General features: G+C 38.3%; 1 long non-coding RNA gene across 1 annotated transcript; it reads left to right on the forward strand.

Annotated features, from left to right (window-relative positions):
* Positions 1-18,379: 18,379 nt before the first annotated feature.
* On the forward strand, positions 18,380-42,636 carry LOC122673827. Its single transcript, XR_006334839.1, has 4 exons — positions 18,380-18,390; positions 22,846-22,847; positions 31,833-31,838; positions 42,467-42,636. It is a non-coding gene; the product is annotated as an uncharacterized LOC122673827 (long non-coding RNA).
* The last annotated feature ends 29,453 nt before the right edge of the window (positions 42,637-72,089 follow it).

The raw sequence follows: 72,089 nt of genomic DNA on the forward strand, positions 1-72,089 counted from the left end.
ATTAGATAGTCATAATTATTTTGATATTTCACTTATATGTAGAATCTAAAAAATAAAATAAATGAATGACTATGACAAAACCTAAGTAGACTCACAGATACCATAAACAAACTAGTGTTTACCAGTGGGGAAAGGGCTGGGGGAGAGGCAAGATAAAGAAAAGAAATTAAGAGGTAAAAACTACTAGGTATGAAATAAACAAGATATAAGGATGTGCACAGGGAATACAGCCAAAATTTTATAATAACCTTAAATGGAGTATAAACTATAAACATATCAAATGACTATGTTGTATACTTAAAACCAATGTAACACTGTAAAACAATTATAACTCAATTATTTTTTTTAAGTTACCTCTTATTTGGACACATAAGTCAGAGAGTCTCCTCCCAAGATTTTCTCCCCATTTGCATCTTGTTCATGTCAGGAATTCCCTGAAATGGCCAGAGTAATTCTAAATCCTTGGTGAAATAGGTTAGTGAGAGAAATTCATATGTACATGAATGAAAGCATGAAGGCAGTTTATGCGTGCCTCAGAGTGTCAAAGACGACCTCATGAAAACCACAACACCTGGTGAGAACCTGGCCAGTCAGCAAGCCTCACAGCCTTCATACTTCCATCTCCAAGCAAAAGAAGTGAAATTAAGTGATGAAACAAAAGCCAGACAGAGAAACAGCTTTATGAGGTTTGGATTGGTGGCGCAAGGCAAAAACGATCCTGTAAGGATGTGGGTCTAATAAGGTTCTGAACTTATCAGCATTCAGGGATGGATTGAGAGACAAACTACTAAACCTATGCTAATCCTTCCCCCCTCTAAGTTTTCTCTGATGGTCTCACAACAGAAAAGTGACAAGAACATAAAAAGAACCTTAATGCTGTGTGATGAATAACAAGCTAGGTTTCCCTCCAAGCGTTGAGTTTTCAAATTGGGTCCGACAGACAAGGGATTCCCAGGAGGAATTCTCTTGTTCTCAGGAAACAAAATAAACTTGACTTAAGAGAGTTTCACATAAACCTACTGGACCTGAGCACCAATGCAGGACCTATTTGACCACTGCAGAGGAAGAGATCCCTGAACAGGATGTTCAAGAAGCCTCAAGGGTCCATGTGGTTTCAGAGCTGAGGATCTTGGGCTGTGTCAGCCAGCCTGTCTTGATCAGATCTTCTTGTGTCTCTGGGGCTCTCAGTGTCAATTCACCAAAAGAACAGCAGAGAAACCTATTGATCAAGCGACGCTAAGGTTATTAGAGTTGCTGTCACAATGGGGAGCACCCCCATGATCTTATATGAGAAGGAAGATATCAAGAAGTAATATTTGCAGGGTTTAAGAAGCTGGACTTTCAAGGTTTAGAGCAAGTCTTTCATGTGAAGTTGCTCAGTCGTGTCCGACTCTTTAGGATCCCATGGACTGTAGCCTACCAGGCTCCTCCATCCATGGGATTTTCCAGGCAAGAGTACTGGAGTGGGTTGCCATTTCCTTCTCCATAATAAAGAAAGTGAAAGTCACATCCAACTCTGTGTCCCCGTGGGTACAGTCCATGGAATTCTCTAGGCCAGAATACTGGAGTGGGCAGCCTTTCCTTTCTCCAGGGGATCTTCCCAACCCAGGGATCGAATTCACATTGCCGGTGAATTCTTTACCAGCTGAGCCACAAAGGTAGCCCATGAATACTGGAGTGGGTAGCCTATCCCTTCTCCAGCGGATCTTCCTGACCCAGGAATTGAACCGGGGTCTCCTGCATTGAAGGCAAATTCTTTACCAACTGAGCTGTCAGGGAAGTCTTTCATAGCAGTTTATTTTTGTGATAGTTTTGAAACAATAATTTGGAATTGGTGGACATAGCAAGGTGTTTTGATGACTAAACTGCTGAAGGATAAGGAAGCTCTTTGCCCAAACCAGTTAGCTAGTACTATCTCAATAGGAGAACTGTTTATCCAAATGAGCAAAGTATATACCTGAACAAAATTGGTTTGCAGAAATTCACAGAACAAATAGTAAAATTTACTGATTTACAGTCTTATCTCCTTGGGGCATGAGCTTCCCAGATGGAACAGTGGTAAAGAACCTGCCTGCCAACGCAGGAGATGTAAGATATGGGTTTGATCCCTGGGTCAGGAAGCTCCCCTGGGGTAGGAAATGGCTACCCACTCTAGTATTCTTGCTTGGGAATTTTCATGGACAGAGAAGCCTGGCAGGCTAGAGTCATAAAGAGTCAGACATGACTTAGTGACTGAACATGTACACACGCCATGGGCCAGAGTTTTCTAGAACAAATGGTTGCGTCATGATGGCATAGGTGGTCTGAGTTCTCAGAACCCTTCTGTTCTATGACCCCTACTATGGCTTGCCTAGTGGCATACGTGGAAAGTATCATTGCTTTCAGATGATTTCCCTTATAAAAATTAGTAAATATCTTTCATAGGAATAATTTTCTTCTCTTTTCTCAAAATATACCCTTTCTTTAGAGTGGTATTATCCTTTCATTGATCTGGTAATGTTTCTTTTTTCCCTTTTCTTGCATGTAAGTTACTAGTTGTTAATAGCATGCATGCGTGCTAAGTTGCTTCGGTCATGTCCAACTCTTTGCAACTGGAGAATATTGGAGTGGGTAGCCATTCCTTTCTCCATGGGATTGTCCCAACCCGGATCTCCTGCGTCTCCTGCACTGACAGGCTGGTTCTTTACCACCAGTGCCACCTGGGAAGCCCAGTTGTTAATAAGTTAGAAGTTTTGACAGTGTTTAGATCTCAGATTCTTTCCAGCTTCCTGGGCACACTGGGCTCTCCTTCCTTAATCTGCTCCCAATTATAGCTAGCAAGCATTCATCAAACTTCTAAGGATAGTAACAATTTTTTCTGACTTTAATATTTTGCAATTATTTCCGTAAAAATCTAGGTTGAAAAAAATTAACAGTTTGACCTTATGGCCCTTTTGTAAAGCAAACAAGTTAGACATTTTCATTCTAACATGACCAGTAAAATAAAAAATAAGTTTACAAATGACAGAATCTGGTCATTGTAATACGACCACTGGCCAGTTTGTAATACAACTGCTTCATAGTTGTGGATAACAGTAAAAATGTTTTCATCCATTGTAATGAGGTGAAGTAGCCTGAGATACATATGTTACTTCTTGGATTTACTAAAACAGAGAATTAAAACCTAAATTCTAATATTGCTAAATATTAGAAACATTTCTAGAAACCATCTAAAAGAGCTTTTTAATTCGAGTCAGATTAAGAGGGAGACAGAAATAGACAATACAGATACAAAAGGAAAATGACCACATTGTGTGTCCAAGTGTCAAGAGGAAGATTTTAAAAGTCAAAAGTGCAAAAGATGGTAATGATAACCCTATATGCAAAACAGAAAAAGAGACACAGAAATACAGAACAGACTTTTGAACTCTGTGGGAGAATATGAGGGTGGGATGTTTCAAAAGAACAGCATGTATACTATCTATGGTGAAACAGATCACCAGCCCAGGTGGGATGCATGAGACAAGTGCTCGGGCCTGGTGCACTGGGAAGACCCAGAGGAGTCGGGTGAAGAGGGAGGTGGGAGGGGGGATCGGGATGGGGAATAAGTGTAAATCTATGGCTGATTCATATCAATGTATGACAAAACCCACTGAAATGTTGTGAAGTAATTAGCCTCCAACTAATAAAAAAATTAAAAAAAAAAAAAAAAAAAAAAAATAAAAGTCAAAAGTGCAAAAACTAAAAAAGCTATGGGGATGCCTGGAGGGTAATTAGACATTTTCTAACATGTATAACAATTTGAGCCCTAGAAGATAGAAAGAATATGAAAAGAATGTAAGATAAGGTCATGTCCAAGGTTTTTTTAAGATAAACAGGAAGCTATTTAAGTATGTCAGGACACAAAGAAGTGAAAAGCCAAATAATATGATCAAGCAACAGGCAACAATCAGTGCGGGCCCCACACTCCTTTTGGAGGACAAGAGTAGGCATCTTCTGATTAATGTCAGTAAACTGTTCCTGACAATCATCACTTACACACAAAATTGTTACCAGAAGCCTATGTCCAATTATTTTAAACAGGAACACGTTTAATATGTTAACCATCAACTCAGTGCCTCCAACCAGTATCTTAAAATACAGAAAACAGTTGCATATGAGTAACAGGCTCTAACATCAGGATGCAAAATTATTATAATTAAATGTGTCGTGTGCAATAATGCTACTACACCTTTTTTTTTTTACACTGTGGGCATCATAAGAGTCACAATAAAAAAGATTTTTTATTTACATTATGTTATGCTTGTCAAGGCTTCTACTCTGATTCTGTCGTTCTGTCAATTGTATTTGGATCACGAGTCAAAACTTTTCCCTCTCATCATTTTGATTTAAAAAATATTGCATTGAAATTTGGGCATAAAAATATACATTCGATCCCATATAAACACCAGCCTAAAATATTGTTTTGAGAAATAAATATGTTTTATGAAGTTAGGGGCATTAAAATCCAAGAGGCATCCTAGTGGGAAAACCTTAGGAAAAATCAGCGATTTATGCCTATACTTAAAAACCGGTGACTTATTTGAGGCTTAAATTCGTAATCTATGTGAAACTTCTCCATCCCCTTTTGAAAGGTACAGTAATTATAACTAAGACTTAGTTTGAGCCCCCACACCATTGTCACTAAGAATCATTCTAGGGACTTCCTTGGTGGCCCAGTGGCTAAGACTCCACTCTCCCAATGCAGGGCGCCTTGGTTCGATCCCTGGTCGGGGAACAAGATCCCACATGCCACACTAAGAGTTTGCATGCCACGACTAGTAATCTCATATGCTGCAACTAAGACCTGGCACAGCCAAACAAATATCTTTTAAAGATCATTCTAGAATTTTGCTTAAATAGGAAGAAAACTCTGATATACTACCGAAAGGATGAATCGGAGAGTATTAGGCTCAGTGAGATAAGCTAAACACAAAGAGACAAACACTGTAAGATGCTCCATATATGAGGTATCTTGAGTGGCCAAATTCATGGAAAGAAAAAGTAGAAGGGTGGTTGCCAGGGTCTGCAGGGAAAGGAGAAATGGGGAATTGTGTTTTTTTTTAATGGATATAGAGTTTCAGTTTTTTCCAAATGAAAAAGTTCTGGAGATTGGTTGCCCAACAAAATGAATATACTCAACATTACTGAAATGTAAACTTATGATACAAATGGTAAAGATGGTAAACTTCATGCTATGCATTTTTTTTTTTTTTTTACAAAAAGAGAAAAAAGGGGGGGTGGGGACAGAGAATCATTCTAGATGCTCACCTTACTCAGAAATCATCTCTAAATATTCTTGGTATGACATATTATATCTTTAGTGGTTAAGCATCTTTTTGCCCAGGAAGAATCAGGAGTATGTATAAAAATCTTAAGATAATAAAATCCATAGTGTCAATATTTTGTACTAAGGAATCTTGCATATTTGCCACTGTGATGGTTTAGTCACTAAGTTGTGTCTGACTCTTACGACTCCGTGTACTTGTGAGCCTTCCAGGCTCCTCCGTCCATGGGATTTCCCGGGCAAGAATACTGGAGTGGGTTGCCATTTCCGTCTCCAGGGGATCTTCCCAACCCAGAGACTGAACCCAGGTCTCCTGCATTGAAGGCAGATTCCTTACCGACTGAGCCACCAAGGAAGTCCTATTTGCCTCTATATTTTCTTTTTTATTTGTATTAATACCCTCGTAATTCCATTTGCTAAAGTGTACTTGTGTAATTGATTTAGGTTTGTGGTATTAAATTCAATTCTTACTAAATTTATGTACATTCTTTAAAAATTTAAGATAACTGAGTGAGATTAAGAAGAGTTAAGTAGACAGGAAGGCTGTATTTAAGCTAGGCAATTGTTCTGCCAAAAAGAAAACTGAACATTCTAATGTAAAATGCTAAACGTAAAAGGCAATGTAATAAACTGAGATGTTTAAGGGAATTTAATAAGGTTCTAAAATCCAGTTTAAAAGCAACTGTAAAAATTTTCTAGACTTTTAGAAAGAATTCAAAAACTATAAAGGTACATTAAAAGCTTAGGAAAGAACCAAGTAAATAAAATATTCATTTAAAAAGTAACCTAAATAAACTTCTAAATGGCCTTTTCTACACATAAAAGCTGTCTTTGAGGGCAATTTAATGAAAAAAAAAAAAAAACCACCTCACTTTGACACAGACAATAACACGGAATGTAAAGAAGGGAATGAGAGCTGGGTTGTAGCAGCTAACAAGTAGTTGTGAACTGCCACTGACGTGTGAGCAAGCCAGGTATCTGGGAGAACAGAAATAGAATTAAACTCAGTGACTGCAGAGAACCACAGCTAAAAATGGACGTGCAGACTGTTTTACTATTTAAATTATATCAAACTCTTCTTGATAATTTTTAACCTCAGAGCCTTTCCTCAGTTCTTTATTCATTAATTGCCTCACCAGCTGGCAATTTGTGAGTTCTAGGGTCGGCCTGAACCTGTAGGGCTATGACTACCAGAAGCCTTGATAATGAGCAAGGCTTAATTCTCTCTTCCTCACAGGGACAAAGTAACTTATAATTCTGCTCAGGTGCAAAAGCAGTTTGAAACTGTCTCTGTCTCTGGTTCCCAAAGATTTTTCTCACAATCAAAGAATAGATTTTCCTTTCTTTTTAAGCAATCTGCAAAGCACCCCACTCAGTAATATGTACATTGAATAATTTGGGGGGAAGGTATTAAGGATGGCCTGGTGTGATACCATTTTAATGAGCCAGTTTCTCTCTAAAAGAGCTCTGGGCTTTGGTGAATCAGAGGCACAGTTTTAAATGAGTCAGAATCATGTATTGATCACCCTCTGTGTGTAGATGATCGTGTTAGTGTTACTGACAATTTAAATGAATAACAAAAGAAAAAGCCTTGGATTTCAAAGAGTTTCTAACAGCCCTTTTGGAACACGGAACACTTACAGACAGGTAAGCTCAGGGTGACATGCTGCAGCCATATGTCACTTCAAGGCCTTGAGTCACACAGCAGGAAAAGAGGAAAGGAAATGGGGACTCCAAGTAGGCTGTAAAAATGAAGCTGCCTTCAAAGGAATCCTCAGACCAACCATCAGATGGAAGATGTCAAGCAGGGACTGGAGGAATCCGTCCAAAATTATACCTCTCACCGAACACAGAACTTGGTCCAACTGTCAGTTTGATGAAGACTTTGCAGATTAGAAAAACGAAAAGTCACTGCCCTCAAGGAGAGCCTGAAAATACTGGGAGATAAGACCAGAACGTGTATCACGTACCGCTTCGCCCCAGGCCTGGACAGCAATCAGCCTGAAGAATCACAGCTGGGCCAGCAACTGCCAGCTTCCTCTCACTGGGGGACCCAGCTTGTTGCGCAGGACCAACCAGAGAAAGCAAAGTATGTGTGTGAGTCACTCAGTTGTGTCTGACTCCTCGCCACCCCGTGGACTGTAGCCCACCAGGCTCCTCTGTCCATGGGATCTCCCAGGCAAGAATACTGGAGTGGGTTGCCATTCCCTTCTCCAGGGGATCTTCTTAACCCAGGGATTGAACCAGAGTCTCCTGCATTGCGGGCGGATTCTTTACTGTCTGAGCCACCAGAGGCCCAATATATATTTGTATATATTTATATTCCCAAATCAGTCATGGAGGAGGACCAACCTCTCCTCAGCCCACTTCTGGCTCCCCCCAGAGGCTTATCCTCCCCTCCTCCCCTCATCAAGCCTCCTTTCCTGTCTCTGGGTCACTGCTAAAAGCAAGTGTTTGGGTTTGAGTGCCCCGACTGGTAGCAAGCTCTGACCACAGCACCTTCTAAAATTCTAATTCGGGTGGTACTCACTCTTTTCCACAGTTCTGGTGGAAGCCCCACGCAGACACTCTGTGCTCTGTATGTGGCCGCAGACCCCAGACTTCAACCAGACATAAGAGACCCCCCACAACCCCCGAGGGTGCCCCAGGTGTCTTGCTGCTCGTGGCCTATGGAGGGCACGCCAGAATAGTGGGTCAAAACTGGGTGAGGAGTCAGCACTGGGTCTGAACACCGCACTCTGCAGACTTCCTCTGCTATTTATCCTCAGATTACTAGGCAGGCTTTGTTACCGGCTCTCATTTGCTTGGAGTCCTTGACAGGATCAGGTCATTCCTCTTCACCTTTTTTTGTAGTGTTGCGCACTTCTGTTTTGTGTTGTACTGTCTGAAAGTGTTGTTTGTTATAAGAAAGAGAGTCCCAGTTGAAAATACAGGCTAGGTGTCCGTCAGGGTCCCACTCAAACATACCCTCTTTTGGGCTTCTCTGTAGCTCAGATGGAAAAGAATCCGCCTGCAATGCAGGAGACCTGGGTTCAATCCCTCAGTTGGGGAGATCCCATGGAGAAGGGAATGGCAACCCACTCCAGTATTCTTGCCTGCAGAATTCCATGGACAGAGGAGCCTGGCGGGCTACAGTCCATGGGGTCACAAAGAGTCAGGCACTATGGAGTAACTAACACTCCTACTACCAGGCTCCATAAGTCTGTTCGGTTACTTCACAGACCCATGTATTTGTTCTTCTTACCCAACAGGCATCCATATGAACAAATTCTGCTAAGAGTCACCAGAAACCTGATGAGTGTTTTCTCCCATCCTGACTTTTTATCTTGAGAGCTTGGCTTTGATCTAGTCTGACTGTTCACTGTGGAATTCTGCCTGTGGGGTGAAGAGTTTGAGGGGAGGTGTGAAGATTATTGGGTCTACATTTGAAGGTAGCCAGGCAGCCTTCTGATTAAGAGCCCAACATACGAGGAGCACAGGCATCATATTAATAGCTTTCATGGCATCATCTAAGCCTAAATCCTATCCTTGGAAAGAATCTTCCTCTGTACACTCCTATTACCATCCTTTTTCCTGGGCCTTTCTTACTAAATGACAACTTCACCAAGGATGATCTGGGCCTTCAGGGGCACTCTGGAGAATATTTGACTTGAATGAAATTGTTGACTCAAGAAGTGCCTTAGAAAAGAAAGAAAATAAGATTCTGGGGGGCCTGATGGGCAACAGTTTTTTGATTGGTATGCAGAAACCTCTAAATGAAATCCTAAATCAAAATTTCCTTCACTAAAAGAGTCTGACCAAAAACAGTGAGCAACTTAACGAACTTAAGCAAAAACAGACTAGTCTTATTTCCCTGGTAGCGTCTTCAGTTGCCTCCTTGTATCCCTTCCCTTAAACTCTGATCTATTTTCTTCTTCCCCTGGTCCAGATCCTCTTTCTCCTAATGATGACTCCCCAAAGACTCTAAAATAGCACTTGTTTCTAAAGATCCATGCCTCCCATGAGCCTGGCAATGCAGACAACTATAGAATTTAAACCTTTGAACCAAGGTGAATTAAAAGCTGTAATTAAGGATTTCCCCAACACAGACAAGACCAACAACTATTCATAGATGAATATAGAATTATTTCAGATGCATATGACCCAGGGTTATCTGGCCTCTATCAACTTGTACATATGGTAGTCAGAACTTCAGACCTAAACCCTAGGTGGGAAAAGTTGATTGAATCAACTCAGAAAGGAACCAACTCAGAAAAGAATAAAATGTCCTTCTGCTTTTCAAAAAAGAATGTATTTGACTGTACCAGGTTTTAGCTGCAGCACGTGGTATCCAGTTCCCTGACCAGGGATTGAACCCTAGGCCCCCTGCATTGGGAGCATGAAGTCCTAGCCACTGGATGATCAGGGGTGTTCCCAAGATCTCTCTTCCGACAGTCAACCTGAGGGTCAGAAAGAAGCTCAAAAAGGAGACCAAAGTATTCTAAAAGCCATACCTGAAACATTTCCAATAAAAATTGTATGGACCCTAATTGACTTATACAAACAGAAAAAAAGATGAAAATATAGGAACAGGTTCTCAGTCAAGATTTATTTATTTATTTTTTTTCAGTCAAGATTTAAAAGATCTAAACTTCCCCTATGATTCAGTTCTGACGCAACATATAGAGGACGCATCCTTTGTTCAGAGAACAAGGAAGTCTGTGAAAAAAAGATGCCATTTACAGTCACAGCAGAAAAAAGACATCAAGTTTCTAAAGACATTACAGTTTTTCCAAAATATTACTCGTTATTTAGGGCATGACCTAATTAAGAAGAGGAAAAAATACTCTCCGAGTAAACTAACAGTATCCAAATTTAGCCTACAGTCTTTTTAAAATGACAGTTGAGAAAATTCCTAAGTTAACTGGATGTTGCAGACACTTGGCTGCCAAATTTTTTTGAGTTTCTAGCACTTCTTTATGAATTGAAGAGTTTGCAGTTCATGACTATGGAGATAGCTGAAAAATCTCCAACTGGTGAAGATCTGGGTCTCTAGCCTTCCCTGAACAGGTCAGCCTCTCATAAGTGATAGAGTGAGCAAAGTGTGAGGGAAGGGGGACTGAGAGACATACAGATGGATGCTGGCCAGATCCTGTGTGCAATCCAATTCTGACCCACAACTTCTGCTGCCGTTGGCCCAGAGCATCAAAACTTGGCCATTGACTACCAGCTTTCCTAATTTTTGCCCTAACTTCCAACTTGGGAGGAACCAGAGAAAGCTAGGTAGTCTATACTGAACTAATTACATAGGATGCCCCATTTCTAGTTAACCCTTCATTTCCTCCATAAAGCTTTTGCATTCCCCTGGCTGCCTCTGAGTCTCTGTCAAGTGATGGAGACGGCCTTACTATAGCAAACTCTGAATAAATAACCTCTGTTATTCTCACTTGGGTTGTCTTATTTATTTCCACATCTTCCATTCAGAATTTTCCCATTTGAGAAATTTTGGCTTCTAGTTATAAAAGTTTCTAAGCACCATCCATCACACCTAGAGCCAAGATAAGAAGGATGCCACTTGATCCCAAGGGCTTCCCAGGTGGCTCAGTGGTTAAGGAATCCACCGGTAAAGCAGGAGCTGCAGGAGGTGCGGGTTTGATCCCTGGGTTGGAAAGATCCCCCGGAGGAGGGCATGGCAACCCACTCCAGTAATCCTGCCTGGAGAATCCCATGGACAGAGGAGCCTGTACAGTCCATGGGGTTGAAAAGACTCAGACATGGCTGAACGCACAACCACTGATCCTGAATTGCAGAGTCAAAACCTCTGGGTGAAAATGCCATTTTGTCTTACTCTACCAAGGTCACACTCTGAAATACCAGCCACCCCTGCAATAAAGATAACGTATTATCTCCATCAACGTGATAGAAAAGTAATCCAAAAACCAGAAGTAGGTAAAAGTGGGTATTGGGTATTCTCTAAGCACAGTGCTGGGTTTGCTGCTTTAACTTCCTCTTGCCTGTACTATTATGTTAAAACTGAAATTAAAAATTCTAGATGGATTCACTACCAGATTTGAGAAGGCAAAAGAAAGCATCAGATAATTAAAAAATAAGTCAAATGAAATTATGCAGTCTGAGTAGAAAGAAAATAAAAGGATGAAGGAAAACAAACAGAGCTTAAGGAATTGTCGCGTACTGTCAAGCATGTGAACAAATGCATAATGGAAAGCCCAGAAGAAGAGGGGAGAAAGAAGTGGAATAGGTGAAGGATACTCAATATTTCAAGCAAAGTGGCCAAAAATTTCTCAATTTAAAAAGACATGAATCTATACATTCAATAAGCTCAACCCTGCCTGTTCATTTTTGCTCATTTTCTCATTTTGAAAATATTTTTATATATATTTCATCCATTCTATGGCTTTGTTTATAGTGTTTTATTGATAGATGATTTAATTTTTATATCAGCAGTTCTTTTTGTTTATTTATATTCTGTGGGTTCCTGTATTGCTTATTAGTTACTTCATCCTCTTCAATATTATACAATTATTCTGTTACATTTGCTTCTAATATTTCTATAGTTTAATTTTTAACATTTAAAACTTGATTCCATCTGTAATTAACACTTCCCATCTGAGAGATCAGGGAAATAAAACCTTTTCTTCTAAATGTTGAACCAGTTGCCCTGACATAATTATTGAATAATATATTCTTTTCCCCACTAACTTTTCTCCCCTTGACTAACTTCTAATGCTACCTATCTCTACCCTTACCCTTTAAGATTTAACATATACATGGGAAAATATATAGACCCTTTGATCTGTCTCTTTCTATACCAGTATCTATTCAGATTCAAGAAAGTTTTTATATTTAACAGCACAACTACTTCAATATTATTTTTTTCCACAAACTTTTTGGCAAGTTTCGTGTATTTATCCCTTTACATGAACTTGAGAATTATTTTGTTGTATCAAGATTAAATATCTTTGGAATTCTAATTGGAATTGTATTCGATTTATATATAATTCTGAGGAGGATGGATATGAAGACTTCTCATCCTGGAAAATGATGTCTTTCTATTTAATAAGATTTGGTTTATAGTACTTAATAATTTTCAAAGTTCTTTTTACAAAATCCCATTCTTTTTGTTAAATTCATTCCTGCATATCATATAATTTATTATGGATGCAGGAAACTTTTCCATTTTGATTTCTACCTGGTGATTTATATCATAAAAACTATTAATTTTTATATGTTTTTTGTTAGCTGTTTATTAAATTCTCAAACTAGCTGTCATAGTTTACAAAGTTGAGCCTCTTTGATTTTCTTGGTATAGATCCATAATAACAGGAAATGTTTTACAGTTTTTTGAGTGAAATAAAATAACAAACACATATAGTGATAAAGTTACAAAATATCATATACATATATATGTATGTTCTGTTCAAATGAAGAGCATTCTTAGTTATTTGATAAATATCAGTGATATTCATATCAATTTTGCTGTATTTTTATCATCATAAATATTCCTCTTTTGTAGAATACTTTTAAATTCTACTACATCTGTTATTAGTAATATCATCCTCTGATTTTTAGTTTGTGTTCGCCTAATGTATCTTTCTCCATCCCTTTGTTTTTATTCTTTGTTTCTTGCAGTTTATGGCTAGATTTTGTTAAACCAGTCTAAAGTTTGTCTTTTTATGAGGGAATTTAACCAAATCAATTGTTCACTTCGATTTTATCTAACCTATTTTATATACTCCTTTATATATTTTGTTATAACCTTGTTTCCCTTCCTAGGGGCTTCTTGCATTGCTGTTTAAAAATTATGTTTCCCTTGGTAATGTATTCTATTATATAGCTCTATAGTTCTATTTTAATCGACCATATTTAAACTTCTAATTCTCTCTAATGGCATGCCAAAATGAAACAATTTTTGTAGTGCTGTGTCCCAACTCTCTCTTCTATCATTCTCTTTTTTTTTTTTTCTGATTCTGGGGATTGCTGGTCTCTGACTGAGAACTCTGGAGGCAAAATATCCACTCAGATATTCTCAGGGTCTCTTAGATATTCTAACTGAATGTAGATAGAGCTAATGAGGAGGGGAGTCTGGGAACAAGAATTTCCTCCCTCAGAATGTATCCACAATGAGAAGGTGATGTCCAGCCAATTTCCGGTTGTTGACCCTCTTCCTGTCAAGGGGCTGCATCCATTCCCCGTTGCATTGTTCCAGGGCAAAAGGTCAAGCATTCATTGGCTATGATTAGACTTGTTTAAACCTTAACATCTGCTTGTAATTAGTATGAATCCTTCCAAGTTTCTGATATATGATGAATTCTAATCCTTAGTTTCCAGAGCCATTGCACATGTTTTTCTAACGTGTGTTTTCATAGCTATTTTATAAAAATCTGGGGGTTTCTTTAATAGATATTTAAAAAGTAACACATGTTGCCTAATGTTTAGAAAATGCAGAAAAGTCCCCAGAAAGAAAATATCCATAACCCATTTATATAAAGATCATTTCTTTTATCAGACTGTTTATATATGTATTATTCTAATTCTGATTTTATATCTGTTTTTGTAATACTAGAGTCTATTTGCAAACTGTTCCATATTTTAAATTTTTATGTACATGAACTTTTTTCATTCCATTTAGTATTCTTCAACAGCATAATTCTTATTGCTACTTAGTAGTCAATCTATAATTTCCAGAGAATTATTTTCAAATTTATTGGTAGTGTTGTGCTAGTATTTTCCTTTTACCCTTTAGTATCCCCTGGACTATGCAGATATCTGCTTTCTCATTCTTAAATTTGTTTATTTGCATTTACTTTCTATTTGTTTATTTGCATTACTTTCTCATTCTTAAATTTGTTCATTTGCATTTACTTTCTATTATTTTTATTAGTTTATGTATAGGTTATTTTAAAATCAACACTTTGGAAAAATTTTATTTTAATATAATTTCAAACTTGTATATAAAAATTGAATGAGTAGGAGGACTTACCTATATGCCCATTACCCAAATTCACCAATTGTTTGCATTTTGCCTGCTTGCTATATTACTTTATATGGGTATATTATATATATAATATGTACTGTTATCACTATTCTACATCACACTATTTTTTTTCTGAGCCATTTGGGAATAAGCTGAAAATATGCCTACTTTTCCCTAAATACTTCCATGTGTATTTACTGAGAACAAGGATATTTTCTTACTTAACCATAGTATGGTTGTCAAAATTAGGAAATTAGACATTTATACACTACTGTTGGCACAGCAACCCACTCCAGTATTCTTGCTTAGAGAATCAATACTATGGATAGCAGAGCCTGGTGGGCTACAGCCCATAGGGTCGCAAAGAGTCAGACACAACTGATGTGACTTAGCACACGCACACACATTATTGTTGAAACCACAGTTCATATTCAAACTTACTTATGCCTCAATAATGTCCTTTACAGCATTACTTTAGTTATCACATCTTTTTAGGATTTTTAGTCTGGAAGAATTCTTTTGTGAACTTAATGTTTTGAAAAGGACTGTTATTTTTGTTGTTGTTATTTACTCTTTTTTAAAAAATTAATTTATTTATTTTAATTGGAGGCTAATTACTTTACAATACTGTAGTGGTTTCTGCCATACATTGACATGAATCAGCCATGGGTGTACATGTGTTCCCCATCCCGATCCCCCCTCCCACCTCCCTCCCCACCCCATCCCTCAGGGTCATCCCAGTGCACCAGCCCTGGGCACCTGTCTCGTGCATCCAACCTGGGCTGGTGATCTGTTTCACATATGGTAATATACATGTTTCAATGCTATTCTCTTAAATCATCCCACCCTCGCCTTCTCCCACAGAGTACAAAAGTCTGTTCTTTATATCTGTGTTTCTTTTGCCGTCTGGTATAGAGGGTCATCGGAGAAGGCACTGGCACTCACTCCAGTGCTCTTGCCTGGAAAATCCCATGGACTAAGGAGTCTGGTGGGCTGCAGTCCATGGGGTCGCTAAGAGCCGGACACGACTGAGCAACTTCACTTTCACTTTCCACTTTCATGCATTGGAGAAGGAAATGGCAACCCACTCCAGTGTTCTTGCCTGGAGAATCCCAGGGACGGGGGAGCCTGGTGGGCTGCCATCTATGGGGTCGCTCAGAGTCGGACACGACTGAAGTGACTTAGCAGCAGCAGCAGCAGCATAGAGGGTCATATATGAGCTTGGCTTCCCTGGTGGCTCAGAGGGTAAAGCGTCTGCCTGCAATGCAGGAGACCTGGGTTTGATCCCTGGGTCGGGAAGATCCCCTGGAGAAGGAAATGGCAACCCATTCCAGTATTCTTGCCTGGAGAATCCCATGGACAGAGAAGCCTGGTGGGCTACAGTGCATGGGGTTGCAAACAGTCGGACACAGTTGAGCGACTTCACTTCACTTCACTTCATTTCTTCATAGAGGGTCATCACTACCATCTTTCTAAATTCCAAATATATGTGTTAATATACTGTACTGCTGTTTTTCTTTCTGACTTACTTCACTCTGTATAATAGGCTTCAGTTTCATCCACCTCATTAGAACTGATTCAAATGCATTCTCTTTAATGACTGAGTAATATTCCATTGTGTATATGTACCACAGCTTTCTTATCCATTTGTCTGCTGATGGACATCTAGGTTGCTTCCATGTCCTGGATATTGTAAACAGTGCTGCAATGAACATTGGGGTACACATGTCTCTTGCAATTCTGGTTTCCTCAGTGTGTATGCCCAGCAGTGTGATTGCTGGGTCATATGGCAGTTCTATTTCCAGTTTTTTAAGGAATCTCCACACTGTTCTCCATAGTGGCTGCACTAGGTGCATTCCCCCAACAGTGTAAGAGGGTTCCCTTTTCTCTGCACCCTCTCCAGCATTTATTGTTTGTAGACTTTTTGATAGCAACCATCCTGATCAGCGTGAGATGGTATCTCATTGTGGTTTTGATTTGCATTTCTCTGATAATGAATGATGTTGAGCACCTTTTCATGTGTTTGTTAGCCATCTGGATGTCTTCTTTGGAGAAATATCTGTTTAGTTCTTTGGTTCAGGTTTTGATTTGCATTTCTCTGATAATGAATGATGTTGAGCACCTTTTCATGTGTTTGTTAGCCATCTGGATGTATTATTTGGAGAAATATCTGTTTAGTTCTTTGGTTCATTTTTTGATTGGGTCATTTATTTTTCTGGAATTGAGCTGCATGAATTGCTTGTATATTTTTGAGATTCTTTGTCAGTTGCTTTGTTTGCTATTATTTCCCCCCATTCTGAAGGCTGTCTCTTCACCTTGCTTAGTTTCCTTCATTGTGCAAAAGCCTTTAAGTTTAATTAGGTCCTATTTGTTTATGTTCACTTTTATTTCCATGAAGAGGGGATTTATTTTAGAGAAAGCCCCTTAATGTAACTTTGTCTGGTCTTTCTCCATGAGAAGATTTAGGCTGTGCATTTTGGTGGAAATATCACAAGTGATGCTGTGTCACTTCCCATGCATGATATAAGGAGAAATGATGCTAGTTTTGGACTCTTGGTTAAGGTGGTGTCTGTAGGTTTCTTCACTTTAGAGTAATTGTTTATTCTTTGTCATTCATAAGTAATCGTAGAGAGAGAGTTTCAGACTATGAAAATGTCCTGATCTTTTTTGCCCATTAATTTTAGCATCTCTGATTGGCTGATTTTTAACTTAACCACTCCTTCTACATTTATTGCCATTTTACTAGAGGAAAGCTATTTATTCTTTCCTTTTTATTTTTACATCTGTGGGTATATTTTATCTCATGAATTCTTATGTTATTAAATTGGTTATAAATTACTCCATATATTTTGGAATACAACCTATCCCAAAGTTACCAAATGTGAATCCCTGAAAGCTGTCTTCCTTATCCTTTCCTTTAAAATAAACCTTCATATTATACTGCTTTTTTCTTGAAGAGATCTCTAGCCTTTCCCACTCTATTTTTTCTCCTCTATTTCTTTGCATCGATACTGAGGAAGGCTTTCTTATCTCTCCTTGCTATTCTTTGGAACTCTGCATTTAAACGGGTATATCTTTCCCTTTCTCCTCTGCCTTTCATTTCTATTCTTTTCATAGCTCTTTGTAAGGCCTTCTCAGACAACCATTTTGCCTTTTTGCATTTCTTTTTCTTGGGGATGGTCTTGACCCATGCCTCCTGTACAATGTCACAAACTTCCATCCATAGTTCTTCAGACACTCTGTCTATCAGATCTAATCCCTTGAGTCTATTTGTCACTTCCACTTATAAGGGATTAGATCATACCTGAATGCTCTAGTGGTTTTCCCCACTTTCTTCTATTTAAGTCTGAATTTGGCAATAAGGAGTTCATGATCTGAGCCACAGTCAGCTCCTGGTCTTCTTTTGCTAACTGTATAGAGCTTCTCCATCTTTGACCACAAAGAATATAACCAATCTGATTTTGGTATTGACCATCTGGTGATGCCCTGTGTAGTCTTCTTTTGTGTTGTTGGAAGAGGGTGTTTGGAATGCACTATGACCAGTGTGTTCTCTTGGCAAAATTCTGTCAGCCTTTGCCCTGCCTCATTCTGTACTCCAAGGCCAAATTTGCCTGTTACTCCAGGTAACTCTTGACTTCCTACTTTTGCATTCCAGTCCCCTATAATGAAAAAGACATCTTTTTTGGGTGTTAGTTCTAGAAGGTCTTGTAGGTCTTCATAGAACCATTCAAATTCAGTTTCTTCAGCATTACTGTTCTGGGCATAGACTTGGATTGCCGTGATATTGAATGGTTTGCCTTGGAAATGAACAGAGATCATTCTGTCATTTTTGAGATTGCATCCAAGTACTGCATTTCAGACTCTTTTGTTGACCGTGATGGCTACTCCATTTCTTCTAAGGGATTCTAGCCCACAGTAGTAGATATAATGGTCTTCTGAGTTAAATTCACCCATTTCAGTCCATTTTAGTTGGCTGATTCCCAAAATGTCGATGTTCACTCTTGCCATCTCCTGTCTGACCACTTCCAATTTTCCTAGATTCATGGATCTAACATTCCAGGTTCCTATGCAGTATTGCTCTTTCCAGCATGGGACTTTACTTCCATCACCAGTCACATCCACAACTGGGTGTTGTTTTTGCTTTGGCTCCATCTCTTCATTGTTTCTGGAGTTATTTCTCCACTGATCTCCAATAGCATATTGGGCACCTACTGACCTGGGGAGTTCATCTTTCATTGTCCTATGTTTTTGCCTTTTCATACTGTTCATGGGATTCTCAAGGCAAGAATACTGAAGTGGTTTGCCATTCCCTTCTCCAGTGGACCACGTTTTAACAAACTCTCCACCATGACCCATTCATCTTGGGTGGCCTACAACCAGGCCACTTTCAGGACAGATCATATCAGCAGCTCTGTAGTCCTCCACTAGGATCACATCTGGATGGTTTGGACATATGACTCTTGGAAAAGCATGCAAATGGCTGGTAGATGCTATCTTCACAGCCACTGAGGCTCCAGATACAATGACAGATGCAACCTCAAATAAAGGACAGAAATGGTATGCACCTAACAGAAGCTAAAGATTTTAAGAAGAGGTGGCAAGAATACACAGAAGAACTATATAAAAAAGATCTTCATGACCCAGATAATCACAATGGTGTGATCATTCACCTAGAGCCAGAAATCCTGAAATATGAAGTCAAGTGGGCCTTAGGAAGCATCACTAGGAACCAAGCTAGTGGAGGTGATGGAACCCCAGTTGAGCTATTTCAAATCCTGAAAGATGATGCTGTGAAAGTGCTGTACTCAATATGCCAGCAAATTTGGAAAGCTCAACAGTGGCCACAGGACTAGAAAGGGTCAGTTTTCACTCCAATCCCAAAGAAAGGCAATGCCAAAGAATGCTCAACTACTGTACATCTGCACTCATCTCACATGCCAGCAAAGTAATGCTCAAAATTCTCCAAGCCAGGCTTCAACAGGCATTGGCAATATGTTCAAGCTGGATTTAGAAAAGGCAGAGGAACCAGAGATCAAATTGCCAACATTAGTTGGATCATCAAAAAAGTGTGAGAGTTCCAGAAAAACACCTACTTCCGCTTTATTGACTCTGCCAAAGCCTTTGACTGTGTAGATCACAACAAACTGTGGAAAATTCTTCAAGAGATGGGAATATCAGACCACCTGATCTGCCTCCTGAGAAATATGTATGCAGGTCAAGAAACAGCAGTTAGAACTGGACAGTTAGAATTGATGTTTTTGAACTGTGGTGATAGAGAAGACTCGAGCGTCCCTTACGCAGCAAGGAGATCCAACCAATTCATCTTAAAGGAAATCAGTTCTGAATATTCATTGGAAGGACTGATGCTGAAGCTGAAACTCCTGTACTTTGGCCACCTGATGCAAAGAACTGACTCATTTGAAAACACCGTGTTACTGGGAATGATTGAAGGTGGGAGGAGAAGGGGATGACAGAGGATGAGATGGTTGGATGGCATCACCAACCACCAACTCAGTGGACGTGAGTTTGACTAAGATCCAGGAGTTGGTGATGGACAGGGAATCCTGGTGTGCTACAGTCCATGTGATTGCAAAGAGTTGGACACAACTGAGTGACTGAACTGAACTGAACTGAACTGATACTGCTTTTTTTTTTTTTAGCTCTATTAACTGGGCATGGACCAACAAACTGGTTCCAAATAGAAAAAGGAGTATGTCAAGGCTACATAATGTCACCCTGCTTATCTAACTTATATGCAGAGTACATCATGAGAAACGCTGGGCTGGAAGAAGCACAAGCTGGAATCAAGATTGCTGGGAGAAATATCAATAACCTCAGATATGCAGATGACACCACCCTTATGGCAGAAAGTGAAGAGGAACTAAAAAGCCTCTTGATGAAAGTGAAAGAGGAGAGTGAAAAAGTTGGCTTAAAGTTCAACATTCAGAAAACTAAGATCATGGCATCTGGTCCCATCACTTCATGGGAAATAGATGGGGAAACAGTGGAAACAGTGCCAGACTTTATTTTTTGGGCTCCAAAATCACTGCAGATGGTGATTGCAGCCATGAAATTAAAAGATGCTTACTCCTTGGAAGAAAAGTTATGACCAACCTAGATAGCATTTTAAAAAGCAGAGACATTACTTTGTCAAAAAAGATCCATCTAGTCAAGGCTATGGTTTTTCCAGTGGTCATGTATGGATGTGAGAGTTAGACTGTGAAGAAAGCTGAGTGCTGAAAATTGATGCTTTTGAACTGTGGTGTTGGAGAAGACTCTTGAGAGTCCCTTGGACTGCAAGGAGATCCAACCAGTCCATCCTAAAGGAGATCAGTCCTGGGTGTTCATTGGAAGGACTGATGCTGAAGCTGAAACTCCAATACTTTGGCCACCTCATGCGAAGAGTTGACTCATTGGAAAAGACCCTGACGCTGGGATGGATTGGGGGCAGGAAGAGAACGGGACGACAGAGGATGAGATGGCTGGATGGCATCACTGACTCGATGGACATGGGTTTGGGTGAACTCCGGGAGTTGGTGATGGACAGGGAGGCCTGGTGTGCTGCGATTCATGGGGTTGCAAAGAGTCAGACAGCCTGAGCGACTGAAGAGAACTGAACTGAACGGAACTGTTTCCTGTTTTTAAATTTATTTCCATGTATATTCATGCTTACATGATTAATTGTGTATATAGGAAATGTCTCATGAAATTTCAACCTTTTACTCAAAGGCCTTCAGTGAGAATAATCTTGACTTGGTAAGAAATAATTTGCAGGTAAGACAGAACATGCTATCAGATGTCAAACACACTAATCTTCTATTGTTTGTTTTCCACCATTTTAGCTTTAATGCAGTAGCTTGCAGCAAAGCATCTGTTGTTTTTATCTTTAAGATAACTATCTTCTTATGGGATTAGGACCTCATTGGATTTTTTAATATTCTAATAACACTACATTAGTGTTTGAAACATGAATCTATACTATCCACCACAAACATTTGATTTTCAGTACCATTTTACTCTCTTTCATTGTATGAACTTGTAGATTGTATGAACTTGTAGATCTTTACTCTTTATATACTCTTTACTATTTCTTTACATTCTTTTGAAAATTTTTATTCATTTCTTTTATAGTGTATCACAAATTAGTGAATATAGTTCCCTGTACTATACAGTAGGACATCACTGTTCACAATGATAATGAAACTAGAAATAAATATATAAAACTAAAATAAAACTAATATAAAACTAAAATAAATCATAAAAAGAAAATTATAAAATTCGCAAATGGAAATTAAACAACAATGGAGATTAAACAAAAATTGATGGGTCAAGTCTAAAATCAAAAGAAAAATAAAACTTATCTTGAGATGAATGAAAATGGAAACACAACTTACCAAAATTTACTGGAGCAGCAAAGCAGTTCTAAAAGTTAGTTTATAATAATACTCCTTTATTAAGAAATAAGAAAGATCAAAAATAGGCTTTTTTTTAATACCTCAGAGAAGTAAAAGAATTAGACCAAACACAAGCCAAAATTGCTAGAGGGAACTAAATAACAGAGATCAGAGTGGAAATAAATGAAATAGAGACTAAAAGACAATAGAAAAAAATCAATGAAATTAAAAACTGGTTTTGGAAAAAAATAAATAAAATACAGAAACCTTCAGCTAGACTTACTCCCAAAAAAGTGAGAAAATTCAGATGAATAAAATTATAGAGAGGATACATAGTGGATGTAAAGCAAATGCGAAAGATCATAAAAGACTTCTGTGAACAATATACAGCAACAAATTGGGCAATCTTGAAGAAATGGATAAACTTCTAGAATTATACAACCTACCAAGGCTGAATCATAAAGAAATAGAAAATCTGAACAGACCAGGTATTTTTAAGGAGATTGAAAATTAACAAAAACTTCCCAGCAACGGAAGTCCAGAACTAGACAGCTTCACTGGTAAATTCTAACAAACATTTAAAGAAGAAGAAATAATATCAATCCAATCTTCTGAAAAATAGAAGAGGCGTGAACACTTCCAAACTCATTTTTATGAAGCTAGCATTACCCTGATACCAAAGCCAAACAAGGATGTGAAAAGAAAAAAAAATTATAGGCCAATATTCCTAATAGATATAGTTGCATAAATGCTCAACAAAATATTAGCAAACTGAATTCAACAGTAAAATGAAAGGCCTCATACACCATGATCAAGTAATAATATTTCAACATATACCGATCAATGTGATACACCAGATTAAGAAAATGATGGATAAAAATCATAGTATCATCTCAATAGATGCAGAAAAAGCATCTGACAAAATTCAACATAGATTCATGAATAAAAACTCTTAACAAAGAGGGTGTACCTCAACATAATAAAGGTCCACATATGAGAAACCCACAGCTAACATCATACTCAGTGATAACAAGCTGAAAGGTTTTCCTTTAAGATTGAGAACAAGACAAGAAAATCCACTCTAGTCATTTTATTCATCATAGTATCTGATATCCTAGCCAAGGCAATTAGGCAAAAAAAGAAATGTGTGCATGCATGCTAAGTCGCTTCAGTTGTGTCCAACTCTTTGTTACCCTGTGGACTTTAGCCCGCCAGGATCCTCTTTCCATGGGATTCTCCAGGCAGGAATACTGGAATGGGTTGCCATGACTTCCTCCAGGGGAATCTTCCCAACTCAAGAACTGAACCTGCATCTCTGATGTCTCCTGCGTGGGCAGGCAGGTTCTTTTCCACTAGGGCTACCTGGAAAGCCCCCCAAATAGAAATGAAAGTCATCAAAATAGGAATGGAAGAAGGAAAGCTCTATATATTTGCAGATGACATGATACTACACATACAACCCCAAAGACATCGCCAAAAATTCTTTAGAGTTAATAAATGAATCCAATAAAGTTGCATGATTGAAAATCACTATACAAAAATTATTTGTGTTTCTGTACACTAACAACAAAATATCAGAAAGGAATCAAGAAAAAACTCCCACTTATTCAGAAAGAATAAAATACTTAGGAATAAGTTTAACAAAGAAGGTGAAAGATCTATACACTGAAAACTGTAATATTAATGAAGTAAAGTGAAGAAGATACAAATGCAAAAATATTCCATTCTAAAGGACTGGAAAATCAATATAGTTTAAATGTCTATACTACCCAAAGATTGAACTCTGATCCACAGATTTCAATGCAATGACCATCAAAATTCCAGTGATTTTTTTTAACAGAAATAGAAAAAAAAATCCTATAATTTGTATGGAACCACAAAAGACTTGAATAGCAAAGCAATCTTGAGAAAAAAGAATAAAGCTGGAGGCATCACACTTCTTGATTTCAGAGAGTCCTTTGGACTGCAAGGAGATCAAACCAATCGATCCTAAAGGAAATCAACTCTGAAAATGCATTGGAAGGACTGATTCTGAAGCTGAAGTTCCAATACTTTGGCCACCTGATGCGAAGAGCCAACTCATTGGAAAAAACCCTGATCCTGGGAAAGATTGAAGGCAAGAGGAGAAAGGGACAACAGAGGATGAGATGGTTGGATGGCACCACTCACTCGATGTAGATGAACTTGGGAAAACTCCGAGAGATGCTGAAGGACAGGGAGGCCTGTAGTACTTGCAGTCCATGAGGTCGCAAAGGGCAGGAACTTGGCAGTTCAACAACAACAACAAAGATATAGATCTTTTTACATAATATATGTTTGGATTAGAATTGCCATATAAAGTACCTACAATCCCAAAATTACTGAATCCCTAAGTTAAGTTCTTACTTAAGTCTAATGTCACTTTCCATCTGATACTTAAATCCCTTGAAACTAATCACTTATTAGTGATTTTCAAAACTAGCAAATATACAGTGAAGGGACTATAGGTACAACCCATTCTAATTTTGCATTTTTCTAATATTTCCCTTAACTCATTTACTATTGGTTTTGTTTGTTTGTTTGTTGTGATTTTTTCTGTATTTATTTTTCACTAAACAAATTTTTTTTAAAAATAAAGACTTATTGAGAGAATGAACTTATTATCAAGTCAAGTCACCTCTTTGGAACTTCTCTTTTCCTTTGATAATCAAACTAAAAGACGTAAGTTGATGATTATATTTAGATGAAAAAAAAAGTGAAAGTGTTAGTTGCTCAGTCGTGTCTGACTCTTTGAGACCCTGTAGATTGTAGCCCACCGGGCTCCTCTGACCATGGAATTCTCCAGGCACAACTGCTAGAGTGGGTAACCATTCCCTTCTCCAAGGGATCTTCCCAACCCAAGGACTGAGCCTTGGTCTCCTGCATTGCAGGCAGATTCTTTACCGTCTGAGCCACCAGGGAAGCCCTTATATCTAGATATTACTAAGTAATAAAATTGTGTACCTAGAAGATGAATAGGTGTTCAACTTTAATCAACCAAATGCTAGGCTGATATTTAAATGAGTCTATTTTAATAACTTTTTATAGAAAGCAAAACAGAGGCTAATGTTGAAATCAAAGTCAAAATTACAACTTAAAGAGGGTTTGAATTGAGTAACCCCATTATATGAAAAAGAAAATTTCTCTTCTTCACAAAAAGTATTTGTTGTGGTAATGGATCAGGATTGAGATTTGGTTATAAACTCATGTTTAGTTTAAAATAAATACAAGATGATTATATATATAGAAATGAATATATTTGTTTATCCAGTAGTTGATAGACACATATGTATCTCTTGCTCTGTCAGCTAAGAGGGCTTGAAGCAGTGATACTCCAGTGACAATGGGGAACAAGGGCTCCTTGGAGAAGTGGCTGATTCTAGGGCAGGGGCAGGAAGTAAGATAATCCTGGAGCATATTATAGTACTAGAAATATGAAAGAGGCAAAAACAAATCAAAACCCCACATGATGGGACACGTCAAAGGGACACACAAGCAAAATGAAAGATTGACCGGTGGTCAAAGCTGCAACAATCTGGGCAACTAAAAAACAAAATAACAACAACAGTCCTGGGCTGTAACACAAAGTATAAAATAAACATCTATAAGGCCATTCTTACAGAACTAAATGATTAAACAAATAAAGAACAGAAGAGATAAATTTCTTGTGCAGAGAGTTTTAAATAATTTTTGCAGATACTCTGATGTCGAGAAATGGAGGCAAAACCCCCATTCTTTTATGTGGACTGTACATAGCAACTTGCCTCCAAAGTATACAATATGGAAAGGAGAGAGGAAAGTATCTTTACAGTGGACGAACCTGGCAAACAATACCTAAGGCTGCTGACTGAGGTTGGCATGAAAGTGTGTGTTCAGTCACTCAGTCGTGTCTGACTCTTTGCAGCCCCATGAACCATAGCCAGCCAGGCTTCCGTCCTTGGACTTTTACAGGCAAGAATGCTGGAGTGGGCAGCTGTGTCTTGCTGCAGGGGATCTTTCTGTCCCAGGGATCAAACCCATGCCTCTTGCGTCTCCTGCTCTAGCGCCACCTGGTATCATACTGATACAATGTCAATAAGGAGACCTGGGTGTGAGGGCAAAGCATTCGGTAAAGCATTAGCATCATTTTTTGGAAATCTAAAACTCTCTTAGAAAATAAAGTTTATATTTTTAAAAGTATATGCTGAAGTATGAAAAGTCCACTTGGTTTGGACTGTACGTATAAATTCTTAGCAGTCTAAAAAGGTCAATTGAGACTTGCTAGTGAGTTTGAGCAAGCTCCAGGAGATGGTGAAGGACAGGGAAGCCTGGTGTGCCACAGTCCACAGAGTTGCAAAGAGTCAGACACAACTGAGCGACTGAACAACAACAACAAGGTCAATTGCACTGAGTTACTATTTATCATTCATTCTTTGGAGAAGGAAATGGCACCCCACTCCAGGACTCTTGCCTGGAAAATCCCATGGATGGAGGAGCCTGGTAGGTTACAGTCCATGGGGTTGCAAAGAGTCGGACATGACTGAGGGACTTCACTTTTCACTCACTTGGTTTGCAACATTTTTTTGATAAAATGATTCAAAGTCATTTAATGTTTTTACTCCCTCAGGCAAAAACTTCTCCATATGCTCTTCAATATGCTATTCTGTAATCTTTTATTGCAATATTTTTTAATAAAAATTCTTTGCAGAAACAATACATTGTGGAGTTGGGTTTTCAACTTTATTAAGTAAAGGACATTAGTTCTTCCCGTTGTAGGTTCCAATAAATCCCGCATTTAAAATATAGGTCTCATATAAATTACTTTTGTTCTGAAAAGGGAAATGTGCCTTGTGAGATAAACAAAATACAGTGCAATATGTGACAGTTGTGGATCTGGAGGGCAGAAAGTTTCTTGAAATGAGGAATTTCAAGTATAAGATTGAACAAGTTATCCCAATGATGATCAAATAATGGTAGCCAGGATGTAAGGAACATAATTCTAAGCAAAGCAAAAATCTAAGAAACTCAAAACACATCATAAATTTAAAATATTTATACATATTAGAAACAATGTCCAAATAATAAAGGTCTTCACCTTTTTCCTGATTTCTCAATAAGGCAGAGGAAGACAGGGCCCTTTTTGCCATATTTATATAAATAGAGCATTGATTCCTTTTTCTCCATTTTGGGGACTTTTACTAAGATCAAAGACTCTTTCTTGATATTAAAATTCTGCATAACCTCAGAAAAATTCCAGAAAGAAAGTTATTTCCCCCTTTGTTCAGGACTGCATATTCTGTGATGCAAAGGGGGAGAATTCAGTTCAAAATAGGAGTTTTCTACTAAAGCATGATGATGTGACAAGTACAGAAAGCAGTCTTTAGATACTGGGTAAAGAAACTGGTACTGCTAAAAAAAATTACACCTATTTGAAATAGGACAAAAGCATGACAGTATGTCATTTCAGTATCCTACTGAACACTGTCTGATGGGACCACCCAAGGATTATCTAATCCTCTAAGGGATAAACCTTTGTTTAACTTACTAGTTACCTTTGATTAAGACCCAGATTCTGTGAATTGTATGTCAATGATACAGATTTTTTTTTTTCCAGTAGAGGTGCAAATGTTAGAAAAGATAATACAAAAGGTTATGGTTTTATTGCCCTGTAGGATACTAATCAGTTTTATCTCTCATTGAGTACTTATTTCAGGAAGTTTTTTCTCCTGACTGACTTGATATAAATCATGTTAATCTCCTTCTCTCTAGCTCTCTTTCTCCATGTATATATTCCAAAGTTTCTTTAGGCCAGATTAACCATTCTACTGCCACCCTTATTAGGTCAAAGACATCTTTGATACATGTTTATTCTACATCTGGGTGATAGTCATGCTATAATTAAATATTTCAAAGTTATTTACTTTTCCAAGTGAGAACTTCCACATACTTTTCTCACCCTCTAAAACAGGTTACTGGAAAAAAAAAGATTTATGCCTAAACACACTGGTTTAGGGCTACGTCAGTGTCACTAGCATTTACCTCTTCCTTACTGTTACATATGTCCTAATTTATTTATGACAGGGGTGCAAGACAGTATTTGTGAGCTAGGATCAGTGGTGACAAGACATAGATGGCTTGATTTTTGTGAAGTTGAATAGTTTGACTTTGTGATAGGTGAATGAGTTGAATATACATAAACTTTCAGAGCTTTAAGCAGTTATCAGTTGCAGAAGATGTTTTTGTTTAACATTTACACTTGAAACAAAAACTATTTCATTAATGAAAATCATATTTAATCACCTCTCATTAAGTATTATCTTCAAGGGAACAAAACAGATTTCAATCTGTGGGTTATATGAGGGGGAAAGAATGTAATCAATTAACATAATAATAATTTATTATCTTTTCTACCAGAGAGGAATAATTTATCAAGTAGTCAACTTTATAAATTGTACCTCTTGTGATACAATCATGACATGATCAAAGTACATTACATATAGACATTTGACATACATGAAACAAGGGCAGAATAACTACTATGGTGAATTTCATTAGGTAAATATGTAGGCAGATTAATAAACAACAAATCATCTGGCTACTCAGGCAGCCTAGGAATAAAATTTCATGACAGTTGTCCTTCCTGGAGATGATCATACTAAGTAAAGTAAGTCAGAAAACAATAACACTTACAAGTGGAATCTAAACAGAAACAGACTCATGGACATAGAGAACAGACTTGTGACTGACAAGGGGAGGTGGATGGGGAAGAAATGGATCGGGAGTTTGGGATTAGCAGAGGCAAGTTATTATATAAAGGGTGGATAAACAGCAAGGTCCGTGTCCATTCAAATTTATGTTTCATGACAAACACCATGTAGTCAAACATCTGATTGTTTCCCACATACTTTATGTTCAAAATATTTCATCATGGCCACCCATATTGCAGTTTTTGAAACACACATATTCAGAAAACTTGAGGGTTTACCATACTTTTACTGAAGTACTGCCTTTATTACCGAGGCAAAGCAACAAACCCCAAAGACCAAAGCTTTGGGGTTTTTCAGCTACTTTAAGAGATGTATTAATGCACAGCACTACCATTTGGGTAGTCTTCAAATATAAAGGTGACATAAATAAGCCAAGTGGAAAGACCAGCCACACTATATCAGGGACTAAGAACCTCAGTTCTGATAACATTCACACTACGGTAAGACATGATACAATAATGAAGAAATCACCTCAGACTGCTTTCCTCCAATCAGAGGGCTGGACTGACTTTGAGAAAATTGTCTAAGTTCTTTCTCTTCCATTTCATAATTTATTGTCTTCTCTAAATTTTTCCATCAAGAAAAATAAATTCAAAGTAAAATTCTTATGTTTGTGAACACATGAAAAAGAATCTGAAATTTAAAGAGATATTTCTACAACAGGGGAACAAAGAAATAGTTGTCATAACTATATAGAATTTTACATTCAATCTGAAAAACTAATATGTTCTTTATATAATACAACTATGAATTTTTGATACCGGAAAAATGTTCAGTTTATTGTAACAATACTTGCATCTGTGCCAAGTAAGACAAAACTATGAATATCACTTAAACTTGGACATTAGGAAGTATTTTAGATAAACTGACTAAAAATTTAATTATATTAAATGCTGAGGATTATAAAAAGCTTTTAAAAATAAATTGATTGCTATTTATTTACCTGAGAACAATATAGATACAAACTAGCATGAATTATTATAGCATTCACTTTTGAGTACAACTGATGAAATCAATAGTAAAACCTACATAACTGAAATGGTCAACTTTGAAAAATTAAAACTTGTTTGCCAATGTGGATTCTATCAGCTTTTCTTTTCCAATTCTCTAATTTTTTTTTCCTATCAAAAAAATTTCCCACATGTATTATCTTTAGAATCATTAATATCCAAGTCAGGTCAATGTAGTCTAATTAAATAATTTGGCACCTCAGGTAAGGAAAAAAAATGCAAATCATTTCCAGAAGAATTAAAACCTGGTTCTTTCTATTATTGTTGTTATTTCAGTTCTTCCCAGAGACCCTCTCAAATTTAGCTGGAGACAGCTTCTATGGTAACTGAAGAATATGCTCTGATGAGTCTTGAAACAGACAACTAAGAATCTTTGCTTCTTAGAAGTGGGCAGAAATTTACCTCTCTGATGCTCAATGGGAGACCTTGGAATCTGTTTTGGTTTCAGGCAAAAACTGGGGGAAAAAAGCCAGTTTGGTCAAATATACAAAGTCTGAAATGTAGGTATCAGTAAAGTTGAGGTTGGCATAGGATGCTGAGAAACATCCCAGCTTTTAGCCTTTCCATATTTTTTCCAAAAAAATTAATAAATAAATAAATATCTTGTACTACCATGAAGAACTTTAAAAATTAATTTTCTTGATCTAAGCAAATATATCACTTTCTATTCTCACTGCTGGTTCTTAATTACTTCCTATGGAATCTAAAATGCAAAGTTATGACACTGAAAAAAATCAAAATGGTCTTTAATTTTTTATGTTTTGGTAGAGAAAAATTGGGGATGGATTAGTGGGAATGTACAAGTTGGTAATGAAGGAATGAAACACTTTACTGAGTTGAAAAACACAAACTTTCAAAATCTAACAAAATCCCCATGAATGTAAAAAAAAAAGAATTGGTATTACTCAAGAACAAATCATGACCCTACTTGAAAATATCTCTGCATAAACTTCTATGGAAAATGATAATACAAGCAGATAAATCTACCGCAATCTCAAACCAAAATCAACAGAAAGACACTCAACTCCCCCAAGGGGAATCTGTTTCTCTTCGTTATGACATTGGTTACTAAGGTAGTGATTATGTTTGAGAGGCTCCCGGCTACAAAACCATTCTTTTGAAGACCTTCAGTGGAATCTAATCAGACTCGTATGAAGGACTCACTTGTGCTCTAAGTGCGCAAAAAAACTGAACCTTAGCAAATGGAAATTTCTCTGGTTGCAAAGCAAAGGCAAAAGCCAAGGTAATTATTGAAAATTTCGGCTTAAAGCTGCTGTTACCTCGGCTCTTCAGAACAAAAGGTTAGAAGATGTCTATCTGGTATCATTTAGAACCCTGTGACCTAGGCATTGCCACTGGCAGGATAACCAGTAGGTCGCATGAATATTTATGTGATGTGGAAGATAGGACTGCTGGTGTTGGGACTCACAGCACGCAAAGCACAAGCTGGATTTAAGCTCTCCCTCACTCTTCATCCAGGGGCATTTGTGCAGTATGTAAGCTGCTCAACCGCACTCATCAGCCCTTGCACTGGATCTTCAGTATGCAGCGATGGGCAGAACAGGCCACCAATACCGACAGAAAACAAGAACTGGAATCTGGCTATTAAAGGACTATCATCATTAAAGGACAAATATCATAGCATATCGCTTATATGTGGAAGCTAAAAAATGAATGATACAAATAAACTAATTTACAAAAGAGAAACAGACTCACAGACTTAGAGAATAAACACAGTTCCTAGAGTGGCAGGAGGGATAGACAGGGAGTTTGGGATTCACTACTATCTACTATCTTTAGAATTGACAACCAATAAGGACCTACTATATATAGCCCAGAAAACTCTATACTCAATATTCTATAATAACCTAACTGGGAAAAGAACTTGAAAAAGAATAGATAGATGTTTATGTTTAACTGGACCACTTTGCTGTATACCTGAAACTAATGACATTATTAATCAACTATAATATAAAAAATTTTTTAAATACCATAAAAATAAAAAACAAAACTGCAATGACTTTGAAAAACTATCTTTTAGGGAAATAGGACTAATTTTTCAACATTTTTCTTTCTGATTCATGCAATGTCATATAAGCATAGCTTTCCTCAAAACTTAAAATATTATATATTTATCAAAATAAATATTAAAATTTTAAAGGATCACCAAAAAATAAAGTACTATTCATAGTTAAACTAATTTGGAATGCTGCCGTCTAGTCAAGGCTATGGTTTTTCCAGTGGCATGTATGGATGTGAGAGTTGGACTGTGAAGAAAGCTGAGCCCCGAAAAATTGATGCTTTTGAACTGTGGTGTTGGAGAAGACTCTTGAGAGCCCCTTGGACTGCAAGGAGATCCAACCAGTCCATCCTAAAGGAGATCAGTCCTGGGTGTTCATTGGAAGGACTGATGCTGAAGCTGAAACTCCAATACTTTGGCCACCTGATGCGAAGAGTTGACTCATTGGAAAAGACCCTGATGCTGGGAGGGATTGGGGGCAGGAGGAGAAGGGGATGACAGAGAATGAGATGACTGGATGGCATCACCGACTTGATGGACATGAATTTGAGTAAACTCCGGGAGTTGGTGATGGACAGGGAGGCCTGGCGTGCTGCGATTCATGGGGTCGCAAAGAGTCTGATTCATGGGGTCACACGACTGAGCGACTGAACTGAACTGAACTGAAGATGGAAGCTAAGTACTACAGAAGGACTCTTAGTACATAACAATTCCTTCAAACCTCTACACTACGAGACTTTTACCAAACCACTCAGGGCTTTGGGTTGGCAGCCTAAGGCCACAGCCCTGGGATGACCCAGCCCTTCTTTGAGTTCCTGCCTGAAAAAGCCCAAGGCTATCAAAAGAATTTCAAGTTTAAAATGTAAACTTTAGAAAGGAAAGGACCTCTGTCTCCCAGCCTCTGGGGGACGGTATAATCCTAACTTCAAACACTACTAGCTAGGAGAGACAGCTCGCCTAATTGCTTGTCTACTGATGGACCTTCTTCCCCAAGTTTTCATAACTTCCCACTCCCCTGACACAGTTTGAGCTCTCTCCTTCCCTAATCCCTCATTCTCCCTTTATTTTTATTTTTTTAAAATTTTTTTCCATTTATTTTTATTAGTTGGAGGCTAATTACTTTATAATATTGTAGTGGTTTTTGCCGTACATTGACATGAATCAGCCCTTTAAAACACACAGTCACTTTTGCACAAATTGGAATGAAGCTCAGCCCTTTCCCCTATCATCAGTAGTTACTGAATAGAATCTGTTTTCACCACTTTAATGTTTGGCTCTATCTTTGACAGATCCAAAGAAAATATTCCGGTGTGGGAAAATGTGTTCCAAAATGGTAATATAATACAGAATAAATATGTTCTGGTAGTATATTTGATTAATTAAATTGAGAGTATGTGATATAAAGCCTGCACATTGGTCCAGATGGTAATATAATACCTAAGAAAAAAGGAGACATTCATTGGACAGAGGAAGAAAGCAGTATAGAAGGAGAGGAAATTTATCTGGGCTTTATGAGTTTGGATTTGAACAAGGGAAATAAAGAGAATTGAATTTAGCATTGACATAGGTTCATATTATTTCAGAAGATGTAAGCATTATCATAACCATACCAATAAATTCCAAGATCCACAAAGGGAGAGATCTTGTCTGATTTTTTTTCCTATCTGGATTGTATGGGAGTTACAAATAAATGAGGTATCATTTTAAAAACCTATATATTTGTCTATTTATTTGGCTGCATTGGGTCTTCGTTGCCTTGCAGCACACAGGACCTTCATTACAGCATCTGTTGAGGTCACATAGGATCTTTTGTTCTGGCAGGACGTGGGCTAAGTTGCCTGTGGTATGTGGGATCTTAGTTTCTTGACCTGGGATCAAAACTGTGTCTCCTGCCCAGGAAGGTGGATTCTTAACTGGGCCACTAGGGAAGTCCCTGAGGTACCATTTAAAGAGAAACTAAGTATATAAACTGAAAGGAAGCTAATACTAACAATCAGAAATGAAATAAGAGACATTACAACTGACACCACAGAAGTAAAAAGAACCATGAGATTAGTATGATCAACGATACACCAACAAATAGGACAGCCTGGAAGAAATGGGTAGTTCCTAGAAATATACAACCTACCAAGACTGAATCATGAAAAATATAGTCAGAAGAAACACATAGCTACTGTGGAGATGGAATAAATAATTAAAACCTCCCATCAAAGAAAGGTTTGCGACTAGATGGCTTCACTGGTGAATTCTACCAAATATGTAAAGTATCAGCTCCAATCCTTATCAGACTGGTCTAAAAAACTGAAGGAGAGAGAACACTTTCAAACTCATTGTTTGAAGCTAGCATTACCCTAATGCCAAAGCCAGAAAAAGACACCACCAAAAAAGAAAACTACAGGTCAATACCCCTGGTGGATTTAGATGCCAAAATTCTTAACAAAATACTGCAAGCCAAATATACTAGCAAACCAAATTTAACAGCGCATTAAGAACATCATACACTGTGATCAAATAGGCTTAACACTGAGATGCAAGGATGATTCAACGTATGAAAATCAATTAACGTGATACGTTACATAAACAAAACAAAATGTAAAACCACATGTCCATCTCAATAAATGCAGAAAAAGCATTTGACAAAATTCTGTGCTCTTTCATGATAAAAGCTCTCAACAAACTTGAAACATACCTCAGCAAAAGAAGGGCATATGTGAAAATCCACAGTTGACATTTTAATCAATGGTAAAAAACTTAAGACCTTTCCTCTAGTATTATGAACAAGGCAAAGATGTCCTTCCTATTTTTATTCAATATAGTACCAGAAGTCCTGGTCAGTGCAGTTAGAGAAAGAGAGAGCAAGAAGGAACAGGTATCAAAATTGGGAAGACAGAAGTAAAATTGTCCCTGTTTGCAGGCATGATTTAATATATATAGAAAATCCTAAAGGCTTCATCACAACATTGTTAGAAGTAATACATTCAATAATGTTGAAGAATACAAAGTCAGCAGGCAAAAATCAGTTGCGTTTCTGTACACTAACAGTTAACTATCTGAAAGGAAAATTAGGAAAACAATATCATTTACACTAGCACCAAAAAATAAAATACTTAGGAATAAACCTATGGAGGTGAAAAATTTGTGTTCAGAAAACTACAAAACATTGATGAAATAAACATGGGGCTAAAAAACTCACAGCGGAAATTAGAAAACAGAACTAAGGAAAATGAAAAGAGAATATAATAAAATTTGTGGGATGCAACTAAAGAAATTATTTGGAGGAAAATTTATAGCTTTAAGATCTTACATGAGAAAGAAAAGTCTAATATCTGTTATCCAGGATTCTCCATTAAGAAGCTATAAAAAAAGAAGCAGTCTTAAGCATAATATAAGTTAAAAATTATAATAATAGCATAAACCAGTAAAATTAAACAAAGAAACATAAAATAGAGAAAATTAACAAAACAAAAAAGTTGTTTCTGAAGGGTAATAAAATTGCTAAAACTCTAGCTGAATTGAACAATAGCCAAAGAAAAAGATAACTCAGTTTCTTGATATCAGGAATAAAAAAAGAGAAATGGCTAAAGATAGCAAAGTCATGAAAACCTTACTTTAAAAATATATACCAATAATGTCAATAACCTAGATGAAATGAACAAGTTCTTGAAAAACATAATTTACAAATATATTCAAGAAGAAATAGAAAAGCCAAATTGGTTGAGGTGTATTTTTTTTTAAGAAGAAACAAATTTACAGACTCCTGAACCAAATAGTCAGAAAGCCCTATATTTATTAAAGAAATTAAATTTCTGATTAAATATCCTTTCTAAAGAAAACTACACATGTGCCATAAGTCAAGAAAAGGGAACAAAATGGTATATAGATAGGTAATAAAGAAGTAAACTTTCTTCATTCACAGATAACATGATCATCTATATAGAAAATAGTAAGAAATCTACATGAAACTACCAGAGCTAATAAGCGAAATAAGCAAAGTAGTATGACCCAAGTCAAGATGCAGCAATCATATTTCTCTGTACTAGCAATAAATAAATGAAAAATGAAATAAAATTTATAAAACTATCAAGTCCAACTCTTCTGACCCCATGGACTGTAGCCCACCAGTCTCCTCTGTCCATGGAGTTCTTCAGGCATATTGGGTAGCCATTCCCTTCTCCAGGGCATCTTCCTGACCCAGGTTTCAAACTTTCCTGCATAGCAGGCACAGTCTTTACTATCTGAGCCACCAGAGAAGTCCTACATCATTTACAATACCATCTAAAAATATGAAATAATTAGGAATAAATTTAGCCAAATAATGAAAGGAAGTATAACTGAAAACTAATAAACATTGGTGAGAAAAATCAAAGGGAACTAAAATACACATATATTTGTTAATGGATTGGAAGACTAAATATTTGGATTTAGATTTCGGCAAATTAATAAACAGATGTGATGTAATCCCAATGAGAAACACAGCAAGAGTTTTTATAGAAATTGCTAAGATGACTTTAACATGTATATAAAAAAGCAAAAGACCTAGAAGAGCTAAAATAAAAATCGCAAAGTTGGAGAAATTGAACTGCCACATATAAGACATATATAAACTATAGTACATGGGCATATATAGACAGACAAAAGAACTGATAGAGAATCCAAAAACTAACCCATGTGTCCATGGTCCTTTGATTATTACAAAGGTACCAAGATAATTCAGAGGTAAAGAATATTGTTTACAAAAATGGTGCCAGGACAACTAGATTTCACTATTTTCTAAAATGAAGTTATCCATACTTTACAACACATACAAAAATTAACTTGAGATAGATGTTAGACCGGACTTCCCAGGTGGTGCTAATGGTAAAGAAACTGCTGGCCAAGGCAGGAGATGTTAGATACCTGAATTCAATCCCTGGGTTGGGAAGATTCCCTGGAGGAGGGCATGGTAACCCACTCCAGTATTCTTGCCTGGAAAACCTCATGGACAGAGGAGCCTGTGGGCTACAGTCCATGGGGTTGTAAAGAGCCGTACGCAACTAAAGCAACTGATCACATAGACCGTAGATCATAAACCTAACCATAAAATCTAAATTACAAATTTTAGAAGAAAATCTCAGTGACCTTGCTATTTGTTTCAACAGAACACAAAAAAGCATGACTATAAAAGGAAAAATTGATAAGTATACTTCATAAAATTACAAATGTCTGCTTGCCAATAACTGTGAAGGATCTCACATTTTACCCAATTTGCAAACGAATGTGTTAGCCTGCCATAGTTTCATATATGCTATCATCCAAGACTCCTCGGTCAAAGCAAGCTTTATTACTCAAGGCATAGCAAGTAGTGTGACTATTAGCATCTTTCCACCATTTTCTTTGTTCCCAAAATCCCACAGGGATGAGGCAGATGGGCCCAGATAGATATTTGAACATGCAGTCAATTGCAAGATAGAGGGGCATTCTTGCTTGCATGCTCAGTCATGTTGGACTCTTTGCGACCGATGGACTATAACCGGCCAGGCTCCTCTGTCCATGGAATTTTCCAGGAAAGAATACTGGAATAGGTTGCCATTTCCTCCCCCAGGGGATCTTCCCAACCAAGGATCAAATCCTCATCTCCTATACTGATAGGTGGATTCTTTACCACTGAGCCAAAGCGCGTTACAGAGGCGGGAACTCAATTTTCTATGATGTGCAATGTGCTATGGCGGCCCTTTGCTCTAGAAGGAGACATTACATTTATTATACTGGACAGTTGATGTGCCTGCCTTTTGCTCTGTAGGGAGATAACATCTGTTGCTTCCAAAGCTACTTGCTATACAAGCATCCATTAAAAGATAGTCTAGAAAAAACTTCAGGTAGTAACTTACCCACAATAAATGAAGAAACACGAGAAACCTATGAAGAACTGTCTCCCTAAACTGTTCTTGCAAAGGCACTGTTAAGTACATGAAAAAGGAAAGGCACAGAAAAGAAAATACTTACAACACATTTTTGTGACACAGAATATATAAATAAGTTCTACTAATTGATAAAAATACAAACAACCCAAATTAAAGAATAAGCAGAAGATTTAAGTAGGTATTTCACCAAAGATGTCTGAATGGCCATCAAGTATATGAGAAGACATTCAATATCCTTAGTCATTATAGAAATGCAAATTAAAACCACAATTTGATAGTACTACATATTCATTAGAATGGCTGAAATACTGCTGGTGGGGGATGCATAACAGTAGACCCATTTTGTAAATGTGCTTGGTAATTCTAATAATATTAAAAATACACCTACCCCGTGACCCACCAGTTTTAATGTTAGGTATGTAGCAAAAAGAATTGACCTGCCCAATAAAAGAAATACAAGAATAAGAATAAGACATATGAAAATAGAAATACTTACAATACTAGCCCAAATTTGGAAACATCCCCAATGTAAATGAAAAACTGTGATATATTCATACATGGAATACTATGTGGCAGTTAAAACAAATAATACAAGTACTTCCAAGGTATGCAGCTATACAGATGAACTGCAGAAACATTATATTGAACAAAAGAAACCAGATACAAAAGACCATGTACTGTATGATTCCATCTTACTAATTTATTAGAAGAGACAGAATTAATCTGTAATGGCAAAAAGGAGATCAGTGGATGCTTTGGGATTCAGGATAAAGCTCAACTTCAAAGAGCTCCAAGGATCCTTTTAGAGTAATTAAAACTTTCTGCATCTTTGATTATAGCGGTGTTTACTCAGCTATATACATTTGTCAAAACTCATTAAACTGTACACTTAAAATGTGTATTCCATCGCATATAAATTATCCCTGTGCATGCATGCTAAGTTGCTTCAGTCATGTCCAATTCTTTGTGACCCCCCAGACTGAAGCCCACCAGGCTCCTCTGTCCATGGGTTTCTCCAGGCAAGAATACTGGAGTGGATTGCCATGAGCTCCTCCAGGGGATTTTCCCAACTCAGGGATCGAACCCTTGTTTCAAGCATTTCCTGCATTGGCAGGTGGAATTCTTTACCACTAGTGCCACCTGGGAAGCCCATAAATTATGCCTACTAAATAAACTAAATAAAATTAAGTTTATTGAGGGTATGATCCAGTTACATGAAAGATGACTTGAAAGAACAAACTCACAGGTAAAGACATTTTGAACAACAAAAAAAATGTGGTGTTAGATTTGAATACGGTGAAATATGTGTAAATATAACCATTCAGTATAGATGATTATTCTAGATTCTATGAAAAACAAAACGCCATTTTTTATCATCAATGTAAAAAAGATATTAGTAATTTTAAGACAATTCAGTAAGGTGGCAGAGCACAAAGTTAATATTCAAATCTTAATTGCTTTGCTATTCATAGTTTTAAAATGTAATAGTGAATATTCCACTCAAAGTAACACCACAGGCAAAAAATCTCGGGACTATACTTGAATGGAAATATAAAAGACTCACATAAAAATATTTCATAATTCTGCTGTGGAACATGATATATTTGAAGAATACGGCTGTCTTGGTTGACTGGTGCTGCATAACAAACCACTCTGAAACTAGCTGGCTTAAAATATGTACTTATTTGTAGATTTCCTGGGGTTTAGAAGGCAATGGCAACCCACTCCGGTACTCTTGCCTGGAAAACCCCATGGATGGGGGAGCCTATTAGGCTGTGGTCCATGGGGTCACGAAGAGTCGGACACAACCGAGTGACTCTTCACTTTTCACTTTCATGCATTGGAGAAGGAAATGGCAACCCACTCCAGTGTTCTTGCCTGGAGACTCCCAGGGACAGGGGAGCCTGGTGGGCTGCCGTCTATGGGGTCGCACAGAGTCAGACATGACTGGAGTGACTTAGCAGCAGTAGCAGTAGCAGCTAGCCTGAGAGGAGCTTGCTGGGCAGTTCTGTGTGTCCCTAGAATTCTTCTAGCTGGTGAGGGTACCTCTTCATGTTGTAGCAGCTGGGTTGGATCTGCTCTACACATCACTAACCCTCCTGTTGGGATGCTAGCAGGTGGATAATGTTCTCCTAATGCCAGTCGTAAAGGTAGTTATATGACTCAAGAGCATATCAAATTTTGTTTATGTTACTTCTTAAGGTATTTTTAGCCAAAGCAAGTCTGCATGTTCATGGCCAAAGTCAATGGGCAGGAGAAAGCACGTCTATGGAGGAATGGATGGCACTGCAATGTCACATGGAAAGGTTGTTTTATGGGCTGGATGTGCCCCCCACCCCCAAATTCATATGTTGAAACCCTAACTCCCAATGCAATGGTAGGGGGGTGAGGATGTGGGGATTAGGGAGGTAATCATATTTAGATATGGCCATGAGGGTGAAGACTCTTGAAAGTCCCTTGGACAGCAAGGTGATCAGACCAGTCAATCCTAAAGGAAAGCAATCCTGAATATTCATTGGAAGGACTGATTCTAAAGTTAAAGCTCCAAATCTTTGGTGACCTGATGTGAAGAACTGGCTCACTGGAAAAGACCCTGATGCTGGGAAAGACTGAGGCAGGAGGAGAAGGGGATGACGGGGGATGAGATGGTTGGATGGCATCACTGACTCAATGGACATGAGTTTGTACAAACTCTGGGAGATAGTGAAGGAAAGAGAAGCCTAGTGTGCTGCAGTCCATGGGTCGCAAAGAGTTGGACACAACTTTGTGACTGAACATCAATGAGGGTGGGGCCCCTATGATGGGGTTTGTGCCTTTATAAGCAGAGGAATAGACATCAGCTTTTCTCTCCAGCATCCAGCAAAAAGGCAGCTTCCTGCCAGCCAGGAAGAGAGCCTTTATGAGAACCTAATCTGCTAGCATCTTGGACTTTCCTGCCTCCGGAACAGTAAGAAATAAACATCTATTGTTTAAACCACATGGTCCCTAGTATTTATTAAAGCAGCCCAGTCAGGTTGTCATTAAAGGGATAGGTGAAAAATTGGACTAAACCAAAATCATACCTGGATTTTGGATAGTCAGTGATTATGGTGATTTTTAAACATATACCCAAATTCTTTGACAAAAATGAATTCTTTGACTTCTCCCATGAAGAGGATCCTGTGATTCTTCCACTTGACCCAGGAGAGCCATTGTCTGTGAATAGAATGTGTCAGGAAAGATGCTACATGACTTCTGAGTCTTTGTTAGCAAAGGCTGTGCTTTTAAAAAATGCCTCAGTACTTCAGAATGATTGCTATTGTGTTAAATAAATCTGTTACTTTGCATAATGTGTTAGTACACATGTTTTCCTTAGCATGACTAAAATGTATCCAATAATTAACACCTACATTTGTGCTTACCTTTACATTTCAAAAATTGTTTTATATAAAACCCATAAGCAAACGTAAAAATAGACTTTTAGATTTGCTTCCAGCATTCAGCTTTCAAACCATATGAGTCACAATAATTAAGAATACAAATAAAACAAATGTATAAGACCAATTTCTCCTGATTGTTCGATGAAGTCACAAGGAGCTGACTGGTGGCTACATTGTTGGTATAAGGTCAAGCTAGGAGTAGATGAACTTAAGAAAGCTAAGCCCAACCAAGTCCCAGTAATAAAGCTCACGAGGCAAGTTTGTGACATCATAGAGTCCTGAAGGTGGAGTCTGTGTGAGAGCCATGAAGCTGAAGTGGTCCTGTCCTAGACTGAAGCCCACTCAAAGCCTTTCATCTTCACTGTCTTAAGAAAAAACGTATATTAAGGTCTTGATATGAAGCCAGTCTACTCACACTGAAAAGATGGATTCACAGCATAAGGCACCAACTTGTGGGAACATGTACGAGATCAAAGGAGGTAAATATTGTTAAATGGTGTCTATATGTTGTACAGAATTAAGGCAGCCGCAAGCAGAGCATCCAAAATCAAACTGATGGAGAAAACACATAAGCAAACCTGGAAATAAAGCTGCTTGGCAATAGAATGTGGGGAGGATGGGTAGGAACTGGCAACAGCAACTAAATTTGCAAGAATCATAATCAATTTATTGGATTTTTTTTTAAACCAGGACCAAGACGTGTTGTCCATGAAATGGAGAGCACAAATACGCAAGTGTTGAGGGTAAAGACTATAGCTTCCCAGGAGAAGAGCATCACCTGTCCAGTCTTCCTGTTGCTCTAAAACACAACATGAGACTGTATCTACCTTATGGTTTCTCTCTCAGTTCAAGCTGTTCTTCTAATCTGAAATAACTTCTTCCTCTTGCCACTATAAAGACATCCGCCACCTGAATGTCTGGTGTAAACCTCCTTGACTGAGCTCTGCTCAATTTCATCAAAGTCTCACTTGCTTTAATACTTTCCATGAATTAGCATCCATTTTGTTGTTACTTTGTAAGTATGGTCAACAGTTATTAATATGTGGGTTCTGTGATTTTGACTAGATTCTAAACTCTGACTTTTTGGATGTTTTATTCAGATGAGCACCCAATTTTTCCCAACCTTATTGAGATATAATTGACATACTGTTGTGTAAATTTAAGGTGTGTTGATTTGACACAACTCTAGATTGCAGTATGATTGAAACTGTAACATTAGCCAATGCCTCCATCACATCACACAATCAATGCTAATTGTTCACTAGAACAATTAAGATCTAGTCTCTTAGCAACTTCAAGGAATAAAACAGTATTGTTGACTATACTCACAATGCTGTGCATTAGATCTCCAGGACTTATTCATCTTATAACTGAAAGTGTGTAACCTCTGACCATCATCTCCATAATTCCTCTGTCCCTGGTTCCTGTAACCACCATCCCACTCTCTGTTTGTATAACTTTTTAAAATTCCACAGATAAGTGATATCATATTTAATTTATCTTTCTCTGACTTATCTCACTTAGCACAATGCCCTCAAGGTCGATCCATGTTGACTCAAGAGGCAGGATTTCCTTCTTTCTCATGTTGTTGTTGTTGGGTCCCTCAGTTGTGTCCAACTCTCTGCGACCCCGTGGACTGCAGCTCCCCAGGCTTCCCTGTCCTTCACTGTCATCTTCCAGAGCTTGCTCAAACTCATGTCCATTGAGCTGGTGATGCCACTCAGTGATCTCATCCTCAGTCTTCCCCTTTTCCTCCTGACCCCAATCTCTCCCAGCATCAGGGTCTTTTCCAATGAGCCAGTTCTTCACATCAGGTGGCCAAAGTATTGGAGCTTCAGCTTCATCATCAGTCCTTCTTTCTCATGGTTGAATAACATTCTCTTATATGTCTATATCTATTTATCCATTGACGGACACTTAGGTTTTTCCTTACCTTGAATGTTGTGAACAATGCTGCAATGAACACAGGAGTGTAGGTATCTTTTCAATATCTTATTTCATTTCCTTTCAATACATACCTAGAAGTAGGATTGCTGAATCATATGGTAATTCTACTTTTAATGTTTTTAAGGAAACTCCATTCTGTTTTCCACAGTGTCTGAACTGATTTACATTCCTATCAACAGTTCACAAGGGTTCCCTTTTCTACACATCCTTGACAATACTTGTTATCTCTCATATTTTTGATGATAGCTATTCTAACAGGTGTGGATGATTAGTGACATTGGTATTATTTTATGTATCTGTTGGCCAGTTGTATGCCTTATTTGTAAAATATATTATCAGGTTGAATTCAACAACACATTAAAAGGATCATACATCAGAATTAAGTGGGATTTATTCTTGGAATGAAAGCATAATTCAACATATATAAACCACATTAAGTGTTGGATCCACATTAAAAGAAGGAATGTGGTAGCCATATTAAAAGAAGGAAAGATAAAAGTCATCCTTCTTGACAGATGCAGAGAAGCATTTGATGATCCTTTAATGGTTAAACCTTCAACAAATTGAGTATAGAAGGAACATACCTCAACATAATAAAAACCGTATAGGAAAAGCCGCATATCCCATCCTGGGTGGTAAAATTTTGAAAGCTTTTCCTCTGGGAACAGGAACAAGATAAGGGTACCCATTCTCACCACCCTCATTCAACAAAGCACTAGAAATCTTAGCTTGAGCAATCAGGTAAGATAAAAGAAGAAAAAATTATCTAAATCAGAAAGGAAAAGTAAATTTTTCTTGATTTTCAGATGACAGGATTTTATATATAGAAAACCCTAAGACAACCAAAAAACTGTTAGAACTAATTAACGAATTCAGTAAATTTGTAGGATATAAAGTCAACATACCGAAGTCAGTTGTGTTTCTATACACTAGCAGTGAAATGACTGAAAAAAAACCAAGTGAAAAGAGGACTCAAGTAGTTTATATTAAGTCATCGGGGACCCAGATGGGAAAGAGAGGAAGAGGGAAAATGAGGCAGAAACAATATTGGAAGTGATATCCAGGAATTGTCTTCAACTAGTGATATATATAAACACACAGAGGTCAGAACTTCAGGAAGTTTCAAGCAAGATAAAGAAAACCACAGACGCACGTGACGGTGAAACTGCGGAAAACGAAAATGAGGAGAATCTCGTAAAAGCAGCCAGAGAAAAAGGCCCAGTGCACTGCAGTAATAGAAATAAAGCTGACAGATGACTTTTCAAAAGAATCATCGGAAGAAGATAATCACATCTTTTACGTGCTTAAAGAAAAAAAGCTAGTAATTTACTACTTCATATTCAGCAAAATATCATTCAAAATGAGATAAAGATGCTTGCAGACAAACAAAAACTGAAATAATTATCAGCATATAGTACAGGAAATGCTGCAATTAATTATTCAGGCTGAAATAAATTGATGTCAGATGGAAGCACTGAACAACAGAAAGGAATGAAAAGGATTCAAGGAGGTAAGAATGTGGGTAAATACAAAAGATTATCTGTTTAAATCATGAATAACATCAATGTCTTTCAGTGTATATAACAAATGTAAAAGTGAAATGTATGTTGGTAATTGCATGAGGGCAAGAGGTTTTTCAGTATAGTTAAACTAGTGAAAGATTTCTGAATTATTCACAAAATGGTAAAATTAATAATATGACAGTCTGAAATAAGTTCAAGGATGACTTATAATGGACAACACAGCACTTAAACATCAACACAAAGAGTGTATCTAAAACATTGGGAGAGATAAAAGGAAATCATTTTTAAAATACTTGTTTAATACAACGAAAAGACAAAGAAGAAAAAAATAGAGCAAAAATAAATGGAACAAAAATTGGAAACAAATAGTAAGATGGTAGACTTAAATCCAGCTATACCAATATTTATACTGAATGCAACAGTGATGAACTACTAAAATTAAGAAAAGATAGTGAGAAAGATTTTTTTTAAATGGCTCAGTAGATTCTATTCACAATAGACACACTTAAAATATGAAAATTGATAGGCTGAAAGAAAAAGGATGAAAAAATGTGTAACATGGGAATATTAACCAAGAAAGAGCTGACATGCCTATGTTATACAGGACAAAGTAAACTTTAATACAAGTAGCATTACTAGAGTTAAAGATGGACATCTGACGATAAGAGAAACAACTCACTAAGAGGGATAAAAATACTAATTTTATTTCCATCTAATTATGGTTGAAAACTGTTAGTCCCTCAGTCATGTCTGGCTCTTTGTGACCTGTGGACTGTAGCCCACCAGGCTCCTCTGTCCATGCAATTCTCCAGGCAGGAATATAGGAGTGGATAGCCATTCCCTTCTCCATGGGATCTTCCTGACCCAGGGATTGAACCCTCATCTCCTGCCATGGAAGGCGGATTCTTTACCACGGGGCCACCAGGGTTGCCCACTGGGGTTTGTACTGTAGGCTAAAGAACCAGAAAAACACAAAGCTGGACATTTAAATAGGAGAAAGATAGCTATATGACTTTCCCTTCTGAGAGCATAGAAGACTTAGTTCCCTATTGTAAATATTCCTTGCAAAGAGAAAGGGAGTGATCTTGGGCTATTATCTTTTACAATGTAATGTGTTTAGGGGAAGATAAGACAAGAATCTTTGAGTTAATCATCAAGATTTTTATCTCCCTGGCTCTAGGAGTCACTCCCTTGAAATAAAAACTCATACCTCTGTGAAAATAAATCTCTTTTTAAGTTCTCACTATCTGTTTGGTTATCATTTCACTTTCAAGGCTTATGTTTTAATCCAGGTTTCATATTTCTTTGCTTTAGAAAGACCTAATCATGCCCCTACCAGAAAAAGTTCTCCACAGCTTTGTCACTACTATTCAAATAACGATTGTAGATGTCTTAATAAATGTCCACAGACAATATTTATTTTTAAGATCTTAGTTATTAGAAAAACTATCTAAATATTCAATGCAGTTGAATTCAGTTTATCACAATTCCAATACAAACCTCAGAAGTAAATTTCCACAGGAAACTATAAAGCTGATTTCAAATTTATGGGAACCCACAAAGATCCAGAATATTTAAGAAAATTTTGAAAATGACAAGGACGTAAGGCATACACTAATAGATTTGAAGACTTACTAGAAAGTTGTAACCATTAAGAAATATTTTAATAATGAAAGAGATAGACAAAGAATCAAATGGAATAGAAAAGTGTATGGAAACAGACCATACAAATATGAGTAATTGATTTAAGACAAGCATTTATTTCATTTAAATTTCAAAACTGAAAGGATTTGCCTCTCCTGTGAATAGTGCTGGACCAACTGGATATCCATATCCATTTTCGAAAGCCCTAAATTTAAAGTAGTAATGCTTCTGGGATATAACATAGGAGACACTTCCATGATATTGGAATAAACAGTAATTCTTAAACAGAACACAAAACCCAGTAAATTAATTAAAGTAATAAATATTATTAAATGACCAATATTATGATTAGTCTTCAGGGAAATGCAAATTAAAACTACAAGGAGAGGATATTTCGTACTCGTAATGATTAAAATATTAAAAAAAAAAAAGCCTGTATAGCAGATGGTTGGTGAACATGCGGTAACTGAAAGCCTCATACTTGCTGATGGGAGAAAAACTAACCATTTAAGAAAACTATCAATGTTTAGTAAAGCTAAGCCCACATCTATCCTATGATGTAGGAACATTCAGCAGATACAGTTCTAGGTATCTATTCATGAAAAATAAGTCCATATGTCCCCCAAAATATATGCACAAGAATGTTCAAAGCATTTTTGTTCATCATAGCTTCAAACATGGCTATCGACTGGGAAATGGATACACATATTTTGATTAATTCATACATGGAGTAATACATAGTAAGTGCATTACCAATAAATACAACCATTAACACAGACGTTGTGTCTATAAAATATGTTGGACACAAAAGTGTGTATTCAGTGTGACTCCATTTACATGCAGTTCAAAAAATAGTAATAGGTGTCAGAATAATGCTTACCTCATGTATGGGATATTGCCTGAACAGGGATGTGAGGGAACTTTATTGGAGTGCCCTGTACCTTGATCTGGGCTTCCAAGGTGGTCCTAGTGGTGAAGAACCATCTGCCAGTGCAGGAGATGTAAAAAGACACAGGTTCGATCCCTAGGTCTAGAAGATCCCTGGAGGAAGGAAATGGCAACCCACTCCAGTACTCTTGCCTGGAGAATCCCATGGACAGAGGAGCCTAGCAGGCTACAGTCCATAGGGTCACACAGATCAGACATGACTGAAGTGACTTAGCACATATCTTGATATAGTTAGTAGTTTCTCAAGTGTATACATATATTTAAAAAATCAATTAACTGTCTTAAAATTAGCAAACTTTTGAACATTTTAAAGTATGTATTACAACTCAATTGTAAAAAACGAGGAGTATTTTTATCTTTTGAGAAGTGTGTAAGCTTTTTCAAGTATGTTTTGTATGAGACACAAAGGGATTCTCAGAAGGAAATACAGTTGTTTCTCTTTATTCGTGGTAATGCTCCAAAATAATCCTTGCGAACACTGCATTAGCAGATACTGAGCCATTGCTCCTAGGAGAAATACAAGATTAGGTTCCTGCTAATCTTAAAGATTAGGTCTCGACTCAATGGACATGAATCTGAGCAAACTCTGGGAGGTGGTGAAGGACAGGGAAGCCTGGCATGCTGTGGTCCATGGGGTGCAAAGAGTCAGACATGACTGAGCCACTGAACAACAGAAACATCTGACCATGACATATTTGTCAACTGATGAATATATAACCTTGTTTTAAACATACTTCTGCTTAAGGACACCTTATTTAATATATGCTGCTGATTCATTAACATTGAACTTGCAGCTAACAACACCATGACTCATGCCTGAACAAAGCTTATCTAGAACATATACATTCTTCATAAGGCACATCACAATTTTCTTGTGCTTAGGAAACACCAGACAGTACTTCAGCACGTTGCTTAGGGACTATTTGGAACAGCAAAATCACACACACACACACACACACACACACAAAACCACAAAAGAGCATAAGATGTGGCATTAAATAGATTGCAAAAAGAAGACATAGAAACACCACATTTAATGTCAGTTGGGGTCATTCATGTCAGATAACTCAAAATTTTCACCATTCTGTGCATGGATGGTTGCAGAAGTGATGCAGGTATTGATTTGGGGGTCACAAATAAATTTTAGTGAGTATACAAATTTGCAAATAAGGAATCTATGAATAATAAGGATAAAGCGTAACTAGGAGGTTGTTGCTATTGTTATCTAGTCGCTCAGTCATGTCTGACTCTGCGACCCCATGGACTGCAGCACACCAGGCTTCCCAGTCCTTCAACATCTCCCGGAGCTTGCTCAAAATTATGTTCATTGAGTTGGTGATGCCACCCAACCATCTCGTCCTCTGTTGTCCCCTTCTCCTCCTGCCTTCAATCTTTTCCAGCACCAGGGTCTTTTCCCATGAGTCAGCTCTTCATATCAGGTGACCAAAGTATTGGAGTTTCAGCTTCAGCATCATTCCTTCCAATGAGTATTCAGGACTGATTTCCTTTAGGATTGACTGGTTGGATCTCCTTGCTGTCCAAGGGATTCTCCAAGAGTCTTCTCCAACACCACAGTTCAAAAGCATCAATTCTTCAGTGCTCAGCCTTCTTTCTGGTCCAACTTTCACAGTCATATATGACTACGGGAAAAACTAGGAGTCTAAGACCTGTAAATCTTTCATCAATTCTCAAATTTAGGAATAATGTCCCTTATGGGGAAACTGATTTAGAAGTTATCTAGGTAGACATAGAAGGAAGTATGTAGGAAACATCAAGGTAGAAATGAGAGTAAGAATAATAAAGCAAAACTGGATGTCTGGGCATTGGTTACACAGAGCAATAAGGAAGAACAAGAAATATGACTGGATGAAATAAGGTAAAATGGATTTTGTAGTCTCTCAGAATCAATGAAAAAGTTCAATTCATCTCTTTTGCTCACTTCTGTTTTCCTTTTTTCCCTTCCCAAATACCTTTGTTTTTTCAATTGAGGTATAGTTGATGTACAACATAATATAAATTTCAGGAATATAACATAGTAGTTAATAATTTTTAAAGGTTATGATCCATTTATAGTTATTATAAAATATTGGCTATAATGCCTGTGTTGTACAGTATATCCTTGTAGCTTATTTTATACACAGTAATTTCTACCTTTTAATCTGCAACTTCTATCTTACCCCCACCTTCCCTCTCCCCAGTGGTAACCACTAGCTTGATCTCTGTATCTCTGAGTCTGCTTCTTTTTTATTATATTCACTAGCTTGTTGTATATGTTAGATTTCATATGTGAGTGATATTATACAGTATTTATCTTTCTTTGTCTGACATATCACTTGGCATAATACCTTCCAAGTCCATCCATGTTGCTGAAAATGGCAAAATTTTATCCCTTTTTAAGGCTGATAATCCACCATGCATGTGTGTATGTGTGTGTTATCTCCATTCATCTGTTGGTGGATATTCAGACTGCATCCACACCTTGGCAATTGTAAATAAATGCTGCTAGGAACACTGCATACGTGTATCTTTTTTAATTAGTGTCTTCATCTTTTTCAGATATAGACGCAGGAGTGGAACTGCTGGGTCATATGGTAGTACTAGTTTCAATTTTTGAGAAGAGTCCATAATTTTCTCCATAGTGGCTGTACAGATTTACATTTCCAGTGGCAGTGGAGGAGGGTTTCCTTTTCTCCATATCTTCACCAACATTTGTTATTTTTTTCATAATAGCCATTCTGACAGGTGGGAGGCAATATCCGTTGCAGTTTTGATTGGCATTTCTCTGATGATTAGCAATGCTGAGCATCTTTATATCTGCATGTCTTCTTTAGAAAAATTTCTATTTAGATATCTGCCTATTTTTAATTTTTTTGTTGTTGCTGTTGATAATGTTGAGTTGCATGAGCTGTTTATACATTTTAAATGTTAACCCTTTATCATTATATCATTTGCAAATATTTCTCCCATTCAGTAGAATTTTTTGTTTTGTTGGTTTCCTTTACTGTGCACCTTCTAAGTGTTTTCACCACCTCTTCTGGGGGTTCAGATCCATCATATTTTATTAACTTGGTAAAATTTTATTTAAAATACATTAAACCCTTGACAACATACTATAGTAACACCAATATAGATCTAACAGAAATGGCATTTAGAAGGGACATACATACACATTCCATCAGCCAGGATAGTATAGGTTATTCTGCTTTAACAAACAACTCCAAAGTCCCAAGAGTTTCATACAATAAAGGTTTATCTTTTTCTTTCCCCACAAAGTACAAATGGCAGTTTTATTTGTGATAGTCCCAAACTGGAAATAACTCACTTGCCCGTCAGTGGGAGAATAATCCAATGAATATAACCACAGCACGGAATACTACGCGGCAGTAACACGGGATGGCTATTGATAACACACAATGACAAGGTTGTTTTTGTTTTTTGTTTTTCTCACACAACATGGCCTTTGCAGATGACCTAGAGGTTCTGCTTAGGAATAATGTCCCTTATGGGGACTTCTAGGTTCTAAGAACTTCTAGGTTCTTAATCTCGTTTCAGAGAATAGCTATTCCATGGCTGCTACCAAAACTGATGCCTTCCTGGGCCTGTGCGAATGTTCCTCCTGTCCTTCTATCGACCCTACCCAGGGCTGTGCCGTCTGGTAAAATACTTTTCTGTCATCAAGGGCTTTGAAGTTAATAGATACTGTTTAATAATCGTTAGAACCAGGTGGCCTTTATGTTTTGTTAGTCCCTAGACAATGATGAAGTCCCTCACTGAATACTCTCAGCCCCCATGAGGCTCATTATCCATTCATAAATCTTGACTTAGGAATGTACTTCCTGCCTCCAAGAATGTATCCACACACCCTAGGTTAACTGTAAACTGTCCCGGGAGCCCCTGCACTGTGTGGAGTGCAGCTGTGAGCACTCCCGGATCATGGTCCGCCTGATCCTACCAGGGAGTAAATCACCCTGTAACAAACTGATCCATTGATTGCATGGCGCTGCCTGCCTTGCTGCAGGCAGGCAGCTTTTTGTTCTCAAGATGCCTTTTTAAAGTTTGGTGGGCACTTTTTGTTTCTTCCATCCTCCAACAACCACAATCTCAAAAGTTGCTTCTGGAGTGTAGGAGAGGGACAAAATGGTTTTGGAGAGTTTTATTCAGCAATAAATGCTTCAATAGAGAAGTGAGAGACAAACACTCTATTCATAATCACTGTGGGCTTCCCAGGTGGTGTTAGTGGTAAAGAATCTGCCAAATCAAAATAAACCATTGGCCAAATCTAAATAAAAAATGTAAATAACTTCATCCAACCCAAAGAGGGCTCAATGTTTTGTTCAGGATATTGTGGCTATGTTTATGAAGGATATTGTTCCATAGCTTCTTTTTCTTGTAACACTTTCTTCTGGTTTTGGTATGAGGATAATCCTAGTCACATAAAATGAGCTGATAAAAGTTTTCTATTCTATTTTCTGAAAGAGTTATCTAGAAATAGAATTATTTCACTCTTAAATGTTTACTAAACTTACCACTGATCCACTCTGAGCCTGGAGTTTTCTTTATACAGTCAACCCATGAACACAGGTTTGAACTTCATAGATCCACTCATATGTAAATGTTTTCAAATGACTATATGGGAATTTTTTTTTTTTTGATTTGTGACAATTAGAAAAAGCTTGCAGATGAATTGCACAGTTTAGATATATCAAATATTACTAAAAATAAGGTACTTGGTGAATGCACACAAAATATAAACATACTAGTCTATGTTATCATTTACTACTGTAAAATATATACAAATCTATTATAGAAAGTTAAAACTTATCAAAACTTACACACTCACAGACTATACACCGAGGAAAACATAAACAAATGTAAAGATACAGTATTAAATCATAACTGCATAAAATTGACTATAGCACATACTGTACCACTGTAACAACTTTGTGGCCATCACCTTTTGGCTAGTGTGGTGAGCCAAGTATTATGAGTATCCACTTATTAACAAAACACAGTCTGATGCTAATCATCTCCTTGTGAGCAATTCATCTAAGAAATTGTGTATCACTGTAAAAAGTTCTCTCTCATAATTCTATATTTTTCATCATGTTTGGTGCAACACCATAAACCTTGAATGACACCGTGGGACCCATAAGAAGTAACACCAGTGATTCTGGAAGTGCTCCCAAGAACCAGAGAAAAGTTAGGACATTATAAGATAAAGGTGAGTTGCTTGAAATGTACTGTAGATTGCGGTTTACAGCTAGAGTTACCCACCATTTCAAGACAAATGAATCTTGTGTAAAGACCATTGTAAAAAAAAGAAAAGGACGACTTGCGAAGCTGTTGCTATAGCTATGTTAGCAGGTGTAAAATCCTTGCACTTTTTGCAAAATATTTTTTTATCTCATATTGAAAATGCATCTTTTATGTGGGTGCAGGCTTGCTAATAAGAAAGGCATACCTACAGACTCGGGGCTTCCCTGGTAGCTCAGCTGGTAAAGAATCCACCTCCAAGTTAGGAGACCTCAGTTCAATTCTTGGGTTGGGAAGATTCCTTGGAGAAGGGATAGGCTACCCACTGCAGTATTCTTGGGCTTCCCTGGTGGTTCAGATAGTAAAGAATCCACCTGCAATGCAGGAGGCCTGGGTTCAATACCTGGGTTGAGAAGATCCCCTGGAGGAGGGCATGACAACGCACTGCAGTATTCTTGCCTGGAGAATTCCATGGACCGAGAAACCTGGCGGGCTGCAGTCCATGGGGTCGCAAAAAGTCAGACACGACTGAACGACTAGGCACAGCACAGCACCTAGAGACTCTCAGATGATTTGAGAACAAGTAAAGTCATTATGTGACAACTTAATGTAAACAGAAGGTGAAGAATCTAAAGCTGGAGAATTTAATGCCAGCAAAGGATGGTTTGATAATTTTAGAAAGAAGTTTAGCTAATAACAGTCAAAATAACAGGAGAAGCAACTTCTGTCCACCCAGAGACAGCAGACAAGTTCGCAGATGCCATTAGGAAAATCATGGAGGGTTTTTAGCTCACACAAAGGCGCCATATTCTGGGGGGGAAATGCCACATTTATTAGTAAGACAAAGAAGAGAGCACCAGGATTTAAGGCAGGAAGGGATAAGCTAACTCTACTGTTTTGTGCAAATGCAGTCAGGTTTATGATCAGGACTGGCCTTATCTATAAAGCTAGCCCCTGACCCTGAAGGGAAGAGATTAAGTACCAACTGCCAGTCTTTTTGTTGTATAACAAGCACCCCTGGACAATGAGAACCCTGTTTCTGGATCGGTTCCACGACTTCATCTCTGAAGTCAGGAAATACCTTGCCAGTAAGGGACTGCTTTTTGAAGTCTTTTATTTATTTATTTTTAACTGGAGGATAATTGCTTTTCAATGTTGCGTTATATTCTGCTGTGCAAGAGCGTGAATCAGTCATAAGAATACATATAACCTCTCCCTCTTGAGACTTGCTTCCACTACCCCATCCCACACCTCTAGGAAAAGTTCTTTTTATAGTGTACTATCAGAGCTTCCCTGATAGTACCCTTCCCCAGGGTAAAGAATTCTCCTGCAATGCAGGAGACACAGGATATGTGGGTTCAATCCTTGGGTTGAGAAGATCTCCTAGAAGAGGAAATGGCAAGCCACTCCAGTATTCTTGTCTGAAAAATCCCTTGGACAGAGGAGCCTGGTGGGCAATAGTCCAAAGGACTACAAAGAGTTGGATACAATTGAACATGAGCACATGACCCCTAGCCACTCAGAATTCTATGGATTTCATTGGTTTCTTTAAAAAAAAGCTCTTGGTTTTACTTTTTCTAATATTTATCCATCCTAAGATTTCAAATGAGTAAGACATAAGTGGTATTCAGAGTCATAGTGTCCCTACGACTAAGTCCAGTGTTTGCAGACTGGGTTGAGTCATAAAAGAAGGGGTTAGTCTAAAGAAGACTGGGGTTTAATTAAATATTTGTTAAATAAATCTGCAAGGACTGTGGATGACCTTTTCTGCCTAAGAGAAGGAATGGCTAGAAAATGTGGGGCTACACCAGCAGAGGACAGTAGAGGCAACAGGAACCCTGCAAGACTCTCACCAGAGCAAAGCAGTGGAGATGGGACAGTGCCCTGCAGTCAGAGGGACCTGGGGGACCTCCCGGTGGTCCAGTGGTTAAGACTGCACGCTTCACTACAAGGAGCACAGGTTCGATCCCTGGTCAGGGCATTAGCATCCGACATGTTGTGTGCTGTGGCCAAAATAAAGTAAAATAAAAACTAAATGCAAAAACAAAAAAAGAACCAAAAGGACATGAACAGCAAGTCATTGCAGCTGGCTAAAAAAGACATGCTCCAGAACATGCTGGAGATTTCTTATTCTGTGGTCAAAACATTGGAAGAAGAAAAACGCCACTTAATCTTTGTGGGAAATGTGCCTACAAAGGGGTCATCTGTAACAAAACACTGGCATCAAAGCAGATACTTTTATCAGTAGGGAGTGTTTTCTAAGGTTTGTGGTAGCATTCAAATCAAGTGATTAAATCAAGTGGTTGATAATTTTTCCTGTTTTTGTATTATTTCCCTAACTAGTATCTAGAACATTACACTCATTTGTATCCCCTATGATGTAATCCTGGTTCATCATGGTCTGGGCAAGTGTAATATGAATATATATGAATACAAACATACACACACACTATCATCCTCCTGCCTTTCAGCCAAGTTCACAAATTATCTCATTTCACCACTTCCTCACACATCTCCATATCGTCCTTTAGGGCAAAATCAGAAAAACTTTTAAGGTTGGGTAAACATGGATATTATATGTATGTTTAGGGGTTGAAAGGACAGTAAATGATACTTAGCCACTCCTGGATCCTCTGCTTTAAGATACCAGTGCTATTTTTCTTTAGCATCAGTGTAGATAATGTGAATTGACCCCATTTGTGAAATAAAAGGAGAAACTAAGCAAAGGCGGCAGAGGAGATACTGAATCAATAAATTCACGAAAATCAACATTGTAAAAAAACTGTACAAATATTTAGCCAAATTGGAAAACTATTATGAGTGTTCCCAGCATGAAATCTGGCAGTATAACAAATCACAAGAAAAACCATCTTTGTGAAATAACCAAATGTGAAATGAATAAAACAATATGAGGTTAATTGCTAGCTCTAAAACAATGTTTACTTGAATTTTTCATGAAGACTGTTTAATTAAATATGCTTGATATCTTGGGTGTCTTGCATGTTTTCTTCTAATCCCTAGTTCTGAGAATGTTTCGTATTTGAGAACTATGTACAGCATATTCTGAAAATAAATCTCAGAAGATAATTCTGATGCTTGTGAGTGATTCACTATATGACCATTTAGCAAATATTCTTCTGTCCAGTCACCTCTGTCCTAAATTATTTTAAAGGAAGAAATAGGATCTCTAAGAACTTTTTGGACTACTATTGCAAAAACTTGGTAATTTAACATATCTTGATTGTATAATAGTGCTTATACTTATAAAGGTCTGAGAAGGACAGAGGAAAGAGAAAGGTTAAGTAGAATGTTATGTTCTAATAGCAATATAATGATCTTGAGACTGAAGAAGTCATTAGTTTCTGCCCTTTTCCCTTTATCATTTTTCAGGATAACCACAGCAAACCTAGAAAGTCTTTTACTCTCACTGAGATCAGTTTTTAGCTTGGAATTCTGGTTACACCTGTCAACATCAGTCATTCTGAGCCAGTTTTCCCAATACTGATTGAAGTTCCCACTTTCTTGGTTCTTCTACATAGCTTTGAAAATATGCTACATTGCTACACATGTTAGTTTGTTGTTTTGTTTTTTTTATTTTTTTAACTCCTTTAAATCTTACTCTTCAAACTAGTGTGGCTCTATAGACTAACAAAAGTATGAAACATGTAAATCTACCATTTCTCTCAGTTTCTTAACAGCCAGTTCCAGTTCTGTTTTGCTTGAATTGTCTAAAACTTTCTTTAATTTGGACATACTAACTTTGTGCACATTAATATTATATATTTCCCCATGGCCTGAGGGATGCAAACAAGTGTTAGTTAGTTGCTCATTCGTATCTGATTCTGCAACTCCATGGACTGTAGCCCACCAGGCTCCTCTGTCCACTGGATTTTCCAGGCAAGAATACTGGAGTGGGGTGCCATTCCCTTCTTCAGGGGATCTTCCCGACCCAGGGATCGGACCCAGGTTTCTCACACTTCCAGGCAGATTCTTTATCAGCGTGCCACCTGGGAAGCCCTGCTGGCCTGAGGGATGTAAAGAAGAGGAAGAGTTTAAAATCTGGTGAGTGTGAGAGGTTATACACAGAAAAAATCATTGATGCATAGTGAATATACAATGAGGGTCACACAAGGCCACAAGAATGCAAATAATATTTAATCACTGGTTGCTGAACTAGAGAACATTTTAGTGTTGAAAGTCACAATAACAATGTCATTTTTTATTGTCATAGTTATAGAATTCAATAAATTTTTGAATTATTTGCATGGTGTCAAAGTATAATTATCAAAAATCAAAAGTGACTCATAAAAATATAGAATAAACACTTGTCATAGATATATTAAGTCATTAATGTTGGAGGCAGTAAGACAATACAGTTTGTTCAAAGACCACTCTGAGAAACTTGTTACTTACAAGCATTTTGGGAATAGTTGGGGGAGAATACTAAATACAAACTAGTTAATTTCCAACAGGACAATTAAACTATAACCTTTGTGGTTAACATCTTTACCAAATAAAAATCTGTACGTTAACAAGGTCATTTATATTATCTGTATCTAATCAAATAGTAAAATGGCAAACTCAAGCATAAGTACACTCTTAGATAATTAAATAAGCCTTTCATTCAATGGCCTTTATTACATTGGAAGGTGATAATGCTCCATCCCAAATATTCAAGTTTTGGATTAAAAAAATGTTAACACTAGTTTGTCTTCCTGGCTGTTCTAAGTAACTCAAATAGTTTCTTGGCTTTGTTGTTCTTTTGCATACTCAGTCACAGCCATGTCCAACTCTTTGCGACCCCATAGACTGTAACCCACCAGGCTCCTCTGTCCATGGGCTTTCCCAGGCAAGAATACTGCAGTTCTACGAAGACTTACAAGACCTTATAGAATTAATAGCCAAAAATATGTCCTTTACATTATAGCGGACTAGAATGCAAAAGTAGGAAGTCAAGACTTACCTAGAGTAACAGGCAAATTTGGCCTTGGAGTACAGAATGAAATAGGGCAAAGGCTAATAGAATTTTGCCAAGAGAATGCACTGGTCATAGCAAACACCCTCTTCCAACTAAACAAGAGAAGACTACACATGGACATCACAGGATGGTCAACACTGAAATCATTTGATTATATTCTTTGCAGCCAAAGATGGAGAAGCTCTATACAGTCAGCAAAAACAAGACCTGGAGCTGACTGTGGCTCAGATCATGAACCCCTTATTGCCAAATTGAGACTTAAATTGAAGAAAGTAGGGAAAACTACTAGACCATTCAGGTATGACCTAAATCAAATCCCTTACGATTATACAGTGGAAGTGAGAAATAGATTTAAGGGACTAGATCTGACAGACAGAGTGCCTGATGAACTATGAATGGAGGTTCATGACATTATAAGGATACAGGGATCAAGACCATCCCCAAGAAAAAGAAATGCAAAAAAAGCAAAATGGCTGTCTGAGGAGGCCTTACAAATAGCTGTGAAAAGAAGAGAAGTGAAAAGCAAAGGAGAAAAGGAAAGATATACCCATTGGAATGCAGAGTTCCAAAGAATAGCCAGGAGAGATAAGAAAGCCTTCCTCAGTGATCAATGCAAAGAAATAGAGGAAAACAATAGAATGGGAAAGACTAGAGATCTCTTCAAGAAAATTAGAGATACCAAGGGAACATTTCATGCAAAGATGGGCTCAATAAAGGACAGAAATGGTAAGGACCTGACAGAAGCAGAAGATATTAAGAAGCGGTGGCATGAATACACAGAAGAACTGTACAAAAAATATCTTCATGACCCAGATAATCATGATGGTATAATCACTCACCTAGAGCCAGACATCCTGGAATGCAGAGTCAAGTGGGCCTTAGGAAACATCACTATGAACAAAGCTGGGGGAGGTGATGGAATTCCAGTTGAGCTATTTCAAATCCTGAAAGATGATGCTGTGAAAGTGCTGCACTCAATATGCTAGCAAATTGGAAAACTCAGCAATGGCCACAGGACTGGGAAAGGTCAGTTTTCATTCCAATCCCTAAGAAAGGCAATGCCAAAGAATGCTCAAACTACCACACAATTGCACTCATCTCACACACTAGTAAAATAATACTCAAAATTCTCCAAGCCAGGCTTCAGCAATACATGAACTGTGAACTTCCAGATGTTCAAGCTGGTTTTAGAAAAGTCAGAGGAACCAGAGATCAAATTGCCAACATCCACTGGATCATTGAAAAAGCAAGTGAGTTCCAGAAAAACATCTACTTCTGCTTTATTGACTATGTCAAAGCCTTTGACTGTGTGGATCACAATAAACTGTGGAAAATTATGAAAGAGATGGGAATACCAGACCACCTGACCTGCCTCTTGAGAAACCTGTATGCAGGTCAGGAAGCAACAGTTAGAACTAGACATTGAACAACAGACCGGTTCCAAATAGGAAAAGGAGTATGTCAAGGCTGTATATTGTCACCCTGCTTATTTAACTTATATGCAGAGTACATCATGAGAAATGCTGGGCTGGCTGAAGCACAAGCTGAATCAAGATTGCCAGGAGAGATATCAGTAACCTCAGATATGCACATGATACCACCCTTATGGCAGAAAGTGAAGAATTAAAGAACCTCTTGATGAAAGTGAAAGAGGAGAGTGAAAAAGTTGGCTTAAAGCTCAACATTCAGAAAACTAAGATCATGACATCTGATCCCATCAATTCATGGGAAATAGATGGGGAAAGAGTGGATACAGTGTCAAACTTTATTTTTTGGGGCTCCAAAATCACTGCAGTTGTTTACTGCAGCCATGAAATAAAAAGACGCTTACTCCTTGGAAGGAAAGTTATGACCACCTAGACAGCATATTAAAAAGCAGAGACATTACTTTGCTAACAAAGGTCCATCTATTCAAAGCTATTGTTTTTCTAGTAGTCATGTATGGACGTGAGAGTTGGCCTATAAAGAAAGCTGAGGGCCAAATAATTGATGCTTTTGAACTCTGGTATTGGAGAAGACTCTTGAGAGTTCGTTGGGCAGCAAGGAGATCCAACCAGTCCATCCTAAAGGAAGTCAGTCCTGAATGTTCATTGGAAAGACTGATATTGAAGCTGAAACTCCAATATTTTGACCACCTGATGCAAAGAGCTGACTTATTTGAAAAGTCCCTGTTGCTGGGAAAGATTGAAGGCGAGAGGAGAAGGGGACAACAGAGGATGAGATGGTTGGATGGCATCACTGACTCGATGGACATGAGTTTGAGTAAACTCCAGGAGTTGGTGATGGACAGGGAGGTCTGGTGTGCTGCAGTCCATGGGGTCACAAAGAGTCAGATACGACTGAGCAACTGAACTTAACTGAACTGAATCATTATTACTGTCCCACTCTTGATTTTCTTCAGTAAATATTCACATATTTACATGGGATTCTAGTTTATCTTTTTTTCTGGCATGTTTTTAGAGGCTAGGAACCTGTTTCTTTCCTATCTGAATTTTTGACTCATGGTAGATATCAAATGAATGTTTGCTGAATGAAGACCTAGTTTGTGTGAACACTGTTGTTTAGTCGCTAAGTCATGTCCGACTCTTTGCGACCCCGTGGACTGTAGCTCATCAGGCTCCTCTGTCCATGGGATTCTCTAGGCAAGAATACTGGAGTGGGCTGCCATTTCCTTCTCCAAATTGGTCTTTGTTAATAAGGAATACATGGTGTTCAAATTCACCTACTAGTGATTTTTTTCTTCTATGGCCATTAATGCAATGGTTTTCCTCTGCAATAAGCATTCATGTTCTTTATTCCAACAGATTTGGGTCTTCTTAGTAAAACCAGTTAGTACTTTCGATCTAAACGTCACTCTTGACAGTGGAGTGGGGGTATTGCTTACTAATAACCTTTTGATATGTTTTATTAGCCAAAAATAAATAATAAATCACCCTCTGCCTTTTTCATTAGCCTCTTAGGGCAACTAAGGTGTCAATATATTTTATGATAAGCATCCGATTGATTATTAACCTCTTTTCTGCTCATCTGCAAAATAAGGAGGCCATATATTATTATTATTGGGAATCTTGCTAGTCCAGGGCTTCCCTGGTGGCTCAGTGGTGAGCCCAGGAATCACAACCGCTGAGCCCACATGCCACAACCACTGAAACACGCACACCCCATGCTCCACAGACAGGTCACCACAATAAGTCTGCACAACCACAACGAGAAGGTAGCCCGGCTTGCCGCAACTATAGAAAGCCAGGGCAGCAGGGAACACACAGCAAAACCAAAAATACATAAATAAATAAAGTCTTCAAAAAGAGAATCTTTCTAGTCTATAATCCTTTATTGAAACATCGAAGCAAGTCATTTTTATAATTTTTTTCACTTGAATTAAAAATAGCAACAATAACTTAATGGACCTTCACAATAGTTGTCCTTAATTCAAATACCATAACATTATTTTTATTTGGCATACATTGTATAATATCCTCACAACTGTTAAATATGGCATCATGCAATGAAAAATTACTGAGGCAAAACAGAGTTTAAATTATGTCTGTGCCCTTTACAGAGTTTAAAAGATCACACATAATTAGTGAACTTTATAAAACTTAAAATCTGACAGGCACCAGACTTCCAATCCCAAATACCTATTTGGCTTATTCCAACATAATTTTAACATTCTCCTACTGAATAAGGAATGGATGCAGCAATAATTCATTTTATGATAATCATTTTAGGGATGCTAGATATAAGAAGAAGGGCAAAACTTTGTCCTAGTTACAGAAATCACACAGAAGGCAAGCTTAGGTTGAGGATATTAGCTTGAGATGTCCTAACAAAATAACATAGGCTGGGGGGCTTAAACAGACAGTGGACATTTACTACTTACAGTTCTGGAGTCTGGGTAGTCTGAGATCAAGGTGCCAGCGGATTTGGTCAATCTTCCTTTTCTTATGACACAAATCCCATCATGGTGACTCCACCGTCATGGCCTCACCTAAACCTATTTACCTCCCAGATACCTCACTTTCTGGCACAATCACATTTCCTTAGGGCTTTAACATATGAATTTGAGGGGGACGCAAGCATCCAGGTGGGCTTCCCAGGTGACTCAGTGGTAAAGAATCTGCCTGCCAGTGCAGGAGACACAGAAGAGTCAGGTTCTATTCCTGGGTCAGGAAGATCTCCTGGAGAAGGAAATGGCAATCCTCTCCAGTACTCTTGTCTGGGAAACTCCAAGGACAGCAGAGCCTGGTAGGTTGTGGAGAGTCAGGCAAGACTGCATGACTGAGCACACACAAGTATTCAGTGCCTGTGCTGTGTGCTTAGTCACTCAGTCATGTCTGACTCATTGTGACCCCAGGAAAGAATACTAGAGTGGGTTGCCACGGGCTTCTCCAGGGGATCTTCCCAACCCAGGGATCAAACCTAGGTCTCCCGCATTACAGGTGAATTCTTTACCATCTGAGCCACCAGGGGAGTAGGTATTTAAACCAAGTCCTCTGAACTTGGGGAAAGGATGGAAGAAGGCAGGGAATGGGTATGACTCTGTAAGCCTCCCATGATGTCTATAAATAAACAAAACATTCCATACACTTGTTAAGTTGCTATGACTCTTCTCTATAAGAGATTTTGATTTAGTATGTTTGGTGCAATTTCTGGGAATATGCATTTTTATTAATTGTTCTGACCAATTCTGACTCAGGCAGTCTCTGAACTACTCTACTACTAAACACTGGATTAGATGATGTGTGAGGTCATTTAAGTATCTAAAATGCTGATTACAGGGGCTTACCTGGTGGTCCAGTAGTTAAGACTCCATGCTTCCAATGAGGGTGCATGGGTATGAACACTGGTTGACCAAGTAAAATCACACGAGGTCAAATAAATAAATAAATAAAATGCTGTTTACAAAAGCTCAGGAATTCATTAGAATCCCAGCTGACTTTTCTGTGTGGTAGTATAAATAGTCAAAAAAGAATACTACATGTGAACTATATGTTTTAAAGAGGCCTTAATGACCTTGGTAACCACTATGGTGTGGTCACTCACCTAGAGCCAGACATCCAGGAGGCTGAAGTCAAGTGGGCCATAGGAAGCAGTACTATTAATACAAACAAAATTAGTGGAGGGGATTTCAGATCCTAAAATGTGATGCTGTTAAAGTGCTGCACTCAATATGTCAGCAAATTTAGTAAACTCAGCAGTGGCCACAAGACTGGAAAAGGCCAGTTTTCATTCCAACCCCAAAGATAGGAAATGCCAAAGAATTTTCAAACTACTGCACAATTGTGCTCATTTCACATGCTAGCAAGGTAAAGCTCAAAATTCTTCAAGCTAGCATTTAGTAGTATGTGAACTGAGAACTTTCATCTGTACAAGCTGGGTTGAGAAAAGGCAGAGGAACCAGAGATCAAATTGCCAACATCCACTGGATCATAGAGAAAGCAACAGAGTTCCAGAAAAACATCTACTTCTGCTTTATTGACTATGGTAAAGCCTTTGACTCTGTGGATCTCAACAAACTCTGGAAAATTCTTCAAGAGATGGGAATACCCAACCACCTTACCTGCCTCCTGAGAAACCTACATGCAGGTCAAGAAGCAACAGTTAGAACTGGACATGAAACAACAGACTGGTTCCATATTTGGAAAGGAGTATGTCAAGGCTGTATATTGTCACTTTGCTTATTTAACTTCCATGCAGAGTACATTCTGTGAAATGCCAGACCAAATGATTCACAAACTGAAATCAAGATTTCTGGGAGAAATATTAACAACCTCAGATAAACAGTTGATACAACTAATGGTAGAAAGCAAAGAGGACCTAAAGAGCCTCTTGATGAGGTTGAAAGAGGAAGAGTAAAAAATCTGACTTAAAACTCAACATTCAAAAAACTAAGATCATGGTATCTAGTCCAATCACTTCATGGCAAATAGAAGGGAGAAAAGTGGAAACAGAGACAGACTTTATTTTCTTGGGCTCCAAAAATCACTGCAGACAGTAACTGCAGCCGTGAAATTGAAATTAAAAGATGTTTTCTCCTTGGAAGACAAGCTATGACAAACCTAGACAGCGTATTAAAAAGCAGAGACGTCACTTTGCCAACAAAAGCCCATATAGTCAAAGCTATGGTTTTTCCAGTGGTCACGTACAGACATGAGATTTGGACCATAAGGAAGGCTGAGCACTGAAGAATTGATGCTTTTGAACTGTGGTGCTGGTGAAGACTCTTGAGAGTCTCTGGGGCAGCAGGGAAATCAAACAAGTTAATCCTAAAGGAAATCAACCCTGAATATTCACTGGAAGGATCGATGCTCAAGCTGAAGTTCCAATACTTTGTCTACCAGATGAGAAGAGCCTACTCATGGAAAAGACGGTGATGCTGGGAAAGATTGAGGGCAGGAGGAGAAGGGGCGACAGAGAGTGAGATGGTTGGATGGCATCACTGACTCAATGGACATGAGTTTGAGCAACTTCTGGGAGATAGTGAAGGACAGGGAAGCCTAGTGTGCTACAGTCCATGGAGTTGCAAAGTCAGACACAACTTAGCGACTGAACAATAGCAACATATAGGTCACCAAGATAATTAGCTGAGGAAGATTAATACGTCATCTTGGAGATTATTTTTTTTAAACTAAACTAGAAAGAAATAATTAAGATCTCTTCTTGACCTTTGCTTGGCACAATGAACTTATTTTGCCATGGGAACAATAGTTATTCGTTGTTAACAGATTTTCTTTTTCATACTTTCTCCTCTTCTTTTTCTTATTTATTCGTATTTTCTCCGGGACACTAAAAATGCAACTTTGCATATTTCCTATATTACCAGTATCATTGGAGAATATTCATGTGTCCCTATACATACAGGTTATTATTTTCCCTTTTTAAAATTCAGTTTCATGAAGCACTCTAGGCCATTGTGCACATTCTTTAGTTTAAATTGTTTCTAATTAGAGTATTAGCCTCATTAGCTTTTTTATAATGCCCTGGAGCAGTTCAGTTCCATTAGTGTTTTTAAAAAAGGGCTAACCCAGAGGAAAAAACTCAGAGCATCTGATTTCCATAGTCCTGTACAGTCCGAAAAGCTACTTTACTTCTCAAATAAGGACATTTTTGTTTGTGTTGTTGTCTACTTTCCTGGTAATATATACTATTAAAATCTACAAGATAGATAATCTGGACCAGTGAAGCAATATGAACTCAATGATAGTTTTGCCTTTTGCTCTGCCTCTTACCACCACAAGAAATAAGCTTATCAGGAGCTCTTGGCCAATTTACAGGTCAAGGTCTGCTAAAAGCTTCTGAGGATCCAAACAATTTAAATACCCTGCGGTTAAATTAAGCAGCTCTATTCAAGTAAACAACAGTAAAGGTGATATTACTTCCACAATTCTTTTAACAATTCATGAATTCTCAGCCAAGGTGGATGAGCTCATCTAATCACCATGGTTAAAACAAATGGAGCTTAGATTCTGCTAGTTTTTCTTCTTCACCCACAAAATTTAATTTGCTGTTTTCTTTTTAATGGAAGATATTAGGGAGGAGAAAGCTTTGAATTGTATTAGGCTGGTTCATATTCCAGCCCTGTCTTTATTAATAGCTTTAGGGAGACTATGCAATGTTCTGAGTTTTAGAGGGTTTTTCCCCCCTACATGCATATTGTATAGACATATTACAGATTATTGATATAAGAGCCAATGTAACAGGCTTAGTACAATGCCTAGCATGCGCATTGCTCTTAATAAATAAAAGTAGTTACTTTTTAGCAAGAGACCAAATGTTGATATAGGTGAATGTTAATGTCTTTCTTCCCTCACTCCCTCCTAATCCTTTTTAGTTTTTCCTCCAAACTAGAACAGGTGCTTCCCTCTCTGCCCCTTCTCCTATCTCCATGATCTCCACACCCATCCCTTCCCCCAGTTGTCTGATGGAATCCAGTATTTGCCACCTTAGCCTTGTTCTTCCTGTTTGTGTGCTATTTTCTAGAACATCCTGACTCTATTGTTATCAAAATATATCTTTTATTTGGATTCCATTCATTTCCATTTCCTATGTGTTTTATGGGCTTCCCTGGGGGCTCAGACAGTAAAGAATCTGCCTGCAAAGCAGGAGACCTAGGTTTGATCCCTGGGTCACGAAGATCCCCTGGAGAAGGGAATGGCTACCCACTCCAGTATTCTTGCCTGGAGAATTCCATGGACAAAGGAGCCTGGTGGGCTACAGTCCATGGGGTCACAAAGAAATGGACACAAATGAGTGACTAAGACTAACTAATTGGCTCATTGGTTACCAGTCAGACCAGCATAGGGTCATGCTCTTCATTGCTCCTTTAATAAGCATAGTGGAAAGTTCTGATCTAAAGCTAGAACGATCATTAGCTAGGGCCTGGGGCAAGTATGTAGGAAGGTCAGTCATGTGGGTGGGGCATAGGTGAATCAGGCACTGGTCCAAAGAGATGTTCAGAGAGCAAGAGAACAACCACCTTGAGTGGGCTGATCCTACGCTCCATCCCTACAAACCCCTACAAGTCTTAAAGTGCTGGTCCCTGCCCTTTAACCATGTCCCTGAGGTCACGTAGGTAGAGGCACACTAGCCAGATGCCATACGTACATCACAGACAGCAGCAGCCACAGAGGGTCATGAGTGTAGATAGTGTAGATACCTAGTGTGCTAAAACCAGTCATTCACCAGCACATGGGCAAATTCTGCAGCCGAGTACTTACCAGGTCATGGAGAGGAAGTCAATGTTGGCAGTGCCCTGTCCAGTTACAAGGAAAGTAAGGCCACCCCTGGTTTTTGCAAACCCAGAGACCTCCATGGGGAGAGGAAGGCCTTGCTTTGAAGGAAATGTTCCATTGGCCTCGCCAGGAACCAGCAGTTACATTACAATTCTGACTGCATTGTTAACTTGGGTGCAAATAGGGCTAGACCCATCAGGTTTACCAAACAAAGACAGTTAATCCCACTCGTTGGACCTGTATGTTCAGAAGGCAGCCTATTCCACTCCACACCACATAGTGCAAAGGGGCTCATGGGGTGTCAAAGTTTATGAAGTATTATACAGTAATGGTCACCCACAGGGGCCCTTCATATGTACTGACAGGAAGATGTTAAGAGTCTTTCCCCATCATTGTCAGTCATCCCCACATGGTCACATTAGCTTAGGGTACATTAGTTAGAACATACCCTAACACCCTCACACACACACAAACCAAAATGGTTTAAAGACTTAAATATAAGACATGACACCCTTATAACTCTTAGTAGAGCACATAGTCAAAACAATCTGACATAAGTCAGGCTGATGTTTTCTTTGTTCAGTCTCCCAAGGCAAGAGAAGCAAAAGCAAAAATAAACCAACGGGGCCTAATCAAACTTATAAGCTTTTGCACAGCAAAGGAAACCATAAATAAAACGAAAAGATAACCTATGGACTGGGAGAAAATATTTGCAAATAATGTGACCAACAAGGGCTTAATTTCCAAAATACACAAACAACTCACACAACTCAAAGAGTAACAAAAAACAAACCAATAAAATAACGGGCAAAAGACCTAAACAGATATTTCTTCAAAGGAGACATACAGATAGCCAACAGGCACATGAAAAATGCTCAACATGCTATTACTGTAGAAATGCAGATCAAAACACAATGAGAGGAACTTCCCTGGTGTTCCAGTAGTTGAGACTTCAGCTTCCAATGCAGGGGCTGTAGTTAGATCCCTGGTCTGAGAGTTAAGATTCCACTTGCCTTGCAGCCAAAACCCCAAAACATAAACTAGAAACAATATTGGAACAAATTCAATAGACTTTAGAAATGGTCCACATCAAAACAAGATCTTCAAAAAATCTACAAAGCGATACCACCTCACAACTGGTCAGGATGGCCATCATTAAAAACTCCACAAATGACAAATGTTGGAGAGGGGAGAAAAGGGAACCCTCCTACATTGTAGTTGGGAGTGTAAATTGGTGCAGCCACTAGCAAGAACAGTTAGAAGATTCCTCAAAAAAGTAAAGTGTTGCCATATGATCCAGCAATCCCACTTTTGGGCATACATTCAGACAAAACTCTAATTAAAAAAAGATATATGCACTGCTATGTTCACAGGAGCTCTGTTTACAACAGCTAAGACCTGGAAACAAACTAAATGTTCACCAACAGATACATGAATAAAGAACATGTGGTACATATACACAATGAACTGAACCAAATACAATGGAATACTACTCAGCCATAAAAAGAATGAAATAATTGCCATTTGCAGCAACATGAATGGACCCAGAGATTATTATACTAAGTGAAGTAAGAAAGAGAAAGACAAATACCACACAATATCACTTATATGTAGAATCTAAAATATTATACAAATGAACTCATCTACAAAACGAAAACAAACTCATAGACATAGAGAACAGACTTTGTTGTTGCCGAGGGTGAGAGAGAAAAGACAAGAGACGGAGTGGGAGTTTGGGGTTAGCAGGTGTAAGGTATTGGATAAACAAGATCCTACTGTGTAACACAGGGAAATATATTCAATATCCTGTGATAAACCATAACAGAAAAATTAAAAAGAATACCTATGCTGCACAGAAGAAATTAACACATTGCAAATCAACTATATTTCAATTAAAAAAGAAAAGTCCTTCCTGTGAATTTTCTTGAAGATGAAGCACTTTTGTAAAAGCAGAGTACAATATCTGTCTATAAATGATAAAAAAAACTTTAAAAGGGGCAAACACCTGATTCCAATGTAACCCATAAAGAAACTTGGTTACAATAACTAGAATCATTACTGATTATAATCTCAACCCTTAAGAACTTTAAACTCTGGAAAAAACGAACAAGCAAGTAATTGCAAACTGTGTTATACTAGTAGGAAAATGTATGCTTTAGTCTTCCTCTCTTAAGAAGGTAAAGGTAGGCAAACTTAGACCCATCAGCAATTAATGTTCCAGTATCTTATCCTCTTGCCAAATGCAGGAGACACAAGAGACATGGGTTTGATCCCAGGGTTGGGAAGATCTCATGGAGTAGGAAATTGTTAGGGGAAACACACTGATTGAAACCGCCCACCCTGGCCAGGCACCATAGTAACTATTTGCGTGAGTTGTTTTACAACAGGAAGTCCTGATAAGGAAGGGGAACTAATAAGCCTCCACCCACCAGAAGAGTTTGGGAAAGGTCAAAAGGAGATACCACCTGTCTGACCACCTCCCAGAATCCTTCTCTCTGGCATCCATCTTGGCTGAACAAGGCGTGCACCACCAGGAAGGACTCTGAGTCAGAATGATTGGCTAAAGACGACCCGGAAACTAATCCCATCACCATAAAACCCAAGACTGTGAGCCACGCGGCAGAGCAGTTCTCCTGGGTTCCCTCACCCTCCTGCTCTCCACCCGGGTGCCCTTTCCCAATAAAATCTCTTGTTTTGTCAGCACATGTGTCTCCTCAGACAACTCATTTCCGAGTGTTAGACAAGAGCCCAGTTTCAGGCCCTGGAAGGGGTCCCCATTCCTGAAACAAAATGACAACCCACTCCAATATTCTTGGCTGGAAAATTCCATGAACAGAGGACCCTGGTGGGCTACATCCCTGGGGTTGCAAGGAGTAGGACACTGCTGAGCGACTGAGCACACACACATACATTTTATCCTATTTGAAATGACCCAGATGGTAAAGGAATTCTCTTCATTTAACTTAGTTTAGTTGCAAGTTAGCAAAATCTAGAGAGATTGTTTTAGATAGACATTCCCAAAACATAATTAAGATTCCTATACAGTTTTACAAGGCCTTTTTTCCCCTTCACGCTTAGAGATCACATAGGATTAAAGTTCTCAGAGTCCAAGCAGATCGTTTACATCTCAAAAGCACAAGAACAGAAATACCAATTCCTTCTAAAAGCTAACTACCTCTATTGGCATTCACAAAAGCCAGTTTTAGAACGGAAAAGATTCCCATCTTGGCCATTTTCAGGGATTCCTCCCCTCCACCTTCCTGCCTCTAAATAGCCCATTCAATTTAAAGAAATAACAGTAATAAACAACATTACTTATCACTCACTCATAGTCACATGCCTCACTTTCAGAGGAACAGGAATCAGCACTCAAGTTAGCCTTCACCTGGACTGTTATTAGCTCAACCTCTGTGGCCTTTTACAAAATAAAAAGCAACCGCCAGCCCACAGCTGTGACCACCACCTTTGGTCTCTAACTTCTCTTTTCCCTCCAGGATGGCGGCCAACATCCTCGCAACAGCCTTATGGGTGTCTCTGAGTTCTCAGTACCCTCTTGGAGGCCCCACTCATCATGGACAGTCACCAGAGGGCCCCAGGTATTGTGCGCAGCCACCCTGGGATTACCCCTGCAACTTTTAGGCTCCACATGCTCGGGGACCGGGCCCACAACTTTCTACTCCCCACCTTATTTCCTGACATCTTGGGCTTGTGGGAGCTTCCTGGGTCTTCTGGCTGTTTTACTAATTGTTGCCGCAGGCCTACAAGCCCTGTATCTATGAATCTATGCAACTTCAAGACCAAAGAAAGAGCCTGGAATCGGCAACACAGACATCAGTGGTTTCATGAATGGGGAAGCTTACACGTCTGAAGCAAAGTCCTGGAGCGACACCCAACTGTGTGCAGGCAGACTGCAGGGGCCACGTGGTGGCAGTCTCTCTTTCTGGGCGGAGGGGCAGGTTTGCAGTTATGGGGGAAGTGAGGTCAGGTGGGATCATTGGTTACCAGGGAAACCAGTGGAGTACGTGCCCCTCATTTCCTCTTTGATCGGTAATCAGGTGGAGATGTCCCGATTTAAAGTTAGAAGGATCATTAATTGGGACCTGGGGCAAGCATGTAGGAAGGTCAGCATTTGAGCAGGGTGTAGATGAAGCAAAGGTTGTACTGAGAGCAAGAGAATGGTCATCTTGAGTGCCCTGATGATACAAGCCCCGAGCAGAAGTCATAATCACCATAGCCAGTCCAGGGAATGAGGTATCAATGGACAGGCAAGCCTCACGTGCGAACCTCATCAGGGAGGGAAAACTTTTCCTCGATTCCCTTATATGCAGTACTAGGGGCCTGCAAATTAAACAAATAAAAAGCAGATGAACAGGAAAAAAGGCACACACTTTTTTATTAATATTTACATGCATGGGAGTTCACAGAAAAGAAGTGAAACTCCTAGAAATGGTTACACTTGGGGGCTTATATACCATTTAAAGAAAAGAATAGGGGATTGGGGCTTGCATTGATGATAAATCTTAGGAAAGTGATTAGGAAATAAGTTAGGTAACTAATGGGAGATGGGGTATTTTAGTAAGGTTTGTTTGTGAAAACTTATCCATCTGTGGTGATGAGTCACTCTCTTCCTGGTATGGAGAGGAGAGGAGGTCAAAGGGAGGGGAAGAAATACCTTCATAAAGGGAATTTTATGCCTGCTTTTAGGCAGATAATGGGAGGCTTAAGAGCTCTTTCTGCATCTGTTGATAATCCGTTGCCTTTAGTTCAAAAGGGACTTCCCTGGTGGTTCAGATGTAAAGAATCTGCCTGCAATGCGGGAGACCCAGGTTCAATCCCTGGGTGGGGAAGATCCTCTAGAGAAGAGAATGGAACTCACTCCAATATTCTTTCTTGGAGAATCCCATGGACAGAGGAGCCTGGTGAGTTGCAGTCCATGGGGTCACAAAGAGTTGGACATGACTGAGTGACTAACACTTCTGCTCAAAATAATCCTTATGTCAAAGAAGCATATTTTACAGTGGTAAATCCTGATCTTCTTCAGCCTGAGCCAACCACCATGTAGACAGATGTCTACCCAAGCAGAAACTTACTCAGTCAGACCTAATTTCATGGTATGCTCACCATAATCACATAAATATTATCAATATCAACTATAGATATTCTTTAAAATGCAGACTAATAAGTCCTCTTTCTAGCCTGTCTCTGGAGATTTTGATGTGCATTGTCAATAAGCATTCAAGGTGATTGTTATGCATTTTAAAAATTGAGAACTCCACTAGTGTACCTTTGGCAAGTACATATAATGAAACAAGCCACAATTTTCTTACGAAGAACTTTTACCTGATTTTTAGTCAGTCCTGAATAATGAGTTAAAAGTTAACATCTTGAAAGTAAACGGAATTCTTTTTCCTAGTGTAGAAGAGATTACTGGGCATCCTGCTATTTTACTTTTACCAGTCCTGGAAGCTGACATTATAAACAGAACCAAGCTGGATTCCATTTTAAGACATATCAGCATCCTCCAGAGAGTTCTTAAAAATCCTGATTCTCAGGTCACACCCCAGAACAATGAAGTCAGGACCTTTTGGAGGGGACCCAAGCATTTTTCAAAAGCTTGGCACGGGATTACAGTATGTAGATGCATACTGTAGATGCACTTAAGAATCAGTGTACTAGAGTCATAATACTCAACCCTTATTAGTAGAATGCAATTATTAGAATGACCCAGGGAGGGTTTACTAGAGATCCATTCCTAGAGGTTTCCATTGAATCATCCTTGGAGTTATCCCAGTTGTACAATGAATGGCCCATGTTGAGAGCAAAGATCATAGAGCCACAATTCAAAGTGAGAAGGAAGAAGGGTAGTAAGGAGGAAATTTACTTTCAGATTTGAAATAGAGAAGGGAGAAGGGGAAAGTGGAGGATAGGGTTTAGAGTTTCAGACTGAGAAAGAGGCTGCTGCTGCTAGTTTATACCAAATGATCTGGCATAGGCACTGTAATATAGAAGTGAGTTAACAGTTCAAATATCCTAGTTCTGAATGCACAGTCCTTCTACTTGAAAGGCTGAGCAATTCTACACTCCAGGCTTTAGAGAGGCATCTATTCTTACTTTTTATCAACACCAGGTGTCTTTTTAAATAGCATAAGAAATGTTAGAAAAATTTGATTGCTCTTTAAGATATATGGTTGGCTAGGAAGACTGTGCTTCCCAGGGGGCTCAGTGGTAAAGAATCTGCCTGCCAATGCAGGAGACATGGGTTCTATCCCTGGTTGGGA

This window comes from Cervus elaphus, chromosome 18 (assembly GCF_910594005.1).
Source record: "Cervus elaphus chromosome 18, mCerEla1.1, whole genome shotgun sequence".
NCBI classification, from domain to species: domain Eukaryota; kingdom Metazoa; phylum Chordata; class Mammalia; order Artiodactyla; family Cervidae; genus Cervus; species Cervus elaphus.